The 70,299-nt window shown below is 53.0% G+C and overlaps 1 long non-coding RNA gene across 1 annotated transcript; it reads left to right on the top strand.

Annotated features, from left to right (window-relative positions):
• The first annotated feature begins 16,118 nt into the window (after window positions 1–16,118).
• Window positions 16,119–30,608, top strand: LOC138429349 (uncharacterized). Its single transcript, XR_011252780.1, has 6 exons — window positions 16,119–16,268; window positions 17,771–17,877; window positions 19,584–19,717; window positions 21,763–21,883; window positions 27,878–28,711; window positions 29,953–30,608. It is a non-coding gene; the product is annotated as an uncharacterized lncRNA (long non-coding RNA).
• Window positions 30,609–70,299: the final 39,691 nt, after the last annotated feature.

The raw sequence follows: 70,299 nt of genomic DNA, 5'->3' as shown, positions 1-70,299 counted from the left end.
CTAGCAGCGAGGCAAGTCTGGGCAAGGCTTGGGCAGGGCAGAGCAGCCTCGCGCCAGCAACTCTGCCAGATCGGGCCTCTGAGCAGAGCTGGAGCTCTGCCGACCTGGAGGCGCACTCGGCTCCAGCCAAGTAGGGCTTGAGCCAAACGAGGCTGGGCTGCCTCTTCTTCCCTCGAGGGGCCTCGCCTCCCCGCGAGCTGTTCACTCGGCTTCCAGGTGGGGGCGCTCAGCGACTCGTGCAGGTCTTGGCTCAGGGGCTGCTTGCCCTGAGCTGGGGCTGTGGGCGGGTGCCCAGGCACGCTGGGCCAGACCCCAACTAGCTGCACACGTCTCTGCTGGGGAGGAGAGCGCTAGGGAAGCTACGTGTGAGAGGCAGCTGCTGGGCGCCCAGGGGGTCAGCCTCCGGGTGTGCGGGGTTGCAGTCCCCTACCAGGGGCCCTGGGAGCCTGGTGCACTCCGTGCGGCGCTGAGTCTTGGCGGCCAAGCAACCGCTGGAGGAGCCCTGCACTGCCCTTCTCTTCCCTCGCACAGAGCTCTTCCTGCTTGAGCCATTGGCAGTGTGCAAGCCACCGGCCCCTAAGCGCTCCCAAAGGACGCCTGGGGCCTAGGTGCAAAGGCAAGGCAGGAGCGGAGCTGAGGCCAGGAAGGCGCCAGTGGCGTCTCCCAGCCTCGCGCAGCCTGCTTCTTCCGGGCAGGAAGCCTAGCAGCGAGGCAAGTCTGGGCAAGGCTCGCCCAGGGCAGAGCAGCCTCGCGCCAGCAACTCTGCCAGATCGGGCCTCTGAGCAGAGCTGGAGCTCTGCCGTCCTGGAGGCGCACTCGGCTGCAGCCAAGTAGGGCTTGAGCCAAACGAGGCTGGGCTGCCTCTTCTTCCCTCGAGGAGGCTGGCCTCCCCGCCAGCTCTTCACTCGGCTTCCAGGTCGGGGCGCACTGCGCCTCCTGCAGGTCTTGGCTCAGGGGCTGCTTGCCCTGAGCTGGGGCTGTGGGCGGGAGCACAGGCACTCAGGGGCAGGCCCCAACCAGCTGCACACGTCTCTGCTGGGGAGGAGAGCGCTAGGGAAGCTACGTGAGGCAGCTGCTGGGCGCCCAGGGAGTCAGCCTCTGGGTGTGCGTGGCTGCAGACCCCAGCCAGGGGCCCTGGGAGCCTGGTGCACTCCGTTTGGCGCTGAGTCTGGGCGGCCAAGCAACCGCTGAAGGAGCCCTGCACTATCTCTTCCTTTCCCGGGCACAGAGCTCTTCGTGCTGGAGCCCTTGGCAGTGTGCAAGACACCGGCCCCTAAGCCCTTCCAAAGGATTCCAGGGGCCTAGGTTCAAAGGCGAGGCAGGAGCGCAGCTGCGGCCAGGAAGCCGCCAGTGGCGAATCCCAGCCTCGCGCAGCCGGCTCCTTCCTGGGCAGGAAGCCTAGCAGCGAGGCAAGTCTGGGCAAGGCTTGCCCAGGGCAGTGCAGCCTCGCGCCAGCAACTCTGCCAGATCGGGCCTCTGAGCAGAGCTGGAGCTCTGCCGACCTGGAGGGGCACTCGGCTCCAGCCAAGTAGGGCTTGGGCCAAACGAGCCTGGGCTACCTCTTCTTCGCTCGAGGGGGCTCGCCTCCTCGCCAGCTGTTCACTTGGCTTCCAGGTGGGGGCGCTCTGCGTCTCCTGCAGGTCTTTGCTCAGGGGCTGCTTGTCCTGATCTGGGGCTGTGGGCGGGACCCCGGCAGGCTGGGCCAGGCCCCAACCAGCTGCACACGTCTCTGCTGGGGAGGAGAGCGCTAGGGAAGCTACGTGTGTGAGGCAGCTGCTGGGCGCCCAGGGAGTCAGCCTCCGGGTGTGCGGGGCTGCAGACCCCATGCAGGGGCCCTGGGAGCCTGTTGCACTCCGTGCAGCACTGAGTCTGTGCGGCCAAGCAACCTCTTGCGGAGCCCTGCAATAGCCCTTCCTTTCCCTGGCACAGAGTTCTTCCTGCTGAAGCCGTTGGCAGTGTGCAAGCCACCGTCCCGTAAGCCCTCCCAAAGGACGCCTGGGGCCTAGGTGCAAAGGCAAGGAGCGAGGGGAGCTGAGGCCAGGAAAGCGCAGTGGCGTCTCCCAGCCTCGCGCAGCCTGCTTCTTCCAGGCAAGAAGCCTAGCAGCGAGGAAAGTCTGGGCAAGGCTCGCCCAGGGCAGAGCAGCCTCGCGCCAGCAACTCTGCCAGATCGGGCCTCTGAGCAGAGCTGGAGCTCTGCCGTCCTGGAGGCGCACTGGGCTCCAGCCAAGTAGGGCTTGAGCCAAACGAGGCTGGGCTGCCTCTTCTTCCCTCGAGGAGGCTCGCCTCCCCGCCAGCTGTTCACTCGGCTTCCAGGTGGAGGCACTCTGCGCCTCCTGCAGGTCCTGGCTCAGGGGCTGCTTGTCTTGAGCTGGGGCTGTGGGCGGGTGCCCAGGCACTCAGGGGCAGGCCCCAACCAGCTGCACACGTCTCTGCTGGGGAGGAGAGCGCTAGGGAAGCTACGTGTGTGAGGCAGCTGCTGGGCGCCCAGGGAGTCAGCCTCCGGGTGTGCGGGGCTGCAGACCCCAGCCAGGGGCCCTGGGAGGCTGGTGCACTCCGTGCGGGGCTGAGTCTGGGCGGCCAAGCAACCGCTGAACGAGCCCTGCACTAACACTTCCCTTCCCTCGCACAGAGTTCTTCCTGCTGAAGCCCTTGGCAGTGTGCAAGCCACCGGCCCCTAAGCCCTCCCAAAAGACTCCTGGGGCCTAGGTGCAAAGGCAAGGCAGGAGCGGAGCTGAGGCCAGGAAGGCGCCAGTGGCGTCTCCTAGCCTCGCGCAGCCTGCTTCTCCGGGCAGGAAGCCTAGCAGCGAGGCAAGTCTGGGCAAGGCTCGCCCAGGTCAGAGCAGCCTCGCGCCAGCAACTCTGTTAGATCGGGCCTCTGAGCAGAGCTGGAGCTCTGCCGTCCTGGAGGCGCACTCGGCTCCAGCCAAGTAGGGCTTGAGCCAAACGAGGCTGGGCTGCCTCTTCTTCCCTCGAGGAGGCTCACCACCCCGCCAGCTGTTCACTCGGCTTCCAGGTGGGGGATCTCTGCGCCTCCTGCAGGTCTTGGCTCAGGGGCTGCTTGCCATGAGCTGGGGCTGTGGGCGGGAGCCCAGGCACTCAGGGGCAGGCCCCAACCAGCTGCACACGTCTCTACTGGGGAGGAGAGCGCTAGGGAAGCTACGTGTGTGAGGCAGCTGCTGGGCGGCCAGGGAGTCAGCCTCCGTGTGTGGGGAGCTGCAGACAAGAGCCACGTGCCCTGGGAGGCTGGTGCACTCCGTTCGGCGCTGAGTCTGGGCGGCCAAGCAACCGCGGGAGGTGCCCTGCACTTGCCTTTCCTTCCCTTTCACAGAGCTCTCCCTGCTGGAACCCTTTGCAGTGTGCAAGCCACTGGCCCCTAAGCCCTCCCTAAGGACCTGGGGCCTAGGTGCAAAGGCAAGGCAGGGGCAGAGCTGAGGCCAGGAAGGGGACAATGGGGTCTCCCAGCCTCGCGCAGCCTGCTTCTTCCGAGCAGGAAGCCTAGCAGCGAGGAAAGTCTGGGCAAGGCTCGCCCAGGGCAGAGCAGCCTCGCGCCAGCAACTCTGCCAGATCGGGCCTCTGAGCAGAGCTGGAGCTCTGCCGTCCTGGAGGCGCACTCGGCTGCAGCCAAGTAGGGCTTGAGCCAAACGAGGCTGGGCTGCCTCTTCTTCCCTCGAGGAGGCTCGCCTCCCCGCCAGCTGTTCACTCGGCTTCCAGGTGGGGGCGCTCTGCGCCTCCTGCAGGTCTTGGCTAAGGGGCTGTTTGCCCTGAGCTGGGGCTGTGGGCGGGAGCCCAGGCACACAGGGGCAGGCCCCAACCAGCAGAACACGTCTCTGCTGGGGAGGAGAGCGCTAGGGAAGCTACGTGTGTGAGGCAGCTGCTGGGCGCCCAGGGAGTCAGCCTCCGGGTGTGCGGGGCTGCAGACCCCAGCCAGGGGCCCTGGGAGCCTGGTGCACTCCGTGCGGCGCTGAGTCTTGGCGGCCAAGCAACCACTGAAGGAACCCTGCACTGCCCTTCTCTTCCCTCGCACAGTTCTCTTCCTGCTTCAGCCCTTGGCAGTGTGCAAGCCACCGGCCCCTAAGCCCTCCCTAAGGACGCCTGGGGCCTAGGTGCAAAGGCAAGGCAGGAGCGGAGCTGAGGCCAGGAAAGCGCAGTGGCGTCTCCCAGCCTCGCGCAGCCTGCTCCTTCCTGGGCAGGAAGTCTAGCAGCGAGGCAATTCTGGGCAAGTTTCGCCCAGGCCAGAGCAGCCACGCGCCAGCAACTCTGCCAGATCTGGCCTCTGAGCAGAGCTGGAGCTCTGCTGACCTGGAGGAGCACTCGGCTCCAGCCAAGTAGGGCTTGAGCCAAACGAGCTGGGCTCCCTCTTCTTCCCTCGAGGAGGCTGGTCTCCCCGCCAGCTCTTCACTCGGCTTCCAGTTCGGGGAGCTCTGCGCCTCCTGCAGGTCTTGGCTCAGGGGCTGCTTGCCCTGAGCTGGGGCTGTGGTCGGGCCCCAGGCACGCAGGGGCAGGCCCCAACCAGCTGCACACGTCTCTGCTGGGGAGGAGAGCGCTAGGGAAGCTACGTGTGTGAGGCAGCTGCTGGGCGCCCAGGGAGTCATCCTCCGGGTGTTCGGGGCTGCAGACAAGAGCCACGGGCCCTGGGAGGCTGGTGCACTCCGTTCGGCCCTGAGTCTGGGCGGCCAAGCAACCGCGGGAGGTGCCCTGCACTTCCTTTCCTTCCTTCTCACAGAGCTCTCCCTGCAGGAAGCCTTGGCAGTGTGCAAGCCACCGGCCCCTAAGCCCTCCCTAAGGACGCCTGGGGCCTAGGTGCAAAGGCAAGGCACGAGCAGAGCTGAGGCCAGGAATGGGCCAATGGCGTCTCCCAGCCTTGCGCAGCCTGCTTCTTCCGGGCAGGAAGCCTAGCCGTAAGGAAAGTCTGGGCAAGGCTCGCCCAGGGCAGAGCAGCCTCGCGCCAGCAACTCTGCCAGATCGGGCCTCTGAGCAGAGCTGGAGCTCTGCCGTCCTGGAGGCGCACTCGGCTCCAGCCAAGTAGGGTTTGAGCCACACGAGGCTGGGCTGCCTCTTCTTCCCTCGAGGAGGCTCGCCTCCCCGCCAGCTCTTCACTCGGCTTCCAGGTCGGGGCGCACTGCGCCTCCTGCAGGTCTTGGCTCAGGGGCTCCTTGCCCTGAGCTGGGGCTGTGGGCGGGAGCCCAGGCACTCAGGGGCAGGCCCCAACCAGCTGCACACCTCTCTGCTGGGGAGGAGAGTGCTAGGGAAGCTACGTGTGTGAGGCAGCTGCTGGGCTTTCAGGGAGTCAGCCTCCGGGTGTGCGGGGCTGCAGACCCCAGCCAGGGGCCCTGGGAGCCTGGTGCACTCCGTTTGGCGCTGAGTCTGGGCGGCCAAGCAACCGCTGAAGGAGCCCTGCACTAGCCCTTCCTTTCCCTGGCACAGAGCTCTTCCTCCTGGAGCCCTTGGCAGTGTGCAAGACACCGGCCCCTAAGCCCTTCCAAAGGCAGCCAGGGGCCTAGGTTCAAAGGCAAGGCTGGAGGGAAGCTGCGGCCAGGAAGCCGAGGTGGCGAATCCTAGCCTCGCGCAGCCGGCTCCTTCCTGGGCAGGAAGCCTAGCAGCGAGGCAAGTCTGGGCAAGGCTTGCCCAGGGCAGAGTAGCCTGGCGCCAGCAACTCTGCCAGATCGGGCCTCTGAGCAGAGCTGGAGCTCTGCCGACTTGGAGGCGCACTCGGCTCCAGCCAAGTAGGGCTTGAGCCAAACGAGGCTGGGCTGCCTCTTCTTCCCTCGAGGGGGCTCGCCTCCCCGCCAGCTGTTCACTCGGCTTCCAGGTGGGGGCGCTCAGCGACTCGTGCAGGTCTTGGCTCAGGGGCTGCTTGCCCTGAGCTGGGGCTGTGGGCGGGAGCCCAGGAACGCAGGGCCAGGCCCCAACCAGCTGCACACGTCTCTGATGGGGAGGAGAGCGATAGGGAAGCTACGTGTGTGAGGCGGCTGCTGGGCGCCCAGGGGGTCAGCCTCCGGGTGTGCGGGGCTGCAGACAAGAGCCACGGGCCCTGGGAGGCTCGTGCACTCGTGCGGCGCTGAGTCTGGGCGGCTAAGCAACCGCTGCAGAAGCCCTGCACTGCCCTTCTCTTCCCTCGCACAGAGCTCTTCCTGCTTGAGCCCTTGGCATTGTGCAAGCCACCGGCCCCTAAGCCCCCCCAAAGGACGCCTGGGGCCTAGGTGCAAAGGCAAGGCAGGAGCGGAGCTGAGGCCAGGAAGGCGCCAGTGGCGTGTCCCAGCTTCGCGCAGCCGGCTCCTTCCTGGGCAGGAAGCCTAGCAGCGAGGTAAGTCTGGGCAAGGCTTGGGCAGGGCAGAGCAGCCTCACGCCAGCAACTCTGCCAGATCGGGCCTCTGAGCAGAGCTGGAGCTCTGCCGACCTGGAGGCGCACTCTCCTCCAGCCAAGTAGGGCTTGAGCCAAAGGAGGCTGGGCTGCCTCTTCTTCCCTCGAGGGGGCTCGCCTCCCCGCGAGCTGTTCACTCGGCATCCAGGTGGGGGCGCTCAGCGACTCGTGCAGGTCTTGGCTCAGGGGCTGCTTGCCCTGAGCTGGGGCTGTGGGCGGGTGCCCAGGCACGCTGGGCCAGGCCCCAACTAGCTGCACACGTCTCTGCTGGGGAGGAGAGCACTAGGGAAGCTACGTGTGAGAGGCAGCTGCTGGGCGCCCAGGGTGTCAGCCTCCGGGTGTGCGGGGTTACAGTCCCCAACCAGGGGCCCTGGGAGCCTGGTGCACTCCGTTTGGCGCTGAGTCTTGGCGGCCAAGCCACCGCTGGAGGAGCCCTGCACTGCCCTTCTCTTCCCTCGCACAGAGCTCTTCCTGCTTGAGCCCTTGGCAGTGTGCAAGCCACCGGCCCCTAAGCGCTCCCAAAGGACGCCTGGGGCCTAGGTGCAAAGGCAAGGCAGGAGCGGAGCTGAGGCCAGGAAGGCGCCAGTGGCGTCTCCCAGCCTCGCGCAGCCTGCTTCTTCCGGGCAGGAAGCCTAGCAGCAAGGCAAGTCTGGGCAAGGCTCGCCCAGGGCAGAGCAGCCTCGCGCCAGCAACTCTGCCAGATCGGGCCGCTGAGCAGAGCTGGAGCTCTGCCGTCCTGGAGGCGCACTCGGCTCCAGCCAAGTAGGGCTTGAGCCAAACGAGGCTGGGCTGCCTCTTCTTCCCTCAAGGAGGCTGGCCGCCCCGCCAGCTCTTCACTCGGCTTCCAGGTCGGGGCGCACTGCGCCTCCTGCAGGTCTTGGCTCAGGGGCTGCTTGCCCTGAGCTGGGGCTGTGGGCGGGAGCACAGGCACTCAGGGGCAGGCCCCAACCAGCTGCACACCTCTCTGCTGGGGAGGAGAGCGCTAGGGAAGCTACGTGAGGCAGCTGCTGGGCGCCCAGGGAGTCAGCCTCTGGGTGTGCGGGGCTGCAGACCCCAGCCAGGGGCCCTGGGAGCCTGGTGCACTCCGTTTGGCGCTGAGTCTGGGCGGCCAAGCAACCGCTGAAGGAGCCCTGCACTATCTCTTCCTTTCCCGGGCACAGAGCTCTTCCTGCTGGAGCCCTTGGCAGTGTGCAAGACACCGGCCCCTAAGCCCTTCCAAAGGAAGCCAGGGGCCTAGGTTCAAAGGCGAGGCAGGAGCGCAGCTGCGGCCAGGAAGCCGCCAGTGGCGAATCCCAGCCTCGCGCAGCCGGCTCCTTCCTGGGCAGGAAGCCTAGCAGCGAGGCAAGTCTGGGCAAGGCTTGCCCAGGGCAGTGCAGCCTCGCGCCAGCAACTCTGCCAGATCGGGCCTCTGAGCAGAGCTGGAGCTCTGCCGACCTGGAGGCGCACTCGGCTCCAGCCAAGTAGGGCTTGAGCCTAACGAGCCTGGGCTACCTCTTCTTCGCTCGAGGGGGCTCGCCTCCTCGCCAGCTGTTCACTCGGCTTCCAGGTGGGGGCGCTCTGCTTCTCCTGCAGGTCTTTGCTCAGGGGCTGCTTGTCCTGATCTGGGGCTGTGGGCGGGACCCCGGCAGGCTGGGCCAGGCCCCAACCAGCTGCACACGTCTCTGCTGGGGAGGAGAGCGCTAGGGAAGCTACGTGTGTGAGGCAGCTGCTGGGCGCCCAGGAAGTCAGCCTCCGGGTGTGCGGGGCTGCAGACCCCAGCCAGGGGCCCTGGGAGCCTGGTGCACTCTGTGCGGGGCTGAGTCTGGGCGCCGAAGCAACCGCTGGAGGAGCCCTGCTCTAGCCCTTCCTTTCCCTGGCACAGAGCTCTTCCTGCTGTAGCCCTTGGCAGTGTGCAAGCCACGGCCCCTAAGCCCTCCCAAAGGACGCCTGGGGCCTAGGTGCAAAGGCAAGGCAGGAGCGGAGCTGCGGCCAGGAAGGCGCCAGTGGCGTCTCCTAGCCTCGCGCAGCCTGCTTCTCCGGGCAGGAAGCCTAGCAGCGAGGCAAGTCTGGGCAAGGCTCGCCCAGGTCAGAGCAGCCTCGCGCCAGCAACTCTGCCAGATCGGGCCTCTGAGCAGAGCTGGAGCTCTGCCGTCCTGGAGGCGCACTCGGCTCCAGCCAAGTAGGGCTTGAGCCAAACGAGGCTGGGCTGCCTCTTCTTCCCTCGAGGAGGCTCGCCTCCCCGCCAGCTGTTCACCCGGCTTCCAGGTGGGGGCGCTCTGGGCCTCCTACAATTCATGGCTCAGGGGCTCCTTACCCTGAGCTGGGGCTGTGGACGGGAGCCCAGGCACGCAGGGGCAGGCCCCAACCAGCTGCACAGGTCTTTGCTGGGGAGGAGAGCGCTAGGGAAGCTACGTGTGTGAGGAAGCTGCTGGGCGCCCATGGAGTGAACCTCCGGGTGTGCGGGGCTGCAGACCCCAGCCAGGGGCCCTGGGAGGATGGTGCACTCCGTTCGGCACTGAGTCTGGGCGGCCAAGAAACCGCTGGAGGTGCCCTGCACTTGCCTTTCCTTCCCTCTCACAGAGCTCTTCCTGCTGGAACCCTTGGCAGTGTGCAAGCCACCGGCTCCTAAGCCCTCCCAAAGGACGCCTGGGGCCTAGGTGCAAAGGCAAGGCAGGAGCGGAAATGAGGCCAGGAAGGCGCCAGTGGCGTGTCCCAGCCTCGCGCAGCAGGCTCCTTCCGGGCAGGAAGCCTAGCAGCGAGGCAAGTCTGGGCAAGGCTCGCCCAGGGCAGAGCAGCCTCGCGCCAGCAACTCTGCCAGATCGGGCCTCTGAGCCGAGCTGGAGCTCTGCCGTCCTGGAGGCGCACTCGGCTCCAGCCAAGTAGGGCTTGAGCCAAACGAGGCTGGGCTGCCTCTTCTTCCCTCGAGGAGGCTCGCCTCCCCGCCAGCTGTTCACTCGGCTTCCAGGTGGGGGCGCTCTGCGCGTCCTGCAGGTCCTGGCTCAGGGGCTGCTTGCCCTGAGCTGGGGCTGTGGGCGGGAGCCCATACACGCAGCGCCAGGCCCCAACCAGCTGCACACGTCTCTGCTGGGGAGGAGAGCGCTAGGGAAGCTACGTGTGTGAGGCAGCTGCTGGGCGCCCAGGGAGTCAGCCTCCCGGTGTGCGGGGCTGCAGACCCCAGCCAGGGGCCCTGGGAGCCTGGTGCACTCCGTTTGGCGCTGAGTCTGGGCGGCCAAGCAACTGCTGGAGGTGCCCTGCACTAGCCCTTCCTTTCCCTGGCACAGAGCTCTTCCTCCTGGAGCCCTTGGCAGTGTGCAAACCACCGGCCCCTAAGCCCTCCCAAAGGACGCCTGGGGCCTAGGTGCAAAGGCATGGCAAGAGCAGAGATGAGGCCAGGAAGGGGCCAATGGCGTCTCCCAGCCTCGCGCAGCCTGCTTCTTCCGGGCAGGAAGCCTAGCAGCGAGGCAAGTCTGGGCAAGGCTCGCCCAGGGCAGAGCAGCCTCGCGCCAGCAACTCTGCTTGATCGGGCCTCTGAGCAGAGCTGGAGCTCTGCCGTCCTGGAGGCGCACTCGGCTCCAGCCAAGTAGGGCTTGAGCCAAACGAGGCTGGGCTGCCTCTTCTTCCCTCGAAGGGGCTCGGCTCCCCGCCAGCTGTTCACTCGGCTTCCAGGTGGGGGCGCTCAGCGACTCATGCAGGTCTTCGCTCAGGGGCTGCTTGCCCTGAGCTGGGGCTGTGGGCCGGGGCCCAGGCACCCAGGGGCAGGCCCCCACCAGCTGCACACGTCTCTGCTGGGGAGGAGAGCGCTAGGGAAGCTACGTGTGTGAGGCAGCTGCTGGGCGCCCAGGGAGTCAGCCTCCAGGTGTGCGGGGCTGCAGACCCCAGCCAGGGGCCCTGGGAGCCTGTTGCACTCCGTGCAGCACTGAGTCTGTGCGGCCAAGCAACCTCTGGCGGAGCCCTGCACTAGCCCTTCCTTTCCTTGGCACAGAGTTCTTTTGCTGAAGCCCTTGGCAGTGTGCAAGCCACCGGCCCCTAAGCCCTCCCAAAGGACGCCTGGGGACAAGGTGCAAAGGCGAGGGGGGAGCCGAGCTGAGGTCAGGCAGTCGCCAGTGGCGACTCCCAGCCTCGCGCAGCCTGCTCCTTCCTGGGCAGGAGGACCAGCAGCGAGTCAAGTCTGGGCAAGGCTCGCCCAGGGCAGAGCAGGCTCGCGCCAGCAATTCTGCCATATCGGGCCTCTGAGCAGAGCTGGAGCTCTGCCGTCCTGGAGGCACACTCGGCTCCAGCCAAGTAGGGCTTGAGCCAAAGGAGGCTGGGCTGCCTCTTCTTCCCTCGAGGAGGCTCGCCTCCCCGCCAGCTGTTCACTCGGCTTCCAGGTGGGGGCGCACTGCGCCTCTAGCTATTCTTGGCTCAGGGGCTCCTTGCCCGGAGCTGGGGCTGTGGGCGGGAGCCCAGGCACGCAGGGCCAGGCCCCAACCAGCTGCACACGTCTCTGCTGGGGAGGAGAGCGCTAGGGAAGCTACGTGTGTGAGGCAGCTGCTGGGCGCCCAGGGAGTCAGCCTCCGGGTGTGCGGGGCTGCAGACCCCAGCCAGGGGCCCTGGGAGCCTGGTGCACTCTGTGCGGGGCTGAGTCTGGGCGCCAAAGCATCCGCTGGAGGAGCCCTGCTCTAGCCCTTCCTTTCCCTGGCACAGAGCTCTTCCTGCTGTAGCCCTTGGCAGTGTGCAAGCCACGGCCCCTAAGCCCTCCCAAAGGACGCCTGGGGCCTAGGTGGAAAGGCAAGGCAGGGGCGGAGCTGAGGCCAGGAAGGCGCCAGTGCCGTCTCCCAGCCTCGCGCAGCCGGCTCCTTCCTGGGCAGGAAGCCTAGCAGCGAGTCAAGTCTGCGCAAGGCTCGCCCAGGGCAGAGCAGCCTCACGCCAGCAACTCTGCCTGATCGGGCCTCTGAGCCGAGCTGGAGCTCTGCTGTCCTGGAGGCGCACTCGGCTCCAGCCAAGTAGGGCTTGAGCCAAAAGAGGCTGGGCTGCCTCTTCTTCCCTCTAGGAGGCTCGCCTCCCCACCAGCTCTTCAGTCGGCTACCAGGTGGGGGCGCTCTGCGCCTCCTGCAAGTCTTGGCTCAGGGACTGCTTGCCCTGAGCTAGGGCTGTGGGCAGGAGCCCAGGCACGCAGGGCCAGGCCCCAACCATCTACACACGTCTCTGCTGGGGAGGAGAGCGCTAGGAAAGCTACGTGTGTGAGGCAGCTGCTGGAGGCCCAGGGAGTCAGCCTCCGGGTGTGCGGGGCTGCAGACCCCAGCCAGGGGCCCTGGGAGCCTGGTGCACTCCGTGGGGCGCTGAGTCTGGGCGGCCAAGCAACCGCTGGAGGAGCCCTGCACTAACCCTTCCCTTCCCTCGCATAGAGCTCTTCCTTCTGGAGCCCTTGGCAGTGTGCAATCCCTGGGCCCCTAAGCCCTCACCGAGGACGCCTGGGGCCTAGGTGCAAAGGCGAGGCAGGAGCGGAGCTGAGGCCAGGAAGGCGCCAGTGGCGTCTCCCAGCCTCGCGCAGCCTGCTCCTTCCTGGGCAGGAAGCCTAGCAGCGAGGCAAGTCTGGGCAAGGCTCGCCCAGGGCAGAGCAGCCTCGTGCCAGCAACTCTGCCAGATCGGGCCTCTGAGCAGAGCTGGAGCTCTGCCGTCCTGGAGGCGCACTCGGCTCCAGCCAAGTAGGGCTTGAGCCAAACGAGGCTGGGCTGCCTCTTCTTCCCTCGAGGAGGCTCGCCTCCCCGCCAGCTGTTCACTCGGCTTCCAGGTGCGGGCGCTCTTCGCCTCCTGCAGGTCTTGGCTCAGGGGCTGCTTGCCCTGAGCTGGGGCTGTGGGCCGGAGCCCAGGCACGCAGGGGCAGGCCCCCAACCAGCTGCACACTTCTCTGCTGGGGAGGAGAGCGCTAGGGAAGCCAAGTGTGTAAGGCAGCTGCTAGGCGCCCAGGTAATCAGCCTCCAGGTGTTCGGGGCTGCAGACCCCAGCCAGGGGCCCTGGGAGCCTTGTGCACTCCGGGCGGCGCTGAGTCTCGGCGGCCAAGCAACTGCTGGAGGAGCCCTGCACCTGCCCTTCCCTTCCCTCTCACAGAGCTCTCCCTGCTGGAGCCCTTGGCAGTGTGCAAGCCACCGGCCCTTAAGCCCTTCCCAAGGACGCCTGGGGCCTAGGTGCAAAGGCGAGGCAGCAGCGGGCCTGAGGCCATAAAGGCGTCAGTAGCGTCTCCCAGCTTCTCGCAGCCTGCTTTTACTGCTGGAGCCCTTGCCTCTGCGGCACTCAGCAGCCCCTAATCGCGACTCCAATCCCCGAACTCCACCCTGACCTCAAAACCCTATATCCCAAACCTGTAAACTGAATGCCTAGATCGAATCCCCAAACAATGAACCTGAAACCTGATACCTTAACCCTAACCCGACCTCAAACCAAAACACCTACCCCTTAATCCCAAACCCAAACTCCAATCTCCAAACCGCAACCCCAAACCGCAAACCTCTAACCCCGAAGCCGAACCCCATACCCCAAACCCCAAGCCCCTAATCAGAACAAGAACCCCCAAACTCCGAACCCCAAACCCCTAACTCGAACACCATACCATGAACCCCAACCCATTTCCCGAATCCAAATCTCTAACCCCAAGCACCGAACTCCCAACCTGAACCCGAATCCCCTAACCCAATCCCCTACCTGAACCCTTTACCATAACCCGAAAACAAAACACCAAACCCCTAACCCATAACCTGAACTGCGACCCCCTACCCTAAAACAGAAGCCCCTGTCACTAACCCCTAACCAGAACAGCGAACCCCTTAACCGAACCTCAAACGCCGAACCCCAAACCCCTAACCCGATCCTTGAACACCTAACTCGAACCTGAACCCCTAACCCGAGCCCCAAACCCAAACCCCGACCCCCAAACCCCATACCACAAACCCCGAACCATGTTGCCCAAACCCCGAATCCATAACTCAAACCCCGAACCCCAAATCTGGAACCCGAACCCCCAACCCCAAACCGCTAACACGAACCCCACACCCAGACCGCACACCCCTAATGCCTTACCGGAAACGCAAACCCATAAAGTGAACCCCAAACCCTGAACCCAAACCCCTAACCTGTACCCCACACCCCACACCCCCAACCCAAACCCCCAACCCCTAACCCAAACTGCGAACACCTAACCCGAATTCTAAACCCCGAAACCCAAACCCCAAAACCCAACCCTCAAACCCAAACTCCAAACCCCTGATCCGAACCCCAAACCCCAAACCCCTAGCCGGAACCCCAAACCTCAAACCCCAAACCGCACACCCCCAAACCCCTAAGCCGAACCCCAAACTCCCAACCCCTAACTCCTAACCTGAACAGCAAAACTCGAAACTGCACCTCACACCCCCATCCCCAAACCCTGAACCCAAACCCCCGAAGCCCAAACCCCAAACCTCAAATCTTGACCCCCGATCCACAAATCTCACTTACTGAACCTCTAATCGGAACCCCCAACCCCAATCCTCGAATCCCAATTCCCGAACCCCAAACCCAAACCCCAAACCCCTAATCCGTAACCCAAACTGCAAACCCAAAAACCGAACCCCAAACCCCCAACCCACAACCCTGAACCCAAACCCCAAACCCATAACTGGAACCCCAAACCACGAACCCCTGACCCAAATCCCAGACTCCAAACCCCAAATCCCTAACCCCTAACCAAATCCGCGAACCCCTATCCCAAACCGCGAACCCCAAACCCCAACCCTCAACCCCTAACCTGAAACGCGAACCCCAAACCTCGAACTCCAAACCCCAAACCCGAACCCCGAACCCCTAACCAGAACCCCAAACCCAAACCCAAACCGCGAACCCCAAAACCCAAACCCATAACCCGAATCCCAAACCCAAAACCCCTAACCCGAATCCCAAACCTCCAACCCAAACCGCGAACCCCAAACCCCAAACCCTTCACCCTAACCTCAAACCCAAACCCGAACTGTGAACCCCTAACCCAATCCGAGAGCCCCTAACCTGATCCCCAAACCCCAAACCCAAACCTCAAACCACAAACCCAAACCGCGAACCCCAAACCCTTTACCTGAACCTCAAACCCCAAACCCGAACTGCGAACCCCGAACCTGAACTGAGAACCCATAACCTGATCCCCAAATCTGAAACGCGAACCCCTAACCCGAACCCCAAACCCCAAACCCAAACCGCGAACCCCTAACCCGAACCCCGAACCCCAAACCCCTAAGCTGAACCTTGAACCCCTAATCGGAACCCCAAACTTCAAACTAGAACCGCGAACCCCTAACCCCAAACGCTGAACCCCAAACCACAAACACGAACCCTGAACCCGAACCCTAAGTAGAGAGGGGATTCCCCGCACCCGAACTCTGAACCTGAACCCTAACAAGTTGGGGGGATGCCAGAACCCTAAACCTAACCCTAACAATAAAACTCTAACATAAACATAAACTTTTCTGGCCTAAGCCCCGCCCCTTGCTGTCCCTCACCCCCTAAAAGCAAACGAGGCAAAACTGGGACTTGAATGCCTGACCTACAGAGCCAAGTTGGATGTTTAACTGGTTGTCAGCCTAACCGCTTCGCTAGAGAGGATTACTGGGTTTTGTTTTGCTCCCAGGCGCTCTTCAAGCCTCACCCCGCCACTGCAGGCTAATAAAGAACTATGGACCCTATTAGCGCTCACTTTAGCTGTAACCCTAGAGTTAATGCCAACCCTAACCGTAACCCGAACCCTGACCCTGACATGAACCCTAACCCAAACCCGAACTCTAAGAAGAGGGGGGTCCCCGAATTCTAACCTGAACCCGAACCCTAACAAGTGGGGGGGGGTTGCCCGAACCCTAACCCTAAGCTTAACAATAAACCTCTAAAATAAAAAAATTTTCTGGTCTAAGCCCTGGCTCTTGCAGTCCCCTGCCCCTTAAAAGCGAAAAGGTCAGACTGGAGACTTGAACTCCTGATTTACAGGCCATAGCCTACCTGCCTAGTGGCCCACCTAACCCCTATGCTACAGAGGCTTGCTGCTTCCAGCAGGGCTCCCGAACCCTCTTCAAGCCTCGGCCCACCAGGGCAGGCTAATAAAGAACTATGGGCCCTATTAGGGCTCACTTTAAGCTGTAACCCCAACACTAATGCTAACCCTAACCGTAACCCGAACCCTGACCCTGACATGAACCCTAACCCAAACCCGAACTCTTAGAAGAGGGGGGATCCCCAAATTCTAACCCTAACCCTGAACCCGAACCTGAACAAGTTGGGGGGTTGCCCGAACCCTAACCCTAAGCTAAACAATAAACCTCTAAAATAAAAATAAACGTTTCTGGTCTAAGTCCCGCCTGTTGCTGTCCCCCGCCCCCTAAGAGCAAAAGAGTTAAGCTGCGGACTTGAACTCCTGACTTACAGACCATCGTCTAGCCTGCTCACCAGCGCACCTAACCGCTACGCTACAGAGGCTTGCTGTTCTGACAGAGCTCCCGGACCCTCTTCAAGCCTCTGCCCGCCAGGGTCTGGCTCTATAGACTATCATGGCTGTCCTAGGTCATCTTTGCTTTCTATAGTCATAGTTTTATCCCTAAATCATAGACAGATCAGCTGAGAAAAAGCTTGGATTGTCTCGGTGGGGTGGATTTGCTTGTCCTTGTGTTTCACCTGGAGGCAGTCGCGGTCCCGCGGGCCTGTCCTGGAAGGGGGCGTGGGGGTGGGGCGCACCGTGAGCGCGTCGGGGGCGGGGCGAGCCTGGGCGGCTGGTCAGGAGCGCGGCTCACGTGAGCGGGTCTGGGGCGGGATGAACATGGCGGCGCCTCGGGGGCCAGGGCTCTCAGGGCTCGCCATTGCAGCTGGGAATGCTCGTTTCGTGGGCTCCTGGGTCCCCGTCGATTGGCATCCAGCGAGCAGAGCGCAGGGCTGTGGGCCACAGGTAAGGGAACTCGGACTGGGCGGAGCAGGGAACCATGTATTCTGCCCTCTTTGTTTGCAGTCTCGGAGCCGACTAAAATGGCGGTCGCAGAAAAGCCTCGCCTTTGAGGTCAAGGGTTTTACTGCTTTACCCCTTTGCATAAAGCTCAGACCCGCGCGGTTTTCCCAAGCAGCCTAGTGTATTGCTTCCTACAGGCCTGGAGAGGATAACAGGCAGGAAGGCCAGGGGTCTCCAGACAGAGAAAATAGACTGCAAGTGTCAGACGTTTTTTTCTCTCTCTTAAGAGGCCGGAGGAGACAAAAGAGTGCTGCATTTTTTTTTCTCCATCTTGATACAAATTTAAAAGGTTTCTCAGAAATTTCTGTGTTGCCATGACCACTCCTGGCTCCACCTGAATTTAACTTTCCTCAAACCTTGAACTAAGCAATGCATTTTTCTTATGGAAATGTTTGTCTTAAGGTATGCTAATGTACTATGTATTTACCCAAGGCTCTGTCTTCAGGTCAGTTTCCCCTAAAGGCTCAGAAAAAACTTGACAAACCAGTATGTTTTACTCATACCTTGTTCTCTTAATCTATGTGAATGAAACTATATATTTGCTTGGAAATCTGCCTTTCTTCAAGATTCATGTCCATCATTTTATGGCCTGGGATGACTCATCTGCTGCCAATGTTATCTCAATGCATGCTGTGGGTGAGGGGCCTGGTGCCATTCTCTGACACATTGTCTTTCTTTCATTAGCAGACTGCTAGTGGCTCTATAACATCTGGCTAAAGACTAGCAGGGGGTACTCTTCCCCCTTTTACTGTCTACGTCAGCAGCTCTCTCGATCTCTTTTATATTTTAATAAAACTTTTTAACAGAAAACCTCTGAGCCATCAAGCTTCGTCACTTGCCCTGGATTGAATTCTCCTCTGGAGTCCAAGAATGCTGGCATCTTTTGTGGTTTAGCAACCACCTTTCAGCCTTTTGAAATTCATATTGAATCTTCATTTCAGATTGAAGATGCATTCCATGGTATTGCCAACTGAAGCCTTTTCATCGCTATGGCATATCTGTCCATGTCTTTAGGGTATTTTTCAGCAATCATGTATCATTTCCAGTGTGCCAGTCTTGTTATCCTCATTCTGTCCATAGCAAAGTCTTTTATTAATGTTGACATGACTGAAAGGGAATCGTTTGTTTAAATTCCTTTTCAGATTGTTATTTGCTGGTGTATACAGATAACACTGTGTCATCATTCATTTGTATCAGTTTGGACAGCTTGATAGTTGTCTTTAGTTTCTTTAATTTCTCATAATTTAAGATGACCCTGTCTCATATATTTACAGTCTCACCCCTAGTCTCAGTCATTTCTTCAAAGAACTGTCCTTTTTTTAAACATTACATTATTTTTGACTGTGCTGGGTCTTTATTGCTCGTTTGTCTAGTTGTAGTGAGCAGAGGCTACCCTCTAGTTGCTGTGCCATGGCTTCTCATTGCAGTGCTTTCTCTGTTTGCAGAACTTGGGCTCTGGAGCATGCAAACTTCAAGAGCTGTTCAAGGGCTTCGTTGCCCCTGGGCGTGTGGAATCTCCTACACAGGAATTGAACCCGTGTTCCCTGCATCGGTAGGCAGATTCTTTACCACCGGGCCATTGGAGATGTTTCCTGTTCCCTTTTATTAGAGAATGATATTTAAAACATACATGTAGGAGCTCAATATGCTCAGCTGACAATACATGGATATATATATATATATACATGTATTCCAGCTCACCTTTGAACATATTCAGTTAAAGGTAATTTGTGATGTCTCCAACCTGATCCACCACGACATGGACATTGTAACGTTTCCTTTTGTTTATCTGTAACTTTGCATTCCAATGGTAAGATACCTGGCTTCCACCGCTTGTCATACACAGAATTCAGTGCTTGTCCCACGTGGTTACTGAAAAAAAAAACTGTCAGATTGTCTTTCAAAGGGGGCTCTGCATGCATTGCACCAGTATCTTGAGTATGTTTTTGTATGATAGTTTACTATCAGTATACCCTCAGTGGCCAGGTGTCTATTTCAGTCGCTACCAATTATGAATGGGCTTGTTTGCTCTAGTGTTCTTGGACAATTCGAATACAGTTTCTTTGTCAGATATGCATTGTTTTAGGAAAACAGTTTTATTGATTGTTGGCTGTGTTGCCTCTTTGTGTGTGGGCTTTTCTCTAGTTTTGGTGAGCATGGGCCATAACTAGTGGTTTGCAGGCTTCTCACTGCAGTGTCTCCTCTTGTTGAGGGGCACAGGCTCACGGGCTTCAGTGGCTGCAGCATGTGAACTCGGCATCGTGGCTTCCAGGATCTAGAGCACAGGCTCGCTCGGCTGTTGTGGCACACGGGCTCCATAGGATGTGGGATCTTCCCATCCTAGGGATCGCACATGCATCTCCAGCACCGGGGGGTGGATTCTTTACTATGGAACCACCAGGGCATATTTTAGACTAGTTTTCCACACATGTATCTAGTGAAAGAGGCCAGGATCAAGAGGCATGGCAGCTGGGAATCCTCAGCCCCAGCTCTGGTGTGCTATCCAAAGCTCTGGGGCCTTTGGTGAGCAGCTCAGCTTCCCTGGGACTGTTTCCTCCCATCAGAAATGCCCTGCTTTTGGACTGTAGCCCACCAAGCTCCTCTGTCCCTGGGATTTCTGAGACCAGAGTACTGCAGGTGGTGCCATTTCCTTCTCTGCTGCTGCTGCTGCTGCTGCTGCTGCTGCTGCTGCTGCTGCTGCTGCTGCTGCGTCGCTTCAGTCGTGCCTGACTCTGCGCGACCCCATAGACAGCAGCCTACCAGGCTCCTCTGTCCCTGGGATTCTCCAGGCAAGAACACTGGAGTGGGTTGCCATGTCCTTCTCCAGTGCATGAAAGTGAAAAGTGAAAGTGAAGCCACTCAGTGAAGTCGTGTCCGTCTCTTAGTGACCCCGGGGTTGCAGCCTACCAGGCTCCTCTGTCCGTGGGATTCTCCAGGCAATGGTACTGGAGTGGGCTGCCATTGCCTTCTCTGATTTCCTTCTCTGCAAGATAGCGTTTTGAAGATATTTTCTCGTGGATATTGCTTTTGATGAAGGAAGGGGGATCCCTTTCAGGGCTTGAGAGTGAGTTCTTGTCTGACACTGGGCAATGAGTTGTCTGAGGAGAGGAGTGCTGTCCAAGCGAGAGGCTTTATTGGGAAGGGCTGCCAGGGTGCAGGGCAGGAGGGTGAGGGAAACGGAGAGAACCACTCTGTCACGTGGCTCACAGTCTCAGGTTTTATGGTCATCGGGCTCATTTCTGGTTTGTCTCTTGCCAGGCATTCTGAATTGGGATCCTTCTTGGGGGCACACGCATCACTCAGCTGAGATGGATTCCAGCGAAGTGGATCCTGGGAGGTTGGTAGGACCTCTGAACTGGAGCCTCCCATCTCCTGACCTCTCCAGAATTCTGGTTGGTGGTAGCTTGTTCGTTCCTTGTTCCTTCCCAGGACCTCCTGTTGTAAGATGATTCCTGCAAGTGTTTTCTTTTCTCTGTTGCCTGGCCAGGGTGGGTGGTCCGTGGTTCATTTAACAGTTTGTTTTTGGTTCTCTCGAGTAAGGTCCTCCACAGGGTAAATGTATGAAATGATAAAAGGCAATGTTTTAAATAATTTATATTCATAATTTGGTAAGTTGGCTTGTTTTGTGTATGTTAGACCTGATCACCAGACCAACGGTCATGTAGAACTTTTGCAGTTTTCTAAAATTCTATAGTTTTTTAAATGGAGTTACCTTGTTGCAAAGTTTGTGTTTATGTTCATATTTTTTTAAAGTTATTTCTTTTAGTTGATTGATCATTGCTTTACAATATTGGTTTGATTTGTCATACATCCACATGAATTAACCATAGGTGTACCTATGTCCTCTTGCTCTTGAATCTCCCTCCCACCTCGCACGCATTCCCACCTCTCCAGGTTACTACTGAGCCCCAGTTTGAGTTCCCTGAATCATACAGCAAATTCCCATTGGTTGTCTATTTACAAATGTAGGTGTACCTGCATCCATGCTGCTCTCTCCATTCATCTCACCCTCTCCCTCTTGTTCCCCACCCTCGTCTGTAAGTCTGTTCTCTATGTCTGCACCTCCATTGCTGCTCTGTGAACAGACTCGTCAGTACCATCCTTCTAGATTCCATGTTTTTCTCTCTTTGACTGACTTCCCTCCCCTTTATTAGAACAAACTCAAATGTGTTCCTTTTTATGGCTGCATTCCATGCAGGCTCTGATTGTTCCTTAGCCATGTTTTGCGGAGGGTCATGGAGCTATTCTGCTCCATTTCAGTTTGGGCTTCCAGTCTGAGTGCTCGCAGCAGAGCTGCTTCTGGGTGAGCCCTCTGAGGTCTGTGAGCACCGGGCTGCCCGCTCTTCTCTTGTGGCCCGCAGGGGGCGCCAAAGGCCCCTCTGACCCGCGGGCGCAGGACGCTTTGCCTTTAGACTCTGCTCCGTGAGCAGCTGGCGGGAGCTTTGTCTCCTCAGGACCATCAGGGCTCAGGCTTCTGGATAACAGGGCTGCATCCAGGCTGAGAGGAGCAGGGTTGCCTCAGTGCCCACCAGCAGGGAGGCGCTGCAAGAGCGAAAAATGAGGATGGAGTAGACGTTTCCTGTGTCCAGCTGAGGGCTGACTGGAGGTCCATCTCAGAGGACTCAGGGGGAAAGAGCTCCGTGTGCAAAGCGGTGGGTTTTCAGTTAGATTTGCGTTAGATGATGTAGAGGATGAACACTGATGTTCTTCCGTGTAGGTGGCCATTTTCCTGTCACTGTTTCTTGAGAAGACTGTCCTTTCCTCTTCGCTCGTTCCTGGTTTGATTTTCAGGAACTGACCATGTACAGGTGGGTTCGTTTCTGGGCTCTCTATTCTCTCCTGGAGTCCATGTGTCTGTGTTCCTGCCAGTTCCTCACTGTGGTGGTCACTACAGCTCCGTGATGTAGTTTGAAGAGGGATAGGAAGATGCCTCCAGCTGTGTTCCTCTTTCTCAGAGTCTTTTTGGCCGTTTAAGGTCCTGTTCAACAGTAGCAGCCTAATATTAGGAATATTTCTATTTCTGTGAAAAATGCCATTGAATATTATTTTGTGATTGCAGTCCGTGTATTTGTTGATGACTTTGGTTGGAATGGACCTTTTAATTCCTCATTGTTCCAGTGCATGAGCGTGGAATAATTTTCTGTGTGTTTGTATTTTCTTTGGTTTCTTTATCAGTGCCTTCTAGTTTTCTGACTACTGGTTTTTTATGTTCTTGATTAAGTTTGTTGCTAGATGTTTTATTTAAGTGGGATTTTCTTAATATTTTTTTCCTGATTGTTATTAGTGTATAGAAATGCAAGTGATTTTTGGACTGTAAAGGGTAGTATTTTATGATTGTAAATTAATCCAAAATGATTCAGCTTTACTGAATGTAGTCTAACAACTTTTTGTGAAGTGATGTGGAACATTTTATCTGTAAGATCTGTTTCTCCTGCAGTAGGTCATCCAGAGGACCCAAGACATGGTGGTTACTAATAGACTTCCCACACTACTTCTTCATTCCACGTGGACTCCTTCACGGGCAGTGAGCATCGCAGCTTCCCTTGAACTTCATCTGGGTAAGTCTTGGCCTGTATCAGAAAGTTTCCTGCCTGTCTGCGCTAAATTTCTTTTGTGGTATTGACATGGTTGTTTTGAAACCTAGTATACTTTCCAGTCATTTAAAATGTACAGAAAATGCCTAGCAATGGGAACAAGTGCTAGCATTTGCCACATCATCTAAAATACTCTATGTGTTTTATCCAAAATGGGTACCTTCTGCAGAACCAGCACATAATCTCCAAAATCAGGAAATCATATGGTACCTACATTATAATGTAATCCACTGCCCCACTTCCACTTTTAGCAATTGTTCAAGTGTATGAATATATCTTTTGTTTCCATCTTCATCCTTTTTTCTTTATTTAGAGTGTTACTGAGATTTTCAGTTATTTGGACAAACTTGATGGATTGAAAGCAGACATGGTGAATAAGGGTTCTGGGTGGCCTTTTCGATGTGGATTTCTTTTTCACTGAAGATGGTTTTAATATTTATTCATGTGGTAACATGTATGAATCCTGCATTCTTTCTCCCCCCCCCCATAGTAATTAAAAATAAATAATATGCCATTTACCATTTAGATATTTGTAAGCATACAGTGTTGTAGCAGACAACCTTTTCTTGTTTTGCAAACCAGTTTAATAATGTGCACCTTGTGCGTGCTTTGGAGAAACTCAGGAAACTGAGTCAGTGACTGAAATGGCCCAAGATATCACCTTAGATTCCATCTTCATCTGAAAACAAAACAGGCACTTTCTGGTGGTCCAGTGGCTGAGACTGGACACTCCCAAAGAAGGAGGCCCAGGTTCATTCCCTGATCCAAGAGCTAGATCTCCCATGCCACAAAGGAGAATTTGCATGTTGTAGCTAAATATCTGGCTTACCTCAATGAAGGTTGACCTGGCGCAGCCAAATTAAAAAAGAAACAAATATTTTAAAAATACAACCAAAGGAAAGGAAGGGTATGGTGGTTGTGCAGATTTACGGCTTAGCTTTCCCTATCGATAGAGAAGAAAAAAAGAGTTTCAAAAGACTGTGTCTCATCCTTCTATCTGGCATATAGAGAGGATTCCTTTGAAATGAGATTTCTCTGGTAAATGTGACTCACAGAAGAGCTGTCTTGAACTTGGGTTTCAGAGATGATCATGTGTCCTCTAAAAAAAAAAGTTAATTGGGTCCCACTAATTCTCATGCTGAGGTGGTATATTTTGTGGTAGCATTTGCTCCCCTTCACTTTGGATGTATCCCCATTTGTTTACACTGTCATCTACTGAAGACATCCTGATATTTGAAAGTTTTTAGTTATTACAAGTAGAGCTGTTGTATATAATCATGTGATACTTTTTGTCTGGACGTTTTCAAAGCTGTTTAGTAAGTGCTAGCCATATAGTATTCAGGTCACAGGTGAGCTTTGTTTAGCTGTGGAAAAATCCAGCTATGTTTCTCTGTGGCATGTGGGATCTTCTGGGGTAAGGGATCAAACTAGAGTGTCTTGCATTGTCAGGCAGATTCTTTACCACTGAGCCACCGGAGAAGTTGTGCCCTACCCCCGTTTTTTTTTTTTGAGTTTACTGGATCTAATAGGTGTGCAGTGCTACCTCACTGTTATTTTAGTTTGTAATTTCCTAATGATATGTGATTTTGAGTCTTTTTGATAGGCTTATTTACTATCTTTATATTTTTGTAGGACAGGTGTTTAGGTGTATACATTTTTTATGAGATTGTTCTAGATTTTTTGGTATATTTGGAGTACAATCCTTTATCAGATATGTATTTTATAAATATATTTTCCTGTGGCTTGTGTTTAAGTTTTGTGAATAAGGTTTTTCACAGTTTCAATGTCTAATCCTTTAAAGTTAATGTTATATATGTTTTATATCCTTTTTTGGATAGACTTTAGTGTGTTGTTGTTGTTGTTGTTAAATTTTATAAGCAGAAGTGAGGTACTGTAGATACAGTTTTAAGCTAAGCTGAGGTACCATAGATACAGTTTTGCCTTTTGTCTGTTAAGAAGTTTGAGTGAGTTTGGTGTACACTGTATATAACATTATGTCTACATTCATTTGACTGGATATAGCTTCCAATTATTTGTCTAATTGGTTTTGGAGATATCACGGGAAGTCAGTTTTTCCAAGGGAAACTGAGGTCCATGAAACATGAACTCTTTTCGATCGGTCGGAATCACTCTCTGCTATTTCTGACAGATTTGACTTGTTTGGATATCTCATATGAGTGGAATCACAGAACGTTTGTCTTTTCTTGGTCTGGTTTATTTCACATGATCTAATGACCATAAGGTTTGTCCACATTGTCGCATTGTCAGAATTACTGACTTTGAAGGGCCGAATCAGATTCCATTGTGTGTATACCACAGTTTGTTTATGGAATTGGCTGCCATGGACACTTAGATCACTTCTGTTTGTTTGCCAGTGTGAATCATGCTGTTGTGAGTATGACGGAAGAAGTATCCATTTTTTCAGCCCCCTTTCCCAATCCTTTTGGGTACATAGCTTGAATTGGAATCGAACTATGTATTTATTCCATGTGTTTGTTTTGGAGTCATTTCTGTAATGTCTTGCAGAGTGGCAGCACCATTTAATGTACTTTTTCGTATGGTGGAATACCGTTCAAGCTTCTGAATATACCTTGTGTTGCATATTCAGTCTCCCACCAACGGACACTTGAATGAGTTCTACCTTTGAGCTATTGTGAATGTCACTATGAGTATTTGTGTACCAGTTTTTGTTTGAATTATTAACAAGTACATTACTATATATAAAAGAAGCCACAAGGACCTACTGTACAGTTTAGGAAACTATTAAATATCTTATGATAATGTATAATGGAAGAGAATCTCAAAAGGAATATATGAAAAGCACATAGTAACCATGATATTTATTGTGCCAACACTATGAGTTATCATAGCACTACTCAACGTGTATTTATACATGTCAGTAAAATATTCACATCTGTAAGGATATTATAAAAAATTATATAAAAAATCAAGAATTCAAACAGAGATTAAATAAACTTCCTGTCATTGCTCATCATCATTTATACATTCATACTACCTGTAACACTCATTGTATAAGTGCTGGACTAGCAATTGATGTTCTCGTAAACCAAGAGATTGTGAAGGTGTAAGGAAATATAGCTTATTGAATTCCTTAATGAAGGATTATAGAACTCTATGTCCATGAAGTGAATGAAATTCCATTTTATTGAACCACATTCTTACTAGAGTGATGAGCTTCCACCCCACCCAACGTTAGTTCACAATGAAATCCTGCAGTCCTCTGGCCTCAATGTCTGCTTCCTGCTACCGAGAAAGAAAAGATGAGGAAGTCCTGACAAAACCGATGCTATTTTTCTTTTTCTGATTTGTATTTTATCGCAGGGCTTGGCAAAAAGAGGGCCCAACCTGTTTTTAGAGTTCCATCCCAAGGGTTCCTCTGGCATGTTCCCTATGTTGACAAAGTGCTGATTATTTTCAACAAAGGACAATGATCTGCACTTCACTATCTGTTGCTTGAGCTGGAATAGCGGGCATCCCTTGAAGTGCATTCCTTCATGCTGAAGTAGGCATCCCTGAAGCAATAGTATAAGAGGAACACATTTATCACGTAGACATCGCAGCCCATGCATTTGTAATAATTTTTCAGTTATACCCATCATCATCGGAGGAACTGACTTGTCCCAGTAACAACGAGAGTACCCAGTATAACAGTTCCTTGACTTATGAGTACTTCCTATGAGTACCCTTATGAGTACTTCTTCCAATGTTGTTTCTCCTACTTTGGTCATGAACAGTAGAAGCTGATGGCAGTGGTCCTTGAAATGTATGTCGATTCCTAGGTGGCACAGTTGATAAATAAAAAATCTGCCTACCAGTGCAGGAGGGGGAAGTGATGTGGGTTTGATCCCTGGTTCAGGAAGATAACAATTCATACACATGTTTTATGTGAACCAGTTTGATACTCATGAGTTTTTTCTTCTGTATACAGAAAAACAAATGCTGTTCAAGGACACTGAAAGAACCCTGATGTTGAAAATCAGATCTGTATTGTGAGCAATGCTTAGATATCCATGAGTCGAAGCATAGTATTATGCCTATCATCCTTGTATTTCTCTCAGTGAAATATGTTGAGGAAAACTCTTCATTCGTGGTCTAGATTCACGAAGAAGCTAAATAGCATTCATCCTTTACGTTGACAACTGTGAATTTAAATCTCCTGTGAATCCTATGTGACAACCACACATACCAACATGAGTTATCAGTATTATATCAATATTTTTAGTCCTATTGTATGTCAACTAAAAAAATCAGTATATAATTGTACATGAAGTCAAGACATAAAATCAGTGCAAATACAAAATGTTCCATTCCATCCTTTGAGAAAGGGAGAAAAACATCTCTGTGCTTAGCCTATTGCATTTTTATGTATTAGACCCTTAAGTAGTTTATTCACCACACCCTGTGAATGATTCACAAATCTTCAGAGAAGAAAGGATCATTTCTCTTGAACAATGAGTAGTTCAGCTATTCTCAAAGCAAAGCCATAAGTGAGTCTTATTTTGGGTGAGACCATGAAAACTCAGTGTTTTCATTATGCTTGTGCTTATGATGGGAGGAGGTCTGAGAAAGCACTTCTGAAGGTTTATTCATACCAGTCGTTCTCATATGTATCGAGTCTTTAAAGGTCGAATCACCAAGGTGTTGCTTCTACACTTGTACTAGGCTGAGCAGCAACATTCCCTTTCTCCGTAAGTGCAGTAGACGTGTTCCCAACCTGTCTGTCTTCTGTCCTCTGGAGTATGCATTGCTTGAGCTCATCACAGCCTAGTAGATGGAAATCATCAGGATATTCTGGAAACCCTTTTTATTTCAGTCTGTTCAGGAGGTTACCACTGCTGCAAACCTCTGGATTTTACCAAGCGCTTTTAACAACCTCAGATGAAGGATATAAGTCAACACTGGTGACAGCCACGGGCTTCCATGGCCTATCCATGATTGTTGGCTTTGCTTTCATAATCATCCTGTTTCTTATACCAGCTAAACTGTCAGTGTATTTTTTAATTACCATTTTATCTTTGATGGTTTTTAGAGCTATTATGGATTTTCCTATATATCTTCACTTATCGGTGAGGGTCTTATGTTAGTAGTAGTTATGACAACTGACTTTCTGTCTGTTAGCTGTGGCAGAATAAAAAAAGAATGACCCACTGTATATTATTAATATTATGTATCAATATATTGTTAGTTTTATTGTTTGCAGTCATCCAATTCCAAGTTTCTGAAATAAACTTTCAGAAAAATCACATCCTTTTGAATGCCCATTTGACTGAATAGGAGCACGGAAATGTTCTTCCATAAAATTGTTTACAGTTTCCATTCCGTTTCTCCTGTTTGATGTAGATATTGGCCTTTGGTTCTATCAGTAGCTTTGCAAGTAAAAAAAAAAATTAATTAGAGCTCGTATGGTAATTTTACTGTTAGCAATAAGTTTAGCATAAAATGAACACAGAAGAGGTTACAGTAGACCAAATATGAAAGTCAGTTTAAAAGAAAACATAGTGTTGAATGTTTACAGTAGGAATATAGTTATGAAGTTCCTTTATTATTATTCTATCCTTTCCTTTTGTTTTGCAGGGGTGTTAATGTACAGATTCCAGTACTATGGCTAGAGCGAATAATAGTATCATTATTCTTGAGAGCAACTCTACTAAGTCTTCACGCTCATGTCACTCAAGGTTTTTTAATACCTATTATGTTAGTCGTGTTTGTAGTTTGTGAAGTCACATAAGTTGCATTCATTCAAGCAATAGTATCAAACAGCTATGGCATCAATTATAGATGTGAATCGATATCGAATGTGAATCCATTTCACTGTGACAAGTTATTATTGTAGATATTCTATTCATGCCAGTAACAAAGCTGTGCAGAAATAATACAATGTTTATTAAGAAAATAAGAGTTACTAATTTGTTTTATTATTCTATTTCTTTTAAACAGATTTAATGACAACAGGCTCAACTTTTCATTCACTTGTATGACTATGAGCGGTTTGACCAAGTTGAAGAAGATGACTCGTTTGTAGTCTTCCTCATCAGCTCATTCCATCTACTGGCTTTAAAATCATTTAGTACAGAGCTCACCGTCTAGGTGTTCATCCAGTGTTTTGTTTGCTTATCATGCAGGATCATTTTAAAAGGAAAAGTATGTGTGTATGAGTTAGAGCTCTGATCCCAGGAGTCCATGTAGAAGCTTCCCCTGAGAAATGTATCGTTTTTGCACCAATGCTACTGAAATGTGTGAATGTGGTATACCACGCGTCCCAATAAGTGTAAACAGCGTCATAGGCTACTTATTTGAAATGACCAGTACTCATGACATTCCATTCAACTGAGGACTAAATATAGCCAACGTAGGCTGTGTTTGCCAAATAGACTTTGAAGTATTCTTCACACAGTCCTTCATCGATGCCAGTTTTCAGATCGAAGAAACCCTTGCTCCATGAAGTTTGTGAACACATATACTCATGTTTTGTTTGAGATTTTAAAGTCATTCTTCAGTTTTGTTGGAGGAATGGTTCTGTATATGCCCCGTGGATCCCCAAATCCACTGATGTTCATGTGTCTTGGGGCTTCCCAGGTGGTTCTAGTGGTAAAGAACATGCAGAACATACCCATGCAGGAGACATGGGAGGTATGGATTCCATCCCTGGGGCAGGAAGATCTCCTGAGGGAGAGCATGGCAACCCCCTCCAGTATCTTTGCCTAGAGAATCTCATGGAGAGAGGAGCCTGGTGGGGCCTAGTCCATATGATCCCAAGGAGTTGGACACAATGTAAGTGACTTCGCACAGCACATGATTCGTTGTCATAGCTAATATAATGGAGATGACATAAAAAGAAGCACCAGCGGGCGAAAGTCAATATCCATCACTTTTAAACTTTGGAATGTATTGTGATATTTTACATCCATATTTGTATGACTTGATAGTTGGAGAATCGATGCATGTGAAGGCCTGGTTGTGTTATATGTATGTTGAGGGAAGATATATTTTTATGTGGTTTGACATATAGGTCCCATTTCATTCGTAGACATATGCATACTCATCACTTATCATCATTTTTTTTTTTTTTGAAAAGACCATTGTTTGGAAAGGTTGTTGTCTAACCATGAAAGATGCTTGAATTCTTGGGCTCCTTAGAGGAAGAATTCAACCCGGGGCCAGTGATGAGGGTTGATCAGTCAGAGCTTTTGTGTCCCAACGTTTTATTAAAGTATAAAAGAGAGAAAGCTTCTGACATAGACATCAGAAGGGGGCAGAAAGAGTGCCCCCCTACTCATCTTTGGCTGGATGTTATCTAGCTACTAGCAGTCTACTCATTAGAGAAAGGAATGGCAGCAGACCCCTCACCCACAAGATATATGGAGATGACCGTGGCACCAGGTGAGTCATCCTGGGCCATAAAACGATTGATATGAGCAAATGGATAGCTTCATTCACATAGATCAGGAGAGCCATGTATGAGTAAAGCATATTGGTTTGTCAAGTCAGTTCTGAGCCTTTAGGCAGAACCTACTTGAAGATAGAGTCTAGGGTAAATACATAGTACATTCACATAGCTTAAGGCAAACCTTTCCATGAGAAAAATGCCTTGGTCAGCTCAAAGTATGAGAAAAGTGAAGTTCAGGCGGAACCAGGTGTCATTATAGCAACACAGAATTGTAAGAGAAAATCTCTGTTTAAATTTGTATCAAGAAGGGGAAAAAAGATAACAGCTTGTTTCCTCCTGCCTCGGAAGTGACAGATAACAACTGTCTGACACTTGCACCCCATTTCCTCCCTTTGGAGACCCCTGGCCTTCCTGGCTGTTACCCTCTCAGTTTCATTCATTGAGCGTTTTCTGCCTTGTGAAACATTGGGCATAGAAGTATGTGTTTATTTAGGGGTATTTCATCCAGTTTCATTTAAATGCATATGTGAATTAGAAAGTTTGACATGCTGTTGCTTTGTATACCGATTGGGAAATGTGAGCCTCCAAGCTTAATTTAGTTTTTCATGTTCATTTTTCTTTTTAGGGGTACAAAGAAAAATAATATGACTGTTAAGATCAGCTTTCGTATTTTTTGCCAAATATGAATTGGGATCACATCGATCAGAGATGAGTCTGTGCATGAAAGCCCTAATAACTAATGCTAATTGACTTCACTACCATGGGATGTTTTCATATCTATTGAGGATTTACTTCATGTATTTCGATTTTAACTTTCTGTCTCACAGCCTTGTTTGTAGATCAAAGCTATTTGAAATTGTCATCTGGTTTCAAATGGCTTGTGAGGTTATTCATGAGTGGTTCATAAAACCGAATGGATTGTACGTAGCCATACTTTGTTGTCATTCTATGAATTTGAAGAATGTCTGAAGAATGTCTGCAGTTATGCCTTAAAGATTCATACAATTGATGTCCAATATTTATCTCAATAGACTTGCTTTCAATTTGTAGTTTCCTATGCGTATGTCTTTCTTTATGGATTTGGGTAGAACTTGTATTGGAACACTGAAAAATCTGTGATATCAACCGTGCTGACCTTTCTGGTGGTCATCATTAAGATTTTCACGCTCTATGGATCCTAGTGGAAACAGGTGCTGTTCATCCTACTTTTGTGAAGATTGAACTCATCGTAGAAAGTGGAATTTGTTGAAATATTTATGGTATAAATAAATCTTGTCTCTATAATTACCCAGAGTCCTGGTGCGTATTTGATGGCTAAGTTATAAAATGTATGAGATAGATGTGATCCATCAATGGCGACTGGATAAGTGGTGGAGAGGTATTTTGGTGATGCAAGAGATTTAAATGATGTGATCATAGTATTTATATCCCTTTTATGTGGATAATGGGTCTTGGATCCATGTTTGAAACCTTACAACCTCGTCTTTTGTTATGCATGGGAAGTGTCAAAAATGAAGAAGATGCGGGTAGGTACTTCAAGGGTAAGTATAGGGCTGAGGGCGTGACTATGATGTGGGTTAGGGTTAGGATGTGGATGGGGGTCCGGTTAGGGTAGGGTAAAGGTTAGAGTTCGTGGAACAGCCCTCCAAACTTGTTAGGGTGAGGGGTGAGGTGTGAGGGTTCAGGATGAGGGTGAGGGTAAGGATTCAGGGTGAGGGTTAGGATTCAGGATGAGGGTGAGGATTCAGGGAGAGGGTGAGGGTGAGGGTTCAGGGAGAGGGTGAGGGTGAGGGTTCAGGGAGAGGGTGAGGGTGAGGGTTCAGGGTGAGGGCGTGGGTGAGGGTAAGGGTTCGGGGTGAGGGTTCAGAGTGAGCGTTCAGGGTGAAGGTGTGGGCCTCACATCTGATACAGGATTGTACTCCAAATATACCCATCCCTTCCCTTGAACAGACCTCTCACTATGGGAGCCCTTGGCAGTGTGGAACCCACCGGCCCCTAAGGCCTCCCAAAGGACGCCTGGGGCCTAGGTGCAAAGGCAATACAGGAGTGGAGCTGAGGCCAGGAAGGCGCCAGTGGCGTCTCCCAACTTTGCAAAGGCTGCTCCTTCCTGGGTAGGAAGCCTAGCAGCGAGGCAAGTCTGGGCAAGGTTCGCCCAGGGCAGAGCAGCCTCGCACCAGGAACTCTGCCAGATCGGGCCTCTGAGCAGAGCTGGAGCTCTGCCATCCTGGAGGCGCACTCGACTCCGCCCAAGCAGGGCTTGCAGCCTAAGGCGGCTGGGCTGCTTCGTCTTCCCCCTAGGAAGCTCGATTCCCGCATGCTGTTCACTCGGCTTCCAGGCGCCGGCTCCCTGCCCCTCCTTACGGTCTAGGATCAGGGGCTGCTTCCCCTGAGCTGGGGCTGTGGGCAGGAGCCCAGACACACAGGTGCAGGACCCAACCACCTGCACACGTCTCTGCTGGAGAGGAGAGCGCTAGGGAACCTACGTGTGTGAGGCAGCTACTGGGCGCCCACGGAGTCAGACTCGAGGTGTGCGGGGCTCCAGAGCCCCGCCAGGGGTCCAAGGAGCCTGGTGCTCACCGTGCGGCGCTGAGTCTGGGCTGTCAAGCAACCGCTGGAGGAGACCTGCACTTGCCCTTCCCTTGCCTCTGACAGAGCTCTCCCTGCTGGAGCCCTTGGCAGTGTGCAACCCACCGGCCCCTAAGCCATCCCCAAGGACGCCTGGTGCAAAGGCAAGGCAGGAGCAGAGCTGAGGCCAGGAAGGCGACAGTGGCATCTCCCAGGCTCAAGGAGCCTGCTCCTTCCATGGCAGGAAGCCTAGCAGCCAGGCAAGTCAGGGCAAGGCTCGGCCAGGGCAGAGCAGCCTCAGACCAGGAACTCTGCCAGATCGGGCCTCTGAGCAGAGCTGGAGATCTGCCATACTGGAGGCGCGCTCGGATCCAGCCAAGCAGGGCTTGAGCCGCACGTGGCTGGGCTGCCTCTTCTTACCTCGAGGAGGCTTGCCACCTTGAATGCTCTTCCTTCGGCTTCCAGGCGCGGAAGCTCTGTGCCTCCTGCAGGTCTTGGCTCAGGGGCTGCTTGCCCTGAGCTGGGGCTGTGGGCGGGAGTCAAGACACGCAGGGGCATACCCCAAACTGCTGCACACTTCTCTGCTGGGGAAGAGAGCGCAAGGGAACGACATGTGAGAGGCAGCTGATCGGCACCCACGGAGTCAGCCTCCAGGTATGCCGGGATGGAGACCCCAGCCAGTGGCCCTGGGAGGTGCGTTTCTTCGTGCGGCGCTGAGTCTCGGCGACCAAGCAACCGCTGGAGGATCCCTGCACTTGCCCTTCTCTTCCCTCGCACAGAGCTCTTCCGGCTTGAGCCCGTGGCAGTGTGCAAGCCACTGGCCCCTAAGCCCTCCCAATGGACGCCTGGGGCCTAGGTGCAAGGGCAAGGCAAGAGCGGAGCTGAGGCCAGGAAGGCGCCAGTGGCGTCTCCCAGCCTCGCGCAGCCGGCTCTTTCCTGGGCAGGAAGCCTAGCAGCGAGGCAATTCTGGGCAAGGCTCGCCCAGGGCAGAGCAGCCTCACGCCAGCAACTCTGCCAGATCGGGCCTCTGAGCAGAGCTGGAGCTCTGCCGTCCTGGAGGCGCACTCGGCTCCAGCCAAGTAGGGCTTGAGCCAAAAGAGGCTGGGCTGCCTCTTCTTCCTTCGAGGGGGCTCGCCTCCCCGCCAGCTGTTCACTCGGCTTCCAGGTGGGGGCGCTCTGCGCCTCCTGCAGGTCTTGGCTCAGGGGCTGCTTGCCCTGAGCTGGGGCTGTGGGCGGGAGCCCAGGCACGCAGGGGCAGGCCCCAACCAGCTGCACACGTTTCTGCTGGGGAGGAGAGCGCTAGGGAAGCTACGTGTGTGAGGCAGCTGCTGGACTCCCAGGGAGTCAGCCTCCGGGTGTGCGGGGCTGCAGACCCCAGCCAGGGGCCCTGGGAGCCTGGTGCACTCCGTGCGGCGCTGAGTCTGGGCGGCCAAGCAACCGCTGGAGGAGCCCAGCTCTAGCCCTTCCTTTCCCTGGCACAGAGCTCTTCCTGCTGGAGCCCTTGGCAGTGTGCAAGCCACCGGCCCCTAAGCCCTCCCCAAGGACGCCTGGAGCCTAGGTGCAAAGGCAAGGCAGGAGCGGAGCTGAGGCCAGGAAGGCGCCAGTGGCATCTCCCAGCCTCGCTCAGCCGGCTCCTTCCTGGGCAGGAAGCCTAGCAGCGAGGCAAGTCTGGGCAAGGCTTGCCCAGGGTAGAGCAGCCTCGCGCCATCAACTCTGCCAGATCGGTGCTCTCAGCAGAGCTGGAGCTTTGCCGTCCTGGAGGCGCACTCGGCTCCAGCCAAGTAGGGCTTGAGACAAACGACGCTGGGCTGCCTCTTCTTCCCTCGAGGGCGCTCGCCTCCCCGCCAGCTGTTCACTCGGCTTCCAGGTGGGGGCGCTCAGCGACTCGTGCAAGTCTTGGCTCAGGGGCTGCTTGCCCTGAACTGGGGCTGTGGGCGGGAGCCCAGCCACGCAGGGGCAGGCCCCAACCAGCTGCACACGTCTCTGCTGGGGAGGAGAGCGCTAGGGAAGCTACGTGTGTGAGGCAGCTGCTGGGCGCCCAGTGAGTCAGCCTCCGGGTGTGCGGGGCTGCAGACCCCAGCCAGGGGCCCTGGGAGGCTGCTGCACTCCGTTCGGCGCTGAGTCTGGGCGGCCAAGCAACCGCTGGAGGTGCCCTGCGCTTGCCTTTCCTTCCCTCTCACAGAGCTCTCCCTGCTGGAACCCTTGGCAGTGTGCAAGCCACCGGCTCCTAAGCCCTCCCTAAGGACGCCTGGGGCCTAGGTGCAAAGGCAAGGTAGGAGCGGAAATGAGGCCAGGAAGGCGCCAGTGGCGCCTCCCAGCCTCGCGCAGCCTGCTTCTTCTGGGCAGGAAGCCTTGCAGCGAGGCAAATCTGGGCAAGGCTCGCCCAGGGCAGTGCAGCCTCGCGCCAGCAACTCTGCCAGATCGGGGCTCTGAGCAGAGCTGGAGCTCTGCCGTTCTGGAGGCGCACTCGGCTCCAGCCAAGTAGGGCTTGAGCCAAACGAGGCTGGGCTGCCTCTTCTTCCCTCAAGGAGGCTCACCTACCCGCCAGCTGTTCACTCGGCTTCCAGGTGGGGGCGCTCTGCGCCTCCTGCAGTTCTTGGCTCAGGGGCTGCTTGCCCTGAGCTGGGGCTGTGGGCGGGAGCCCAGCCACGCAGGGGCAGGTCCCAACCAGCTGCACACGTCTCTGCTGGGGAGGAGAGCGCTAGGGAAGTTACGTGTGAGAGGCAGCTGCTGGGCGCCCAGGGAGTCAGCCTCCGGGTGTGCGGGGCTGCAGACCCCAGCCAGGGGCCATGGGAGCCTGGTGCACTCCGTGCAGCGCTGAGTCTGGGCGGCCAAGCAACCGCTGGAGGAGCCCTGCACTAACCCTTCCCTTCCTTCGCACAGAGCTCTTCCTGCTGGAGCCCTAGCCACGGGCCCCTAAGCTCTCCCCAAGGACGCCTGGGGCCTAGGTGCAAAGGCGAGGCAGGAGCGGAGCTGAGGCGAGGAAGGAGCCGGTGGCGTCTCCCAGCCTCGCGCAGCCGGCTCCTTCCTGGGCAGGAAGCCTAGCAGCGAGGCAAGTCTGGGCAAGGCTCGCCCAGGGCAGAGCAGCCTCGCGCCATCAACTCTGCCAGATCGGGGCTCTGAGCAGAGCTGGAGATCTGCCGTCCTGGAGGCGCACTCGGCTCCAGCCAAGTAGGGCTTGAGCCAAAGGAGGCTGGGCTGCCTCTTCTTCCCTCGAGGGGGCTCGCCTCCCCGCCAGCTGTTCACTCGGCTTCCAGGTGGGGGCGCTCAGCGACTCGTGCAGGTCTTGGCTCAGGGGCTACTTGCCCTGAGCTGGGGCTGTGGGCGGGATCCCAGGCACGCAGGGGCAGGCCCCAAGCAGCTGCACACGTCTCTGCTGGGGAGGAGAACGCTAGGGAATCTACGTGTGAGAGGCAGCTGCTGGGCGCCCAGGAGTCAGCCTCAGGGTGTGCGGGGCTGCAGACCCCAGCCAGGGACCCTGGGAGCCTTTTGCACTCCGTGCGGCGATGAGTCTGGGCAGCCCAGCAACCGCTGGATGAGCCGTGCACTAGCCCTTTCCTTCCCTCGCACAGAGCTCTTCCTACTGGAGCCCTTGGCAGTGTGCAAGCCACCGGCCCCTAAGCCCTCCCAAAGGACGCCTGGGGCCTAGGAGGCCAGGAAGGCGCCAGTGGCGTCTCCCAGCCTCGCGCAGCCGGCTCCTTCCTGGGCAGGAAGCCTAGCAGCGAGGCAAGTCTGGGCAAGGCTCGCCCAGGGCAGAGCAGTCTCGCGCCAGCAACTCTGCCAGATCGGGCCTCTGAGCAGAGCTGGAGCTCTGCCGTCCTGGAGGCGCACTCGGCTCCAGCCAAGTAGGGCTTGAGCCAAACGAGGCTGGGCTGCCTCTTCTTCCCTCGAGGAGGCTCGGCTCCCCTCCAGCTGTTTACTCGGCTTCCAGGTGGGGGCGCTCTGCGCCTCCTGCAGGTCTTGGCTCAGGGGCTGCTTGCCCTGAGCTGGGGCTGTGGGCGGGAGCCCAGGCACGCAGGGGCAGGCCCCAACCAGCTGCACACGTCTCTGCTGGGGAGGAGAGCGCTAGGGAAGCTACGTGTGTGAGTCAGCTGCTGGGCGCCCAGGGAGTCAGCCTCCATGTGGGCGGGGATGCAGACCCCAGCCAGGGGCCCTGGCAGCCTGGTGCACTCCGTGCGGCGCTGAGTCTGGGCGGCCAAGCAACCGCTGGAGGAGCCCTGCACTAGCCCTTCTCTTCCCTCGCACAGAGCTCTTCTGGCTTGAGCCCTTGGCAGTGTGCAAGCCACTGGCCCCTAAGCCCTCCCAATGGACGCCTGGGGCCTAGGTGCAAAGGCAAGGCAGGAGCGGAGCTGGGGCCAGGAAGGCGCCAGTGGCGTCTCCCAGCCTCGCGCAGCCGGCTCCTTCCTGGGCAGGAAGCCTAGCAGCGAGGCAAGTCTGGGCAAGGCTCGCCCTGGGAAGAGCAGCCTCGCGCCAGCAACTCTGCCAGATCGGGCCTCTGAGCAGAGCTGGAGCTCTGCCGTCCTGGAGGCGCACTCGGCTCCAGCCAAGCAGGGCTTGAGCCAAACGAGGCTGGGCTGCCTCTTCTTCCCTCAAGGAGGCTCACCTCCCCGCCAGCTGTTCACTCCGCTTCCAGGTGGGGGCGCTCTGCGCCTCCTGCAGGTCTTGGCTCAGGGGCTACTTGCCCTGAGCTGGGGCTGTCGGCGTGAGCCCAGGGACGCAGGGGCAGGCCCCAACCAGCTGCACACGTCTCTGCTGGGGAGGAGAGCGCTAGGGAAGCTACGTGTGTGAGGCAGCTGCTGGGCGCCCAGGGAGTCAGCCTCCGGGTGTGCGGGGCTGCAGACAAAAGCCACGGGCCCTGGGAGGCTGGTACACTCCGTTCGGCGCTGAGTCTGTGCGGCCAAGCAACCGCTGGAGGTGCCCTACACTTGCCTTTCTTTCCCTCTCACAGAGCTCTCCCTGCTGGAACCCTTGGCAGTGTGCAAGCCACCGGTCCCTAAGCCCTCCCTAAGGACGCCTGGGGCCTAGGTGCAAAGGCAAGGCAGGACCAGAGCTGAGGCCAGGAAGGGGCAAATGGCGTCTCCCAGCCTCGCGCAGCCTGCTTCTTCCGGGCAGGAAGCCTAGCAGCCGGGCAAGTCTGGGCAAGGCTCGCCGAGGGCAGAGCAGCCTCGCGCGAGCAACTCTGCCAGATTGGGCCTCTGAGCAGAGCTGGAGCTCTGCCGTCCTGGAGGCACACTCGGCTCCAGCCAAGTAGGGCTTGAGCCAAACGAGGCTGGGCTGCCTCTTCTTCCCTCGAGGGGGCTCGCCTCCCCGCCAGCTGTTCACTAGGCTTCCAGGTGGGGGGGCTCAGCGACTCGTGCAGGTCTTCGCTCAGGGGCTGCTTGCCCTGAGCTGGGGCTGTGGGCGGGAGCCCAGGCACGCAGGGGCAGGCCCCAACCAGCTGCACACGTCTCTGCTGGGGAGCAGAGCGCTAGGGAATCTTCGTGTGTGAGGCAGCTGCTGGGCGCCCAGGGAGTCAGCCTCCGGGTGTGCGGGGCTGAAGACCCCAGCCAGCGGCCCAGGGAGCCTGGTGCACTCCGTGCGGCACTGAGTCTGGGCGGCCAAGCAACCGCTGGAGGAGCCCAGCACTAACCCTTCCCTTCCCTCGCACAGAGCTCTTCCTGCTGGAGCCCTTGGCATGTGCAAGCCACCGGCCCCTAAGCCCTCCCAAAGGACGCCTGGGGCCTAGGTCCAAAGGTGAGGCAGGAGCGGAGCTGAGGCCAGGAAGGCGCCAGTGGCGTCTCCCAGCCTCGCGCAGCCTGCTCCTTCCTGGGCAGGAAGCCTAGCAGCCAGGCAAGTCTGGGCAAGGCTCGCCCAGGGCAGAGCAGCCTCGCGCCAGCATCTCTGCCAGATCGGGCCTCTGAGCAGAGCTGGAGCTCTGCCGTTCTGGAGGCGCACTCGGCTCCAGCCAAGTAGGGCTTGAGCCAAACGAGGCTGTGCTGCCTCTTCTTCCCTCGAGGAGGCTCGCCTCCCCGCCAGCTCTTCACTCGGCTTCCAGGTGGGGGCGCTCTTCGCCTCTTGCAGGTCTTGGCTCAGTGGCTGCTTGCCCTGAGCTGGGGCTGTGGGCCGGAGCCCAGGCACGCAGGGGCATTCCCCCAACCAGCTGCACACGTCTCTGCTGGGGAGGAGAGCGCTAGGGAAGCCAAGTGTGTAAGGCAGCTGCTAGGCGCCCAGGGAATCAGCCTCCAGGTGTGCGGGGCTGCAGACCCCAGCCAGGGGCCCTGGGAGCCTGGTGCACTCCGTGCGGCGCTGAGTCTGGGCGGCCAAGCAACTGCTGGAGGAGCCCTGCACTTGCCCTTCCCTTCCCTCTCACCGAGCTCTCCCTGCTGGAGCCCTTGACAGTGTGCAAGCCACCGGCCCTTAAGCCCTTCCCAAGGACGCCTGGGGCCTAGGTGCAAAGGCAAGGCAGGAGCGGAGCTAAGGCCAGAAAGGCGCCAGTAGCGTCTCCCAGCTTCTCGCAGCCTGCTTTTACTGCTGGAGCCCTTGCCTCTGCGGCACTCAGTAGCCCCTAATCGCGACTCCAATCCCGGAACTCCACCCTGACCTCAAAACCCTATATCCCAAACCTGTAAACTGAATGCCTAGCTCGAATCCCCAAACAATGAACCTGAAACCTGATACCTTAACCCTAACCCGACCTCAAACCAAAACACCTACCCCTTAATCCCAAACCCAAACTCCAATCTCCAAACCGCAACCCCAAACCGCAAACCTCTAACCCCGAAGCCGAACCCCAAACCCCAAGCCCCTAATCAGAACAAGAACCCCCAAACTCCGAACCCCAAACCCCTAACTCGAACACCATACCATGAACCCCAACCCATTTCCCGAATCCAAATCTCTAACCCCAAGCACCGAACTCCCAACCTGAACCCGAATCCCCTAACCCAATCCCCTACCTGAACCCTTTACCATAACCCGAAAACGAAACACCAAACCCCTAACCCATAACCTGAACTGCGACCCCCTACCCTAAAACAGAAGCCCCTGTCACTAACCCCTAACCAGAACAGCGAACCCCTTAACCGAACCTCAAAGGCCGAACCCCAAACCCCTAACCCGATCCGTGAACCCCTAACTCGTACCCGAACCCCTAACCCGAGCCCCAAACCCAAACCCCGACCCCCAAACCCCATACCACAAACCCCGAACCATGTAGCCCAAACCCCGAATCCATAACTCAAACCCCGAACCCCAAATCTGGAACCCGAACCCCCAACCCCAAACCGCTAACACGAACCCCACACCCAGACCGCACACCCCTAATGCCTTACCGGAAACGCAAACCCATAAAGTGAACCCCAAACCCTGAACCCAAACCCCTAACCCGTACCCCACACCCCACACCCCCAACCCAAACCCCAAACCCCTAACCCAAACTGCGAACACCTAACCCGAATTCTAAACCCCGAAACCCAAACCCCAAAACCCAACCCTCAATCCCAAACTCCAAACCCCTGATCCGAACCCCAAACCCCAAACCCCTAGCCGGAACCCCAAACCTCAAACCCCAAACCGCACACCCCAAACCCCTAAGCCGAACCCCGAACTCCCAACCCCTAACTCCTAACCTGAACAGCAAAACTCGAAACTGCACCTCACACCCCCATCCCCAAACCCTGAACCCAAACCCCCGAAGCCCAAACCCCAAACCTCAAATCTTGACCCCCGATCCACAAATCTCACTTACTGAACCTCTAATCGGAACCCCCAACCCCAATCCTCGAATCCCAATTCCCGAACCCCAAACCCAAACCCCAAACCCCTAATCCGTAACCCAAACTGCAAACCCAAAAACCGAACCCCAAACCCCCAACCCACAACCCTGAACCCAAACCCCAAACCCATAACTGGAACCCCAAACCACGAACCCCTGACCCAAATCCCAGACTCCAAACCCCAAATCCCTAACCCCTAACCAAATCCGCGAACCCCTATCCCAAACCGCGAACCCCAAACCCCAACCCTCAACCCCTAACCTGAAACGCGAACCCCAAACCTCGAACTCCAAACCCCAAACCCGAACCCCGAACCCCTAACCAGAACCCCAAACCCAAACCCAAACCGCGAACCCCAAAACCCAAACCCATAACCCGAATCCCAAACCCAAAACCCCTAACCCGAATCCCAAACCTCCAACCCAAACCGCGAACCCCAAACCCCAAACCCTTCACCCTAACCTCAAACCCAAACCCGAACTGTGAACCCCTAACCCAATCCGAGAGCCCCTAACCTGATCCCCAAACCCCAAACCCAAACCTCAAACCACAAACCCAAACCGCGAACCCCAAACCCTTTACCTGAACCTCAAACCCCAAACCCGAACTGCGAACCCCGAACCTGAACTGAGAACCCATAACCTGATCCCCAAATCTGAAACGCGAACCCCTAACCCGAACCCCAAACCCCAAACCCAAACCGCGAACCCCTAACCCGAACCCCGAACCCCAAACCCCTAAGCTGAACCTTGAACCCCTAATCGGAACCCCAAACTTCAAACTAGAACCGCGAACCCCTAACCCCAAACGCTGAACCCCAAACCACAAACACGAACCCTGAACCCGAACCCTAAGTAGAGAGGGGATTCCCCGCACCCGAACTCTGAACCTGAACCCTAACAAGTTGGGGGGATGCCAGAACCCTAAACCTAACCCTAACAATAAAACTCTAACATAAACATAAACTTTTCTGGCCTAAGCCCCGCCCCTTGCTGTCCCTCACCCCCTAAAAGCAAACGAGGCAAAACTGGGACTTGAATGCCTGACCTACAGAGCCAAGTTGGATGTTTAACTGGTTGTCAGCCTAACCGCTTCGCTAGAGAGGATTACTGGGTTTTGTTTTGCTCCCAGGCGCTCTTCAAGCCTCACCCCGCCACTGCACGCTAATAAAGAACTATGGACCCTATTAGCGCTCACTTTAGCTGTAACCCTAGAGTTAATGCCAACCCTAACCGTAACCCGAACCCTGACCCTGACATGAACCCTAACCCAAACCCGAACTCTAAGAAGAGGGGGGTCCCCGAATTCTAACCTGAACCCGAACCCTAACAAGTGGGGGGGGGTTGCCCGAACCCTAACCCTAAGCTTAACAATAAACCTCTAAAATAAAAAAATTTTCTGGTCTAAGCCCTGGCTCTTGCAGTCCCCTGCCCCTTAAAAGCGAAAAGGTCAGACTGGAGACTTGAACTCCTGATTTACAGGCCATAGCCTACCTGCCTAGTGGCCCACCTAACCCCTATGCTACAGAGGCTTGCTGCTTCCAGCAGGGCTCCCGAACCCTCTTCAAGCCTCGGCCCGCCAGGGCAGGCTAATAAAGAACTATGGGCCCTATTAGGGCTCACTTTAAGCTGTAACCCCAACACTAATGCTAACCCTAACCGTAACCCGAACCCTGACCCTGACATGAACCCTAACCCAAACCCGAACTCTTAGAAGAGGGGGGATCCCCAAATTCTAACCCTAACCCTGAACCCGAACCTGAACAAGTTGGGGGGTTGCCCGAACCCTAACCCTAAGCTAAACAATAAACCTCTAAAATAAAAATAAACGTTTCTGGTCTAAGTCCCGCCTGTTGCTGTCCCCCGCCCCCTAAGAGCAAAAGAGTTAAGCTGCGGACTTGAACTCCTGACTTACAGACCATCGTCTAGCCTGCTCACCAGCGCACCTAACCGCTACGCTACAGAGGCTTGCTGTTCTGACAGAGCTCCCGGACCCTCTTCAAGCCTCTGCCCGCCAGGGTCTGGCTCTATAGACTATCATGGCTGTCCTAGGTCATCTTTGCTTTCTATAGTCATAGTTTTATCCCTAAATCATAGACAGATCAGCTGAGAAAAAGCTTGGATTGTCTCGGTGGGGTGGATTTGCTTGTCCTTGTGTTTCACCTGGAGGCAGTCGCGGTCCCGCGGGCCTGTCCTGGAAGGGGGCGTGGGGGTGGGGCGCACCGTGAGCGCGTCGGGGGCGGGGCGAGCCTGGGCGGCTGGTCAGGAGCGCGGCTCACGTGAGCGGGTCTGGGGCGGGATGAACATGGCGGCGCCTCGGGGGCCAGGGCTCTCAGGGCTCGCCATTGCAGCTGGGAATGCTCGTTTCGTGGGCTCCTGGGTCCCCGTCGATTGGCATCCAGCGAGCAGAGCGCAGGGCTGTGGGCCACAGGTAAGGGAACTCGGACTGGGCGGAGCAGGGAACCATGTATTCTGCCCTCTTTGTTTGCAGTCTCGGAGCCGACTAAAATGGCGGTCGCAGAAAAGCCTCGCCTTTGAGGTCAAGGGTTTTACTGCTTTACCCCTTTGCATAAAGCTCAGACCCGCGCGGTTTTCCCAAGCAGCCTAGTGTATTGCTTCCTACAGGCCTGGAGAGGATAACAGGCAGGAAGGCCAGGGGTCTCCAGACAGAGAAAATAGACTGCAAGTGTCAGACGTTTTTTTCTCTCTCTTAAGAGGCCGGAGGAGACAAAGAGTGCTGCATTTTTTTTTCTCCATCTTGATACAAATTTAAAAGGTTTCTCAGAAATTTCTGTGTTGCCATGACCACTCCTGGCTCCACCTGAATTTAACTTTCCTCAAACCTTGAACTAAGCAATGCATTTTTCTTATGGAAATGTTTGTCTTAAGGTATGCTAATGTACTATGTATTTACCCAAGGCTCTGTCTTCAGGTCAGTTTCCCCTAAAGGCTCAGAAAAAACTTGACAAACCAGTATGTTTTACTCATACCTTGTTCTCTTAATCTATGTGAATGAAACTATATATTTGCTTGGAAATCTGCCTTTCTTCAAGATTCATGTCCATCATTTTATGGCCTGGGATGACTCATCTGCTGCCAATGTTATCTCAATGCATGCTGTGGGTGAGGGGCCTGGTGCCATTCTCTGACACATTGTCTTTCTTTCATTAGCAGACTGCTAGTGGCTCTATAACATCTGGCTAAAGACTAGCAGGGGGTACTCTTCCCCCTTTTACTGTCTACGTCAGCAGCTCTCTCGATCTCTTTTATATTTTAATAAAACTTTTTAACAGAAAACCTCTGAGCCATCAAGCTTCGTCACTTGCCCTGGATTGAATTCTCCTCTGGAGTCCAAGAATGCTGGCATCTTTTGTGGTTTAGCAACCACCTTTCAGCCTTTTGAAATTCATATTGAATCTTCATTTCAGATTGAAGATGCATTCCATGGTATTGCCAACTGAAGCCTTTTCATCGCTATGGCATATCTGTCCATGTCTTTAGGGTATTTTTCAGCAATCATGTATCATTTCCAGTGTGCCAGTCTTGTTATCCTCATTCTGTCCATAGCAAAGTCTTTTATTAATGTTGACATGACTGAAAGGGAATCGTTTGTTTAAATTCCTTTTCAGATTGTTATTTGCTGGTGTATACAGATAACACTGTGTCATCATTCATTTGTATCAGTTTGGACAGCTTGATAGTTGTCTTTAGTTTCTTTAATTTCTCATAATTTAAGATGACCCTGTCTCATATATTTACAGTCTCACCCCTAGTCTCAGTCATTTCTTCAAAGAACTGTCCTTTTTTTAAACATTACATTATTTTTGACTGTGCTGGGTCTTTATTGCTCGTTTGTCTAGTTGTAGTGAGCAGAGGCTACCCTCTAGTTGCTGTGCCATGGCTTCTCATTGCAGTGCTTTCTCTGTTTGCAGAACTTGGGCTCTGGAGCATGCAAACTTCAAGAGCTGTTCAAGGGCTTCGTTGCCCCTGGGCGTGTGGAATCTCCTACACAGGAATTGAACCCGTGTTCCCTGCATCGGTAGGCAGATTCTTTACCACCGGGCCATTGGAGATGTTTCCTGTTCCCTTTTATTAGAGAATGATATTTAAAACATACATGTAGGAGCTCAATATGCTCAGCTGACAATACATGGATATATATATATATATACATGTATTCCAGCTCACCTTTGAACATATTCAGTTAAAGGTAATTTGTGATGTCTCCAACCTGATCCACCACGACATGGACATTGTAACGTTTCCTTTTGTTTATCTGTAACTTTGCATTCCAATGGTAAGATACCTGGCTTCCACCGCTTGTCATACACAGAATTCAGTGCTTGTCCCACGTGGTTACTGAAAAAAAAACTGTCAGATTGTCTTTCAAAGGGGGCTCTGCATGCATTGCACCAGTATCTTGAGTATGTTTTTGTATGATAGTTTACTATCAGTATACCCTCAGTGGCCAGGTGTCTATTTCAGTCGCTACCAATTATGAATGGGCTTGTTTGCTCTAGTGTTCTTGGACAATTCGAATACAGTTTCTTTGTCAGATATGCATTGTTTTAGGAAAACAGTTTTATTGATTGTTGGCTGTGTTGCCTCTTTGTGTGTGGGCTTTTCTCTAGTTTTGGTGAGCATGGGCCATAACTAGTGGTTTGCAGGCTTCTCACTGCAGTGTCTCCTCTTGTTGAGGGGCACAGGCTCACGGGCTTCAGTGGCTGCAGCATGTGAACTCGGCATCGTGGCTTCCAGGATCTAGAGCACAGGCTCGCTCGGCTGTTGTGGCACACGGGCTCCATAGGATGTGGGATCTTCCCATCCTAGGGATCGCACATGCATCTCCAGCACCGGGGGGTGGATTCTTTACTATGGAACCACCAGGGCATATTTTAGACTAGTTTTCCACACATGTATCTAGTGAAAGAGGCCAGGATCAAGAGGCATGGCAGCTGGGAATCCTCAGCCCCAGCTCTGGTGTGCTATCCAAAGCTCTGGGGCCTTTGGTGAGCAGCTCAGCTTCCCTGGGACTGTTTCCTCCCATCAGAAATGCCCTGCTTTTGGACTGTAGCCCACCAAGCTCCTCTGTCCCTGGGATTTCTGAGACCAGAGTACTGCAGGTGGTGCCATTTCCTTCTCTGCTGCTGCTGCTGCTGCTGCTGCTGCTGCTGCTGCTGCTGCTGCTGCTGCTGCGTCGCTTCAGTCGTGCCTGACTCTGCGCGACCCCATAGACAGCAGCCTACCAGGCTCCTCTGTCCCTGGGATTCTCCAGGCAAGAACACTGGAGTGGGTTGCCATGTCCTTCTCCAGTGCATGAAAGTGAAAAGTGAAAGTGAAGCCACTCAGTGAAGTCGTGTCCGTCTCTTAGTGACCCCGGGGTTGCAGCCTACCAGGCTCCTCTGTCCGTGGGATTCTCCAGGCAATGGTACTGGAGTGGGCTGCCATTGCCTTCTCTGATTTCCTTCTCTGCAAGATAGCGTTTTGAAGATATTTTCTCGTGGATATTGCTTTTGATGAAGGAAGGGGGATCCCTTTCAGGGCTTGAGAGTGAGTTCTTGTCTGACACTGGGCAATGAGTTGTCTGAGGAGAGGAGTGCTGTCCAAGCGAGAGGCTTTATTGGGAAGGGCTGCCAGGGTGCAGGGCAGGAGGGTGAGGGAAACGGAGAGAACCACTCTGTCACGTGGCTCACAGTCTCAGGTTTTATGGTCATCGGGCTCATTTCTGGTTTGTCTCTTGCCAGGCATTCTGAATTGGGATCCTTCTTGGGGGCACACGCATCACTCAGCTGAGATGGATTCCAGCGAAGTGGATCCTGGGAGGTTGGTAGGACCTCTGAACTGGAGCCTCCCATCTCCTGACCTCTCCAGAATTCTGGTTGGTGGTAGCTTGTTCGTTCCTTGTTCCTTCCCAGGACCTCCTGTTGTAAGATGATTCCTGCAAGTGTTTTCTTTTCTCTGTTGCCTGGCCAGGGTGGGTGGTCCGTGGTTCATTTAACAGTTTGTTTTTGGTTCTCTCGAGTAAGGTCCTCCACAGGGTAAATGTATGAAATGATAAAAGGCAATGTTTTAAATAATTTATATTCATAATTTGGTAAGTTGGCTTGTTTTGTGTATGTTAGACCTGATCACCAGACCAACGGTCATGTAGAACTTTTGCAGTTTTCTAAAATTCTATAGTTTTTTAAATGGAGTTACCTTGTTGCAAAGTTTGTGTTTATGTTCATATTTTTTTAAAGTTATTTCTTTTAGTTGATTGATCATTGCTTTACAATATTGGTTTGATTTGTCATACATCCACATGAATTAACCATAGGTGTACCTATGTCCTCTTGCTCTTGAATCTCCCTCCCACCTCGCACGCATTCCCACCTCTCCAGGTTACTACTGAGCCCCAGTTTGAGTTCCCTGAATCATACAGCAAATTCCCATTGGTTGTCTATTTACAAATGTAGGTGTACCTGCATCCATGCTGCTCTCTCCATTCATCTCACCCTCTCCCTCTTGTTCCCCACCCTCGTCTGTAAGTCTGTTCTCTATGTCTGCACCTCCATTGCTGCTCTGTGAACAGACTCGTCAGTACCATCCTTCTAGATTCCATGTTTTTCTCTCTTTGACTGACTTCCCTCCCCTTTATTAGAACAAACTCAAATGTGTTCCTTTTTATGGCTGCATTCCATGCAGGCTCTGATTGTTCCTTAGCCATGTTTTGCGGAGGGTCATGGAGCTATTCTGCTCCATTTCAGTTTGGGCTTCCAGTCTGAGTGCTCGCAGCAGAGCTGCTTCTGGGTGAGCCCTCTGAGGTCTGTGAGCACCGGGCTGCCCGCTCTTCTCTTGTGGCCCGCAGGGGGCGCCAAAGGCCCCTCTGACCCGCGGGCGCAGGACGCTTTGCCTTTAGACTCTGCTCCGTGAGCAGCTGGCGGGAGCTTTGTCTCCTCAGGACCATCAGGGCTCAGGCTTCTGGATAACAGGGCTGCATCCAGGCTGAGAGGAGCAGGGTTGCCTCAGTGCCCACCAGCAGGGAGGCGCTGCAAGAGCGAAAAATGAGGATGGAGTAGACGTTTCCTGTGTCCAGCTGAGGGCTGACTGGAGGTCCATCTCAGAGGACTCAGGGGGAAAGAGCTCCGTGTGCAAAGCGGTGGGTTTTCAGTTAGATTTGCGTTAGATGATGTAGAGGATGAACACTGATGTTCTTCCGTGTAGGTGGCCATTTTCCTGTCACTGTTTCTTGAGAAGACTGTCCTTTCCTCTTCGCTCGTTCCTGGTTTGATTTTCAGGAACTGACCATGTACAGGTGGGTTCGTTTCTGGGCTCTCTATTCTCTCCTGGAGTCCATGTGTCTGTGTTCCTGCCAGTTCCTCACTGTGGTGGTCACTACAGCTCCGTGATGTAGTTTGAAGAGGGATAGGAAGATGCCTCCAGCTGTGTTCCTCTTTCTCAGAGTCTTTTTGGCCGTTTAAGGTCCTGTTCAACAGTAGCAGCCTAATATTAGGAATATTTCTATTTCTGTGAAAAATGCCATTGAATATTATTTTGTGATTGCAGTCCGTGTATTTGTTGATGACTTTGGTTGGAATGGACCTTTTAATTCCTCATTGTTCCAGTGCATGAGCGTGGAATAATTTTCTGTGTGTTTGTATTTTCTTTGGTTTCTTTATCAGTGCCTTCTAGTTTTCTGACTACTGGTTTTTTATGTTCTTGATTAAGTTTGTTGCTAGATGTTTTATTTAAGTGGGATTTTCTTAATATTTTTTTCCTGATTGTTATTAGTGTATAGAAATGCAAGTGATTTTTGGACTGTAAAGGGTAGTATTTTATGATTGTAAATTAATCCAAAATGATTCAGCTTTACTGAATGTAGTCTAACAACTTTTTGTGAAGTGATGTGGAACATTTTATCTGTAAGATCTGTTTCTCCTGCAGTAGGTCATCCAGAGGACCCAAGACATGGTGGTTACTAATAGACTTCCCACACTACTTCTTCATTCCACGTGGACTCCTTCACGGGCAGTGAGCATCGCAGCTTCCCTTGAACTTCATCTGGGTAAGTCTTGGCCTGTATCAGAAAGTTTCCTGCCTGTCTGCGCTAAATTTCTTTTGTGGTATTGACATGGTTGTTTTGAAACCTAGTATACTTTCCAGTCATTTAAAATGTACAGAAAATGCCTAGCAATGGGAACAAGTGCTAGCATTTGCCACATCATCTAAAATACTCTATGTGTTTTATCCAAAATGGGTACCTTCTGCAGAACCAGCACATAATCTCCAAAATCAGGAAATCATATGGTACCTACATTATAATGTAATCCACTGCCCCACTTCCACTTTTAGCAATTGTTCAAGTGTATGAATATATCTTTTGTTTCCATCTTCATCCTTTTTTCTTTATTTAGAGTGTTACTGAGATTTTCAGTTATTTGGACAAACTTGATGGATTGAAAGCAGACATGGTGAATAAGGGTTCTGGGTGGCCTTTTCGATGTGGATTTCTTTTTCACTGAAGATGGTTTTAATATTTATTCATGTGGTAACATGTATGAATCCTGCATTCTTTCTCCCCCCCCCCATAGTAATTAAAAATAAATAATATGCCATTTACCATTTAGATATTTGTAAGCATACAGTGTTGTAGCAGACAACCTTTTCTTGTTTTGCAAACCAGTTTAATAATGTGCACCTTGTGCGTGCTTTGGAGAAACTCAGGAAACTGAGTCAGTGACTGAAATGGCCCAAGATATCACCTTAGATTCCATCTTCATCTGAAAACAAAACAGGCACTTTCTGGTGGTCCAGTGGCTGAGACTGGACACTCCCAAAGAAGGAGGCCCAGGTTCATTCCCTGATCCAAGAGCTAGATCTCCCATGCCACAAAGGAGAATTTGCATGTTGTAGCTAAATATCTGGCTTACCTCAATGAAGGTTGACCTGGCGCAGCCAAATTAAAAAAGAAACAAATATTTTAAAAATACAACCAAAGGAAAGGAAGGGTATGGTGGTTGTGCAGATTTACGGCTTAGCTTTCCCTATCGATAGAGAAGAAAAAAAGAGTTTCAAAAGACTGTGTCTCATCCTTCTATCTGGCATATAGAGAGGATTCCTTTGAAATGAGATTTCTCTGGTAAATGTGACTCACAGAAGAGCTGTCTTGAACTTGGGTTTCAGAGATGATCATGTGTCCTCTAAAAAAAAAAGTTAATTGGGTCCCACTAATTCTCATGCTGAGGTGGTATATTTTGTGGTAGCATTTGCTCCCCTTCACTTTGGATGTATCCCCATTTGTTTACACTGTCATCTACTGAAGACATCCTGATATTTGAAAGTTTTTAGTTATTACAAGTAGAGCTGTTGTATATAATCATGTGATACTTTTTGTCTGGACGTTTTCAAAGCTGTTTAGTAAGTGCTAGCCATATAGTATTCAGGTCACAGGTGAGCTTTGTTTAGCTGTGGAAAAATCCAGCTATGTTTCTCTGTGGCATGTGGGATCTTCTGGGGTAAGGGATCAAACTAGAGTGTCTTGCATTGTCAGGCAGATTCTTTACCACTGAGCCACCGGAGAAGTTGTGCCCTACCCCCGTTTTTTTTTTTTGAGTTTACTGGATCTAATAGGTGTGCAGTGCTACCTCACTGTTATTTTAGTTTGTAATTTCCTAATGATATGTGATTTTGAGTCTTTTTGATAGGCTTATTTACTATCTTTATATTTTTGTAGGACAGGTGTTTAGGTGTATACATTTTTTATGAGATTGTTCTAGATTTTTTGGTATATTTGGAGTACAATCCTTTATCAGATATGTATTTTATAAATATATTTTCCTGTGGCTTGTGTTTAAGTTTTGTGAATAAGGTTTTTCACAGTTTCAATGTCTAATCCTTTAAAGTTAATGTTATATATGTTTTATATCCTTTTTTGGATAGACTTTAGTGTGTTGTTGTTGTTGTTGTTAAATTTTATAAGCAGAAGTGAGGTACTGTAGATACAGTTTTAAGCTAAGCTGAGGTACCATAGATACAGTTTTGCCTTTTGTCTGTTAAGAAGTTTGAGTGAGTTTGGTGTACACTGTATATAACATTATGTCTACATTCATTTGACTGGATATAGCTTCCAATTATTTGTCTAATTGGTTTTGGAGATATCACGGGAAGTCAGTTTTTCCAAGGGAAACTGAGGTCCATGAAACATGAACTCTTTTCGATCGGTCGGAATCACTCTCTGCTATTTCTGACAGATTTGACTTGTTTGGATATCTCATATGAGTGGAATCACAGAACGTTTGTCTTTTCTTGGTCTGGTTTATTTCACATGATCTAATGACCATAAGGTTTGTCCACATTGTCGCATTGTCAGAATTACTGACTTTGAAGGGCCGAATCAGATTCCATTGTGTGTATACCACAGTTTGTTTATGGAATTGGCTGCCATGGACACTTAGATCACTTCTGTTTGTTTGCCAGTGTGAATCATGCTGTTGTGAGTATGACGGAAGAAGTATCCATTTTTTCAGCCCCCTTTCCCAATCCTTTTGGGTACATAGCTTGAATTGGAATCGAACTATGTATTTATTCCATGTGTTTGTTTTGGAGTCATTTCTGTAATGTCTTGCAGAGTGGCAGCACCATTTAATGTACTTTTTCGTATGGTGGAATACCGTTCAAGCTTCTGAATATACCTTGTGTTGCATATTCAGTCTCCCACCAACGGACACTTGAATGAGTTCTACCTTTGAGCTATTGTGAATGTCACTATGAGTATTTGTGTACCAGTTTTTGTTTGAATTATTAACAAGTACATTACTATATATAAAAGAAGCCACAAGGACCTACTGTACAGTTTAGGAAACTATTAAATATCTTATGATAATGTATAATGGAAGAGAATCTCAAAAGGAATATATGAAAAGCACATAGTAACCATGATATTTATTGTGCCAACACTATGAGTTATCATAGCACTACTCAACGTGTATTTATACATGTCAGTAAAATATTCACATCTGTAAGGATATTATAAAAAATTATATAAAAAATCAAGAATTCAAACAGAGATTAAATAAACTTCCTGTCATTGCTCATCATCATTTATACATTCATACTACCTGTAACACTCATTGTATAAGTGCTGGACTAGCAATTGATGTTCTCGTAAACCAAGAGATTGTGAAGGTGTAAGGAAATATAGCTTATTGAATTCCTTAATGAAGGATTATAGAACTCTATGTCCATGAAGTGAATGAAATTCCATTTTATTGAACCACATTCTTACTAGAGTGATGAGCTTCCACCCCACCCAACGTTAGTTCACAATGAAATCCTGCAGTCCTCTGGCCTCAATGTCTGCTTCCTGCTACCGAGAAAGAAAAGATGAGGAAGTCCTGACAAAACCGATGCTATTTTTCTTTTTCTGATTTGTATTTTATCGCAGGGCTTGGCAAAAAGAGGGCCCAACCTGTTTTTAGAGTTCCATCCCAAGGGTTCCTCTGGCATGTTCCCTATGTTGACAAAGTGCTGATTATTTTCAACAAAGGACAATGATCTGCACTTCACTATCTGTTGCTTGAGCTGGAATAGCGGGCATCCCTTGAAGTGCATTCCTTCATGCTGAAGTAGGCATCCCTGAAGCAATAGTATAAGAGGAACACATTTATCACGTAGACATCGCAGCCCATGCATTTGTAATAATTTTTCAGTTATACCCATCATCATCGGAGGAACTGACTTGTCCCAGTAACAACGAGAGTACCCAGTATAACAGTTCCTTGACTTATGAGTACTTCCTATGAGTACCCTTATGAGTACTTCTTCCAATGTTGTTTCTCCTACTTTGGTCATGAACAGTAGAAGCTGATGGCAGTGGTCCTTGAAATGTATGTCGATTCCTAGGTGGCACAGTTGATAAATAAAAAATCTGCCTACCAGTGCAGGAGGGGGAAGTGATGTGGGTTTGATCCCTGGTTCAGGAAGATAACAATTCATACACATGTTTTATGTGAACCAGTTTGATACTCATGAGTTTTTTCTTCTGTATACAGAAAAACAAATGCTGTTCAAGGACACTGAAAGAACCCTGATGTTGAAAATCAGATCTGTATTGTGAGCAATGCTTAGATATCCATGAGTCGAAGCATAGTATTATGCCTATCATCCTTGTATTTCTCTCAGTGAAATATGTTGAGGAAAACTCTTCATTCGTGGTCTAGATTCACGAAGAAGCTAAATAGCATTCATCCTTTACGTTGACAACTGTGAATTTAAATCTCCTGTGAATCCTATGTGACAACCACACATACCAACATGAGTTATCAGTATTATATCAATATTTTTAGTCCTATTGTATGTCAACTAAAAAAATCAGTATATAATTGTACATGAAGTCAAGACATAAAATCAGTGCAAATACAAAATGTTCCATTCCATCCTTTGAGAAAGGGAGAAAAACATCTCTGTGCTTAGCCTATTGCATTTTTATGTATTAGACCCTTAAGTAGTTTATTCACCACACCCTGTGAATGATTCACAAATCTTCAGAGAAGAAAGGATCATTTCTCTTGAACAATGAGTAGTTCAGCTATTCTCAAAGCAAAGCCATAAGTGAGTCTTATTTTGGGTGAGACCATGAAAACTCAGTGTTTTCATTATGCTTGTGCTTATGATGGGAGGAGGTCTGAGAAAGCACTTCTGAAGGTTTATTCATACCAGTCGTTCTCATATGTATCGAGTCTTTAAAGGTCGAATCACCAAGGTGTTGCTTCTACACTTGTACTAGGCTGAGCAGCAACATTCCCTTTCTCCGTAAGTGCAGTAGACGTGTTCCCAACCTGTCTGTCTTCTGTCCTCTGGAGTATGCATTGCTTGAGCTCATCACAGCCTAGTAGATGGAAATCATCAGGATATTCTGGAAACCCTTTTTATTTCAGTCTGTTCAGGAGGTTACCACTGCTGCAAACCTCTGGATTTTACCAAGCGCTTTTAACAACCTCAGATGAAGGATATAAGTCAACACTGGTGACAGCCACGGGCTTCCATGGCCTATCCATGATTGTTGGCTTTGCTTTCATAATCATCCTGTTTCTTATACCAGCTAAACTGTCAGTGTATTTTTTAATTACCATTTTATCTTTGATGGTTTTTAGAGCTATTATGGATTTTCCTATATATCTTCACTTATCGGTGAGGGTCTTATGTTAGTAGTAGTTATGACAACTGACTTTCTGTCTGTTAGCTGTGGCAGAATAAAAAAAGAATGACCCACTGTATATTATTAATATTATGTATCAATATATTGTTAGTTTTATTGTTTGCAGTCATCCAATTCCAAGTTTCTGAAATAAACTTTCAGAAAAATCACATCCTTTTGAATGCCCATTTGACTGAATAGGAGCACGGAAATGTTCTTCCATAAAATTGTTTACAGTTTCCATTCCGTTTCTCCTGTTTGATGTAGATATTGGCCTTTGGTTCTATCAGTAGCTTTGCAAGTAAAAAAAAAAATTAATTAGAGCTCGTATGGTAATTTTACTGTTAGCAATAAGTTTAGCATAAAATGAACACAGAAGAGGTTACAGTAGACCAAATATGAAAGTCAGTTTAAAAGAAAACATAGTGTTGAATGTTTACAGTAGGAATATAGTTATGAAGTTCCTTTATTATTATTCTATCCTTTCCTTTTGTTTTGCAGGGGTGTTAATGTACAGATTCCAGTACTATGGCTAGAGCGAATAATAGTATCATTATTCTTGAGAGCAACTCTACTAAGTCTTCACGCTCATGTCACTCAAGGTTTTTTAATACCTATTATGTTAGTCGTGTTTGTAGTTTGTGAAGTCACATAAGTTGCATTCATTCAAGCAATAGTATCAAACAGCTATGGCATCAATTATAGATGTGAATCGATATCGAATGTGAATCCATTTCACTGTGACAAGTTATTATTGTAGATATTCTATTCATGCCAGTAACAAAGCTGTGCAGAAATAATACAATGTTTATTAAGAAAATAAGAGTTACTAATTTGTTTTATTATTCTATTTCTTTTAAACAGATTTAATGACAACAGGCTCAACTTTTCATTCACTTGTATGACTATGAGCGGTTTGACCAAGTTGAAGAAGATGACTCGTTTGTAGTCTTCCTCATCAGCTCATTCCATCTACTGGCTTTAAAATCATTTAGTACAGAGCTCACCGTCTAGGTGTTCATCCAGTGTTTTGTTTGCTTATCATGCAGGATCATTTTAAAAGGAAAAGTATGTGTGTATGAGTTAGAGCTCTGATCCCAGGAGTCCATGTAGAAGCTTCCCCTGAGAAATGTATCGTTTTTGCACCAATGCTACTGAAATGTGTGAATGTGGTATACCACGCGTCCCAATAAGTGTAAACAGCGTCATAGGCTACTTATTTGAAATGACCAGTACTCATGACATTCCATTCAACTGAGGACTAAATATAGCCAACGTAGGCTGTGTTTGCCAAATAGACTTTGAAGTATTCTTCACACAGTCCTTCATCGATGCCAGTTTTCAGATCGAAGAAACCCTTGCTCCATGAAGTTTGTGAACACATATACTCATGTTTTGTTTGAGATTTTAAAGTCATTCTTCAGTTTTGTTGGAGGAATGGTTCTGTATATGCCCCGTGGATCCCCAAATCCACTGATGTTCATGTGTCTTGGGGCTTCCCAGGTGGTTCTAGTGGTAAAGAACATGCAGAACATACCCATGCAGGAGACATGGGAGGTATGGATTCCATCCCTGGGGCAGGAAGATCTCCTGAGGGAGAGCATGGCAACCCCCTCCAGTATCTTTGCCTAGAGAATCTCATGGAGAGAGGAGCCTGGTGGGGCCTAGTCCATATGATCCCAAGGAGTTGGACACAATGTAAGTGACTTCGCACAGCACATGATTCGTTGTCATAGCTAATATAATGGAGATGACATAAAAAGAAGCACCAGCGGGCGAAAGTCAATATCCATCACTTTTAAACTTTGGAATGTATTGTGATATTTTACATCCATATTTGTATGACTTGATAGTTGGAGAATCGATGCATGTGAAGGCCTGGTTGTGTTATATGTATGTTGAGGGAAGATATATTTTTATGTGGTTTGACATATAGGTCCCATTTCATTCGTAGACATATGCATACTCATCACTTATCATCATTTTTTTTTTTTTTGAAAAGACCATTGTTTGGAAAGGTTGTTGTCTAACCATGAAAGATGCTTGAATTCTTGGGCTCCTTAGAGGAAGAATTCAACCCGGGGCCAGTGATGAGGGTTGATCAGTCAGAGCTTTTGTGTCCCAACGTTTTATTAAAGTATAAAAGAGAGAAAGCTTCTGACATAGACATCAGAAGGGGGCAGAAAGAGTGCCCCCCTACTCATCTTTGGCTGGATGTTATCTAGCTACTAGCAGTCTACTCATTAGAGAAAGGAATGGCAGCAGACCCCTCACCCACAAGATATATGGAGATGACCGTGGCACCAGGTGAGTCATCCTGGGCCATAAAACGATTGATATGAGCAAATGGATAGCTTCATTCACATAGATCAGGAGAGCCATGTATGAGTAAAGCATATTGGTTTGTCAAGTCAGTTCTGAGCCTTTAGGCAGAACCTACTTGAAGATAGAGTCTAGGGTAAATACATAGTACATTCACATAGCTTAAGGCAAACCTTTCCATGAGAAAAATGCCTTGGTCAGCTCAAAGTATGAGAAAAGTGAAGTTCAGGCGGAACCAGGTGTCATTATAGCAACACAGAATTGTAAGAGAAAATCTCTGTTTAAATTTGTATCAAGAAGGGGAAAAAAGATAACAGCTTGTTTCCTCCTGCCTCGGAAGTGACAGATAACAACTGTCTGACACTTGCACCCCATTTCCTCCCTTTGGAGACCCCTGGCCTTCCTGGCTGTTACCCTCTCAGTTTCATTCATTGAGCGTTTTCTGCCTTGTGAAACATTGGGCATAGAAGTATGTGTTTATTTAGGGGTATTTCATCCAATTTCATTTAAATGCATATGTGAATTAGAAAGTTTGACATGCTGTTGCTTTGTATACCGATTGGGAAATGTGAGCCTCCAAGCTTAATTTAGTTTTTCATGTTCATTTTTCTTTTTAGGGGTACAAAGAAAAATAATATGACTGTTAAGATCAGCTTTCGTATTTTTTGCCAAATATGAATTGGGATCACATCGATCAGAGATGAGTCTGTGCATGAAAGCCCTAATAACTAATGCTAATTGACTTCACTACCATGGGATGTTTTCATATCTATTGAGGATTTACTTCATGTATTTCGATTTTAACTTTCTGTCTCACAGCCTTGTTTGTAGATCAAAGCTATTTGAAATTGTCATCTGGTTTCAAATGGCTTGTGAGGTTATTCATGAGTGGTTCATAAAACCGAATGGATTGTACGTAGCCATACTTTGTTGTCATTCTATGAATTTGAAGAATGTCTGAAGAATGTCTGCAGTTATGCCTTAAAGATTCATACAATTGATGTCCAATATTTATCTCAATAGACTTGCTTTCAATTTGTAGTTTCCTATGCGTATGTCTTTCTTTATGGATTTGGGTAGAACTTGTATTGGAACACTGAAAAATCTGTGATATCAACCGTGCTGACCTTTCTGGTGGTCATCATTAAGATTTTCACGCTCTATGGATCCTAGTGGAAACAGGTGCTGTTCATCCTACTTTTGTGAAGATTGAACTCATCGTAGAAAGTGGAATTTGTTGAAATATTTATGGTATAAATAAATCTTGTCTCTATAATTACCCAGAGTCCTGGTGCGTATTTGATGGCTAAGTTATAAAATGTATGAGATAGATGTGATCCATCAATGGCGACTGGATAAGTGGTGGAGAGGTATTTTGGTGATGCAAGAGATTTAAATGATGTGATCATAGTATTTATATCCCTTTTATGTGGATAATGGGTCTTGGATCCATGTTTGAAACCTTACAACCTCGTCTTTTGTTATGCATGGGAAGTGTCAAAAATGAAGAAGATGCGGGTAGGTACTTCAAGGGTAAGTATAGGGCTGAGGGCGTGACTATGATGTGGGTTAGGGTTAGGATGTGGATGGGGGTCCGGTTAGGGTAGGGTAAAGGTTAGAGTTCGTGGAACAGCCCTCCAAACTTGTTAGGGTGAGGGGTGAGGTGTGAGGGTTCAGGATGAGGGTGAGGGTAAGGATTCAGGGTGAGGGTTAGGATTCAGGATGAGGGTGAGGATTCAGGGAGAGGGTGAGGGTGAGGGTTCAGGGAGAGGGTGAGGGTGAGGGTTCAGGGAGAGGGTGAGGGTGAGGGTTCAGGGTGAGGGCGTGGGTGAGGGTAAGGGTTCGGGGTGAGGGTTCAGAGTGAGCGTTCAGGGTGAAGGTGTGGGCCTCACATCTGATACAGGATTGTACTCCAAATATACCCATCCCTTCCCTTGAACAGACCTCTCACTATGGGAGCCCTTGGCAGTGTGGAACCCACCGGCCCCTAAGGCCTCCCAAAGGACGCCTGGGGCCTAGGTGCAAAGGCAATACAGGAGTGGAGCTGAGGCCAGGAAGGAGCCAGTGGCGTCTCCCAACTTTGCAAAGGCTGCTCCTTCCTGGGTAGGAAGCCTAGCAGCGAGGCAAGTCTGGGCAAGGTTCGCCCAGGGCAGAGCAGCCTCGCACCAGGAACTCTGCCAGATCGGGCCTCTGAGCAGAGCTGGAGCTCTGCCATCCTGGAGGCGCACTCGACTCCGCCCAAGCAGGGCTTGCAGCCTAAGGCGGCTGGGCTGCTTCGTCTTCCCCCTAGGAAGCTCGATTCCCGCATGCTGTTCACTCGGCTTCCAGGCGCCGGCTCCCTGCCCCTCCTTACGGTCTAGGATCAGGGGCTGCTTCCCCTGAGCTGGGGCTGTGGGCAGGAGCCCAGACACACAGGTGCAGGACCCAACCACCTGCACACGTCTCTGCTGGAGAGGAGAGCGCTAGGGAACCTACGTGTGTGAGGCAGCTACTGGGCGCCCACGGAGTCAGACTCGAGGTGTGCGGGGCTCCAGAGCCCCGCCAGGGGTCCAAGGAGCCTGGTGCTCACCGTGCGGCGCTGAGTCTGGGCTGTCAAGCAACCGCTGGAGGAGACCTGCACTTGCCCTTCCCTTGCCTCTGACAGAGCTCTCCCTGCTGGAGCCCTTGGCAGTGTGCAACCCACCGGCCCCTAAGCCATCCCCAAGGACGCCTGGTGCAAAGGCAAGGCAGGAGCAGAGCTGAGGCCAGGAAGGCGACAGTGGCATCTCCCAGGCTCAAGGAGCCTGCTCCTTCCATGGCAGGAAGCCTAGCAGCCAGGCAAGTCAGGGCAAGGCTCGGCCAGGGCAGAGCAGCCTCAGACCAGGAACTCTGCCAGATCGGGCCTCTGAGCAGAGCTGGAGATCTGCCATACTGGAGGCGCGCTCGGATCCAGCCAAGCAGGGCTTGAGCCGCACGTGGCTGGGCTGCCTCTTCTTACCTCGAGGAGGCTTGCCACCTTGAATGCTCTTCCTTCGGCTTCCAGGCGCGGAAGCTCTGTGCCTCCTGCAGGTCTTGGCTCAGGGGCTGCTTGCCCTGAGCTGGGGCTGTGGGCGGGAGTCAAGACACGCAGGGGCATACCCCAAACTGCTGCACACTTCTCTGCTGGGGAAGAGAGCGCAAGGGAACGACATGTGAGAGGCAGCTGATCGGCACCCACGGAGTCAGCCTCCAGGTATGCCGGGATGGAGACCCCAGCCAGTGGCCCTGGGAGGTGCGTTTCTTCGTGCGGCGCTGAGTCTCGGCGACCAAGCAACCGCTGGAGGATCCCTGCACTTGCCCTTCTCTTCCCTCGCACAGAGCTCTTCCGGCTTGAGCCCGTGGCAGTGTGCAAGCCACTGGCCCCTAAGCCCTCCCAATGGACGCCTGGGGCCTAGGTGCAAGGGCAAGGCAAGAGCGGAGCTGAGGCCAGGAAGGCGCCAGTGGCGTCTCCCAGCCTCGCGCAGCCGGCTCTTTCCTGGGCAGGAAGCCTAGCAGCGAGGCAATTCTGGGCAAGGCTCGCCCAGGGCAGAGCAGCCTCACGCCAGCAACTCTGCCAGATCGGGCCTCTGAGCAGAGCTGGAGCTCTGCCGTCCTGGAGGCGCACTCGGCTCCAGCCAAGTAGGGCTTGAGCCAAAAGAGGCTGGGCTGCCTCTTCTTCCTTCGAGGGGGCTCGCCTCCCCGCCAGCTGTTCACTCGGCTTCCAGGTGGGGGCGCTCTGCGCCTCCTGCAGGTCTTGGCTCAGGGGCTGCTTGCCCTGAGCTGGGGCTGTGGGCGGGAGCCCAGGCACGCAGGGGCAGGCCCCAACCAGCTGCACACGTTTCTGCTGGGGAGGAGAGCGCTAGGGAAGCTACGTGTGTGAGGCAGCTGCTGGACTCCCAGGGAGTCAGCCTCCGGGTGTGCGGGGCTGCAGACCCCAGCCAGGGGCCCTGGGAGCCTGGTGCACTCCGTGCGGCGCTGAGTCTGGGCGGCCAAGCAACCGCTGGAGGAGCCCAGCTCTAGCCCTTCCTTTCCCTGGCACAGAGCTCTTCCTGCTGGAGCCCTTGGCAGTGTGCAAGCCACCGGCCCCTAAGCCCTCCCCAAGGACGCCTGGGGCCTAGGTGCAAAGGCAAGGCAGGAGCGGAGCTGAGGCCAGGAAGGCGCCAGTGGCGTCTCCCAGCCTCGCTCAGCCGGCTCCTTCCTGGGCAGGAAGCCTAGCAGCGAGGCAAGTCTGGGCAAGGCTTGCCCAGGGTAGAGCAGCCTCGCGCCATCAACTCTGCCAGATCGGTGCTCTCAGCAGAGCTGGAGCTTTGCCGTCCTGGAGGCGCACTCGGCTCCAGCCAAGTAGGGCTTGAGACAAACGACGCTGGGCTGCCTCTTCTTCCCTCGAGGGCGCTCGCCTCCCCGCCAGCTGTTCACTCGGCTTCCAGGTGGGGGCGCTCAGCGACTCGTGCAAGTCTTGGCTCAGGGGCTGCTTGCCCTGAACTGGGGCTGTGGGCGGGAGCCCAGCCACGCAGGGGCAGGCCCCAACCAGCTGCACACGTCTCTGCTGTGGAGGAGAGCGCTAGGGAAGCTACGTGTGTGAGGCAGCTGCTGGGCGCCCAGTGAGTCAGCCTCCGGGTGTGCGGGGCTGCAGACCCCAGCCAGGGGCCCTGGGAGGCTGCTGCACTCCGTTCGGCGCTGAGTCTGGGCGGCCAAGCAACCGCTGGAGGTGCCCTGCGCTTGCCTTTCCTTCCCTCTCACAGAGCTCTCCCTGCTGGAACCCTTGGCAGTGTGCAAGCCACCGGCTCCTAAGCCCTCCCTAAGGACGCCTGGGGCCTAGGTGCAAAGGCAAGGTAGGAGCGGAAATGAGGCCAGGAAGGCGCCAGTGGCGCCTCCCAGCCTCGCGCAGCCTGCTTCTTCTGGGCAGGAAGCCTTGCAGCGAGGCAAATCTGGGCAAGGCTCGCCCAGGGCAGTGCAGCCTCGCGCCAGCAACTCTGCCAGATCGGGGCTCTGAGCAGAGCTGGAGCTCTGCCGTTCTGGAGGCGCACTCGGCTCCAGCCAAGTAGGGCTTGAGCCAAACGAGGCTGGGCTGCCTCTTCTTCCCTCAAGGAGGCTCACCTACCCGCCAGCTGTTCACTCGGCTTCCAGGTGGGGGCGCTCTGCGCCTCCTGCAGTTCTTGGCTCAGGGGCTGCTTGCCCTGAGCTGGGGCTGTGGGCGGGAGCCCAGCCACGCAGGGGCAGGTCCCAACCAGCTGCACACGTCTCTGCTGGGGAGGAGAGCGCTAGGGAAGTTACGTGTGAGAGGCAGCTGCTGGGCGCCCAGGGAGTCAGCCTCCGGGTGTGCGGGGCTGCAGACCCCAGCCAGGGGCCATGGGAGCCTGGTGCACTCCGTGCAGCGCTGAGTCTGGGCGGCCAAGCAACCGCTGGAGGAGCCCTGCACTAACCCTTCCCTTCCTTCGCACAGAGCTCTTCCTGCTGGAGCCCTAGCCACGGGCCCCTAAGCTCTCCCCAAGGACGCCTGGGGCCTAGGTGCAAAGGCGAGGCAGGAGCGGAGCTGAGGCGAGGAAGGAGCCGGTGGCGTCTCCCAGCCTCGCGCAGCCGGCTCCTTCCTGGGCAGGAAGCCTAGCAGCGAGGCAAGTCTGGGCAAGGCTCGCCCAGGGCAGAGCAGCCTCGCGCCATCAACTCTGCCAGATCGGGGCTCTGAGCAGAGCTGGAGATCTGCCGTCCTGGAGGCGCACTCGGCTCCAGCCAAGTAGGGCTTGAGCCAAAGGAGGCTGGGCTGCCTCTTCTTCCCTCGAGGGGGCTCGCCTCCCCGCCAGCTGTTCACTCGGCTTCCAGGTGGGGGCGCTCAGCGACTCGTGCAGGTCTTGGCTCAGGGGCTACTTGCCCTGAGCTGGGGCTGTGGGCGGGATCCCAGGCACGCAGGGGCAGGCCCCAAGCAGCTGCACACGTCTCTGCTGGGGAGGAGAACGCTAGGGAATCTACGTGTGAGAGGCAGCTGCTGGGCGCCCAGGAGTCAGCCTCAGGGTGTGCGGGGCTGCAGACCCCAGCCAGGGACCCTGGGAGCCTTTTGCACTCCGTGCGGCGATGAGTCTGGGCAGCCCAGCAACCGCTGGATGAGCCGTGCACTAGCCCTTTCCTTCCCTCGCACAGAGCTCTTCCTACTGGAGCCCTTGGCAGTGTGCAAGCCACCGGCCCCTAAGCCCTCCCAAAGGACGCCTGGGGCCTAGGAGGCCAGGAAGGCGCCAGTGGCGTCTCCCAGCCTCGCGCAGCCGGCTCCTTCCTGGGCAGGAAGCCTAGCAGCGAGGCAAGTCTGGGCAAGGCTCGCCCAGGGCAGAGCAGTCTCGCGCCAGCAACTCTGCCAGATCGGGCCTCTGAGCAGAGCTGGAGCTCTGCCGTCCTGGAGGCGCACTCGGCTCCAGCCAAGTAGGGCTTGAGCCAAACGAGGCTGGGCTGCCTCTTCTTCCCTCGAGGAGGCTCGGCTCCCCTCCAGCTGTTTACTCGGCTTCCAGGTGGGGGCGCTCTGCGCCTCCTGCAGGTCTTGGCTCAGGGGCTGCTTGCCCTGAGCTGGGGCTGTGGGCGGGAGCCCAGGCACGCAGGGGCAGGCCCCAACCAGCTGCACACGTCTCGGCTGGGGAGGAGAGCGCTAGGGAAGCTACGTGTGTGAGTCAGCTGCTGGGCGCCCAGGGAGTCAGCCTCCATGTGGGCGGGGATGCAGACCCCAGCCAGGGGCCCTGGCAGCCTGGTGCACTCCGTGCGGCGCTGAGTCTGGGCGGCCAAGCAACCGCTGGAGGAGCCCTGCACTAGCCCTTCTCTTCCCTCGCACAGAGCTCTTCTGGCTTGAGCCCTTGGCAGTGTGCAAGCCACTGGCCCCTAAGCCCTCCCAATGGACGCCTGGGGCCTAGGTGCAAAGGCAAGGCAGGAGCGGAGCTGAGGCCAGGAAGGCGCCAGTGGCGTCTCCCAGCCTCGCGCAGCCGGCTCCTTCCTGGGCAGGAAGCCTAGCAGCGAGGCAAGTCTGGGCAAGGCTCGCCCTGGGAAGAGCAGCCTCGCGCCAGCAACTCTGCCAGATCGGGCCTCTGAGCAGAGCTGGAGCTCTGCCGTCCTGGAGGCGCACTCGGCTCCAGCCAAGCAGGGCTTGAGCCAAACGAGGCTGGGCTGCCTCTTCTTCCCTCAAGGAGGCTCACCTCCCCGCCAGCTGTTCACTCCGCTTCCAGGTGGGGGCGCTCTGCGCCTCCTGCAGGTCTTGGCTCAGGGGCTACTTGCCCTGAGCTGGGGCTGTCGGCGTGAGCCCAGGGACGCAGGGGCAGGCCCCAACCAGCTGCACACGTCTCTGCTGGGGAGGAGAGCGCTAGGGAAGCTACGTGTGTGAGGCAGCTGCTGGGCGCCCAGGGAGTCAGCCTCCGGGTGTGCGGGGCTGCAGACAAAAGCCACGGGCCCTGGGAGGCTGGTACACTCCGTTCGGCGCTGAGTCTGTGCGGCCAAGCAACCGCTGGAGGTGCCCTACACTTGCCTTTCTTTCCCTCTCACAGAGCTCTCCCTGCTGGAACCCTTGGCAGTGTGCAAGCCACCGGTCCCTAAGCCCTCCCTAAGGACGCCTGGGGCCTAGGTGCAAAGGCAAGGCAGGACCAGAGCTGAGGCCAGGAAGGGGCAAATGGCGTCTCCCAGCCTCGCGCAGCCTGCTTCTTCCGGGCAGGAAGCCTAGCAGCCGGGCAAGTCTGGGCAAGGCTCGCCGAGGGCAGAGCAGCCTCGCGCGAGCAACTCTGCCAGATTGGGCCTCTGAGCAGAGCTGGAGCTCTGCCGTCCTGGAGGCACACTCGGCTCCAGCCAAGTAGGGCTTGAGCCAAACGAGGCTGGGCTGCCTCTTCTTCCCTCGAGGGGGCTCGCCTCCCCGCCAGCTGTTCACTAGGCTTCCAGGTGGGGGGGCTCAGCGACTCGTGCAGGTCTTCGCTCAGGGGCTGCTTGCCCTGAGCTGGGGCTGTGGGCGGGAGCCCAGGCACGCAGGGGCAGGCCCCAACCAGCTGCACACGTCTCTGCTGGGGAGCAGAGCGCTAGGGAATCTTCGTGTGTGAGGCAGCTGCTGGGCGCCCAGGGAGTCAGCCTCCGGGTGTGCGGGGCTGAAGACCCCAGCCAGCGGCCCAGGGAGCCTGGTGCACTCCGTGCGGCACTGAGTCTGGGCGGCCAAGCAACCGCTGGAGGAGCCCAGCACTAACCCTTCCCTTCCCTCGCACAGAGCTCTTCCTGCTGGAGCCCTTGGCATGTGCAAGCCACCGGCCCCTAAGCCCTCCCAAAGGACGCCTGGGGCCTAGGTCCAAAGGTGAGGCAGGAGCGGAGCTGAGGCCAGGAAGGCGCCAGTGGCGTCTCCCAGCCTCGCGCAGCCTGCTCCTTCCTGGGCAGGAAGCCTAGCAGCCAGGCAAGTCTGGGCAAGGCTCGCCCAGGGCAGAGCAGCCTCGCGCCAGCATCTCTGCCAGATCGGGCCTCTGAGCAGAGCTGGAGCTCTGCCGTTCTGGAGGCGCACTCGGCTCCAGCCAAGTAGGGCTTGAGCCAAACGAGGCTGTGCTGCCTCTTCTTCCCTCGAGGAGGCTCGCCTCCCCGCCAGCTCTTCACTCGGCTTCCAGGTGGGGGCGCTCTTCGCCTCTTGCAGGTCTTGGCTCAGTGGCTGCTTGCCCTGAGCTGGGGCTGTGGGCCGGAGCCCAGGCACGCAGGGGCATTCCCCCAACCAGCTGCACACGTCTCTGCTGGGGAGGAGAGCGCTAGGGAAGCCAAGTGTGTAAGGCAGCTGCTAGGCGCCCAGGGAATCAGCCTCCAGGTGTGCGGGGCTGCAGACCCCAGCCAGGGGCCCTGGGAGCCTGGTGCACTCCGTGCGGCGCTGAGTCTGGGCGGCCAAGCAACTGCTGGAGGAGCCCTGCACTTGCCCTTCCCTTCCCTCTCACCGAGCTCTCCCTGCTGGAGCCCTTGACAGTGTGCAAGCCACCGGCCCTTAAGCCCTTCCCAAGGACGCCTGGGGCCTAGGTGCAAAGGCAAGGCAGGAGCGGAGCTAAGGCCAGAAAGGCGCCAGTAGCGTCTCCCAGCTTCTCGCAGCCTGCTTTTACTGCTGGAGCCCTTGCCTCTGCGGCACTCAGTAGCCCCTAATCGCGACTCCAATCCCGGAACTCCACCCTGACCTCAAAACCCTATATCCCAAACCTGTAAACTGAATGCCTAGCTCGAATCCCCAAACAATGAACCTGAAACCTGATACCTTAACCCTAACCCGACCTCAAACCAAAACACCTACCCCTTAATCCCAAACCCAAACTCCAATCTCCAAACCGCAACCCCAAACCGCAAACCTCTAACCCCGAAGCCGAACCCCAAACCCCAAGCCCCTAATCAGAACAAGAACCCCCAAACTCCGAACCCCAAACCCCTAACTCGAACACCATACCATGAACCCCAACCCATTTCCCGAATCCAAATCTCTAACCCCAAGCACCGAACTCCCAACCTGAACCCGAATCCCCTAACCCAATCCCCTACCTGAACCCTTTACCATAACCCGAAAACGAAACACCAAACCCCTAACCCATAACCTGAACTGCGACCCCCTACCCTAAAACAGAAGCCCCTGTCACTAACCCCTAACCAGAACAGCGAACCCCTTAACCGAACCTCAAAGGCCGAACCCCAAACCCCTAACCCGATCCGTGAACCCCTAACTCGTACCCGAACCCCTAACCCGAGCCCCAAACCCAAACCCCGACCCCCAAACCCCATACCACAAACCCCGAACCATGTAGCCCAAACCCCGAATCCATAACTCAAACCCCGAACCCCAAATCTGGAACCCGAACCCCCAACCCCAAACCGCTAACACGAACCCCACACCCAGACCGCACACCCCTAATGCCTTACCGGAAACGCAAACCCATAAAGTGAACCCCAAACCCTGAACCCAAACCCCTAACCCGTACCCCACACCCCACACCCCCAACCCAAACCCCAAACCCCTAACCCAAACTGCGAACACCTAACCCGAATTCTAAACCCCGAAACCCAAACCCCAAAACCCAACCCTCAATCCCAAACTCCAAACCCCTGATCCGAACCCCAAACCCCAAACCCCTAGCCGGAACCCCAAACCTCAAACCCCAAACCGCACACCCCAAACCCCTAAGCCGAACCCCGAACTCCCAACCCCTAACTCCTAACCTGAACAGCAAAACTCGAAACTGCACCTCACACCCCCATCCCCAAACCCTGAACCCAAACCCCCGAAGCCCAAACCCCAAACCTCAAATCTTGACCCCCGATCCACAAATCTCACTTACTGAACCTCTAATCGGAACCCCCAACCCCAATCCTCGAATCCCAATTCCCGAACCCCAAACCCAAACCCCAAACCCCTAATCCGTAACCCAAACTGCAAACCCAAAAACCGAACCCCAAACCCCCAACCCACAACCCTGAACCCAAACCCCAAACCCATAACTGGAACCCCAAACCACGAACCCCTGACCCAAATCCCAGACTCCAAACCCCAAATCCCTAACCCCTAACCAAATCCGCGAACCCCTATCCCAAACCGCGAACCCCAAACCCCAACCCTCAACCCCTAACCTGAAACGCGAACCCCAAACCTCGAACTCCAAACCCCAAACCCGAACCCCGAACCCCTAACCAGAACCCCAAACCCAAACCCAAACCGCGAACCCCAAAACCCAAACCCATAACCCGAATCCCAAACCCAAAACCCCTAACCCGAATCCCAAACCTCCAACCCAAACCGCGAACCCCAAACCCCAAACCCTTCACCCTAACCTCAAACCCAAACCCGAACTGTGAACCCCTAACCCAATCCGAGAGCCCCTAACCTGATCCCCAAACCCCAAACCCAAACCTCAAACCACAAACCCAAACCGCGAACCCCAAACCCTTTACCTGAACCTCAAACCCCAAACCCGAACTGCGAACCCCGAACCTGAACTGAGAACCCATAACCTGATCCCCAAATCTGAAACGCGAACCCCTAACCCGAACCCCAAACCCCAAACCCAAACCGCGAACCCCTAACCCGAACCCCGAACCCCAAACCCCTAAGCTGAACCTTGAACCCCTAATCGGAACCCCAAACTTCAAACTAGAACCGCGAACCCCTAACCCCAAACGCTGAACCCCAAACCACAAACACGAACCCTGAACCCGAACCCTAAGTAGAGAGGGGATTCCCCGCACCCGAACTCTGAACCTGAACCCTAACAAGTTGGGGGGATGCCAGAACCCTAAACCTAACCCTAACAATAAAACTCTAACATAAACATAAACTTTTCTGGCCTAAGCCCCGCCCCTTGCTGTCCCTCACCCCCTAAAAGCAAACGAGGCAAAACTGGGACTTGAATGCCTGACCTACAGAGCCAAGTTGGATGTTTAACTGGTTGTCAGCCTAACCGCTTCGCTAGAGAGGATTACTGGGTTTTGTTTTGCTCCCAGGCGCTCTTCAAGCCTCACCCCGCCACTGCAGGCTAATAAAGAACTATGGACCCTATTAGCGCTCACTTTAGCTGTAACCCTAGAGTTAATGCCAACCCTAACCGTAACCCGAACCCTGACCCTGACATGAACCCTAACCCAAACCCGAACTCTAAGAAGAGGGGGGTCCCCGAATTCTAACCTGAACCCGAACCCTAACAAGTGGGGGGGGGTTGCCCGAACCCTAACCCTAAGCTTAACAATAAACCTCTAAAATAAAAAAATTTTCTGGTCTAAGCCCTGGCTCTTGCAGTCCCCTGCCCCTTAAAAGCGAAAAGGTCAGACTGGAGACTTGAACTCCTGATTTACAGGCCATAGCCTACCTGCCTAGTGGCCCACCTAACCCCTATGCTACAGAGGCTTGCTGCTTCCAGCAGGGCTCCCGAACCCTCTTCAAGCCTCGGCCCACCAGGGCAGGCTAATAAAGAACTATGGGCCCTATTAGGGCTCACTTTAAGCTGTAACCCCAACACTAATGCTAACCCTAACCGTAACCCGAACCCTGACCCTGACATGAACCCTAACCCAAACCCGAACTCTTAGAAGAGGGGGGATCCCCAAATTCTAACCCTAACCCTGAACCCGAACCTGAACAAGTTGGGGGGTTGCCCGAACCCTAACCCTAAGCTAAACAATAAACCTCTAAAATAAAAATAAACGTTTCTGGTCTAAGTCCCGCCTGTTGCTGTCCCCCGCCCCCTAAGAGCAAAAGAGTTAAGCTGCGGACTTGAACTCCTGACTTACAGACCATCGTCTGCCTGCTCACCAGCGCACCTAACCGCTACGCTACAGAGGCTTGCTGTTCTGACAGAGCTCCCGGACCCTCTTCAAGCCTCTGCCCGCCAGGGTCTGGCTCTATAGACTATCATGGCTGTCCTAGGTCATCTTTGCTTTCTATAGTCATAGTTTTATCCCTAAATCATAGACAGATCAGCTGAGAAAAAGCTTGGATTGTCTCGGTGGGGTGGATTTGCTTGTCCTTGTGTTTCACCTGGAGGCAGTCGCGGTCCCGCGGGCCTGTCCTGGAAGGGGGCGTGGGGGTGGGGCGCACCGTGAGCGCGTCGGGGGCGGGGCGAGCCTGGGCGGCTGGTCAGGAGCGCGGCTCACGTGAGCGGGTCTGGGGCGGGATGAACATGGCGGCGCCTCGGGGGCCAGGGCTCTCAGGGCTCGCCATTGCAGCTGGGAATGCTCGTTTCGTGGGCTCCTGGGTCCCCGTCGATTGGCATCCAGCGAGCAGAGCGCAGGGCTGTGGGCCACAGGTAAGGGAACTCGGACTGGGCGGAGCAGGGAACCATGTATTCTGCCCTCTTTGTTTGCAGTCTCGGAGCCGACTAAAATGGCGGTCGCAGAAAAGCCTCGCCTTTGAGGTCAAGGGTTTTACTGCTTTACCCCTTTGCATAAAGCTCAGACCCGCGCGGTTTTCCCAAGCAGCCTAGTGTATTGCTTCCTACAGGCCTGGAGAGGATAACAGGCAGGAAGGCCAGGGGTCTCCAGACAGAGAAAATAGACTGCAAGTGTCAGACGTTTTTTTCTCTCTCTTAAGAGGCCGGAGGAGACAAAAGAGTGCTGCATTTTTTTTTCTCCATCTTGATACAAATTTAAAAGGTTTCTCAGAAATTTCTGTGTTGCCATGACCACTCCTGGCTCCACCTGAATTTAACTTTCCTCAAACCTTGAACTAAGCAATGCATTTTTCTTATGGAAATGTTTGTCTTAAGGTATGCTAATGTACTATGTATTTACCCAAGGCTCTGTCTTCAGGTCAGTTTCCCCTAAAGGCTCAGAAAAAACTTGACAAACCAGTATGTTTTACTCATACCTTGTTCTCTTAATCTATGTGAATGAAACTATATATTTGCTTGGAAATCTGCCTTTCTTCAAGATTCATGTCCATCATTTTATGGCCTGGGATGACTCATCTGCTGCCAATGTTATCTCAATGCATGCTGTGGGTGAGGGGCCTGGTGCCATTCTCTGACACATTGTCTTTCTTTCATTAGCAGACTGCTAGTGGCTCTATAACATCTGGCTAAAGACTAGCAGGGGGTACTCTTCCCCCTTTTACTGTCTACGTCAGCAGCTCTCTCGATCTCTTTTATATTTTAATAAAACTTTTTAACAGAAAACCTCTGAGCCATCAAGCTTCGTCACTTGCCCTGGATTGAATTCTCCTCTGGAGTCCAAGAATGCTGGCATCTTTTGTGGTTTAGCAACCACCTTTCAGCCTTTTGAAATTCATATTGAATCTTCATTTCAGATTGAAGATGCATTCCATGGTATTGCCAACTGAAGCCTTTTCATCGCTATGGCATATCTGTCCATGTCTTTAGGGTATTTTTCAGCAATCATGTATCATTTCCAGTGTGCCAGTCTTGTTATCCTCATTCTGTCCATAGCAAAGTCTTTTATTAATGTTGACATGACTGAAAGGGAATCGTTTGTTTAAATTCCTTTTCAGATTGTTATTTGCTGGTGTATACAGATAACACTGTGTCATCATTCATTTGTATCAGTTTGGACAGCTTGATAGTTGTCTTTAGTTTCTTTAATTTCTCATAATTTAAGATGACCCTGTCTCATATATTTACAGTCTCACCCCTAGTCTCAGTCATTTCTTCAAAGAACTGTCCTTTTTTTAAACATTACATTATTTTTGACTGTGCTGGGTCTTTATTGCTCGTTTGTCTAGTTGTAGTGAGCAGAGGCTACCCTCTAGTTGCTGTGCCATGGCTTCTCATTGCAGTGCTTTCTCTGTTTGCAGAACTTGGGCTCTGGAGCATGCAAACTTCAAGAGCTGTTCAAGGGCTTCGTTGCCCCTGGGCGTGTGGAATCTCCTACACAGGAATTGAACCCGTGTTCCCTGCATCGGTAGGCAGATTCTTTACCACCGGGCCATTGGAGATGTTTCCTGTTCCCTTTTATTAGAGAATGATATTTAAAACATACATGTAGGAGCTCAATATGCTCAGCTGACAATACATGGATATATATATATATATACATGTATTCCAGCTCACCTTTGAACATATTCAGTTAAAGGTAATTTGTGATGTCTCCAACCTGATCCACCACGACATGGACATTGTAACGTTTCCTTTTGTTTATCTGTAACTTTGCATTCCAATGGTAAGATACCTGGCTTCCACCGCTTGTCATACACAGAATTCAGTGCTTGTCCCACGTGGTTACTGAAAAAAAAACTGTCAGATTGTCTTTCAAAGGGGGCTCTGCATGCATTGCACCAGTATCTTGAGTATGTTTTTGTATGATAGTTTACTATCAGTATACCCTCAGTGGCCAGGTGTCTATTTCAGTCGCTACCAATTATGAATGGGCTTGTTTGCTCTAGTGTTCTTGGACAATTCGAATACAGTTTCTTTGTCAGATATGCATTGTTTTAGGAAAACAGTTTTATTGATTGTTGGCTGTGTTGCCTCTTTGTGTGTGGGCTTTTCTCTAGTTTTGGTGAGCATGGGCCATAACTAGTGGTTTGCAGGCTTCTCACTGCAGTGTCTCCTCTTGTTGAGGGGCACAGGCTCACGGGCTTCAGTGGCTGCAGCATGTGAACTCGGCATCGTGGCTTCCAGGATCTAGAGCACAGGCTCGCTCGGCTGTTGTGGCACACGGGCTCCATAGGATGTGGGATCTTCCCATCCTAGGGATCGCACATGCATCTC

Source organism: Ovis canadensis, chromosome 24 (genome assembly GCF_042477335.2).
Source record: "Ovis canadensis isolate MfBH-ARS-UI-01 breed Bighorn chromosome 24, ARS-UI_OviCan_v2, whole genome shotgun sequence".
NCBI lineage: Eukaryota > Metazoa > Chordata > Mammalia > Artiodactyla > Bovidae > Ovis > Ovis canadensis.
The sequence above is the reverse complement of the archived record's forward strand: the minus strand, read 5'-3'. Positions and strand labels throughout refer to the sequence as shown.